Below are 64,775 nucleotides of genomic sequence, written 5' to 3'. Positions count from 1 at the left end.
AGTGTGCACATTAATGTTTCAACAGTCAAATTATCCTACAGCTTTACTGAAGACGCAGCTGGCCACAGTGTGACTGCAAATGGTTGAACTAATGGGGATTAAACACTACATAAAGGCCTCAATCTTGTGTCATTACCTGACAAGCCATATGAATCAAACCTTAGGAGGTGGTGGTTTTTGTAAGCTGTAAGTCAATTGATTCATGAACCAATCGTTGCATTGTGACAAAGCTACTATATGTGGTGTTAAGGTTTAGGTTCTTTAATTGTGAGCTCTTGTTGCCATGATGAACCACCTGCATGTCTTATAATGACTCAGCAGATGCTGTGTGGTGTTTTTTTTTTTCTTTTTACCCTGTCCTGTCCAGCATCCTAACATACAGAACGGTGGTCTGTGTGCTATATTTTGCTTGACAGATTTGCTCTACCAAGGGAGACATGTTATATACATGGCTGCCCTTGATATTTTTATTACTTTTATTGTAATATTATTTTCTTTAGTCTTTATATGTCAGTGCCAAACCTGACAGGGAGATAGAGGGGGGGGGGGGGGGGGAAGGACAGTATTTAAATGTGAAAATAACAGTTGTCTAGGCTGCCTAAAACACATCACAAAAATAATTGTAACCTACCACAGTACTATATGATACATAAAGAAAAATAGGATAATGATGATCTGAAAAAGTAGTCATCAAACGTACCTGCAGAGAAACGTACCAACACACAAACATCAGCAACATCTAGTCAGAAGCGGATGGAGAGATGAGCACATTTGTGAGCATGCACGTGTGAACGTGCGTGTGTGGCCATGTAACAAGGAGGAAATGTGTGCTTGCAAGGGGGCCATGATCATGCCGCACCCGGAAGCATCAGCGAGGGATGGGGGGAGCCCGAGGCCCCAAAACAGACAGAGCAGCGGCCCATTCAGCCCAGAGCAGAGGGGCCCGCAGACTAGAGTCCCCCGGCACGACAGGGCAGGGGCACCGGGCAGCACAGGGTGATGGTGAGCAGGCCCAGTGGGCGCGGGGCACTGCAGAGTGGGCCGCACGGAGGGCAGGCATCCCACAGGTCCAAGGGCCACCCATTCCCCCCAGCAGAGTCCCACCCAGGAATCCGAGGGGCCCGACCGCCCCAGGCAAAACCACCGCAGGCCACGCCAACCCAACGCCAAGGCTAGGCACCCCAGAGAAAAGAACATGTCCGCAGCCCCCCCCCGTGTGATGGTTTTTGTCCTAAATCCTGCATCCCTGTTGAGAGGACAGGCTTAGAAAGCTGCAGTGGAGAGATCTGCCAAATGCTGAACAACAATGATGTCTTTTTCTAATATTTCTTCAATGAGATGTGTGTTTATCTGTTTATTTTCCTTTGAATTATTAATCATATGTTAGTCTTAGGACACCAGCAAGATAGTTTGGTCAGATTTTTACTTATTTATTTATTTTTAGCAATAATATAGTTTTAAAGCTATTTGAGATTCAGGTTAAATGATGAAAATTACCTAAAGACAGTGTGTTTTTGGTCGAAAGAGAGAAGAAAATCTTTTAGTATTTGAAGATTTATGCGTGACCAGTGGCTATTATGTATGGAAAATTGAATTGCATTAAATTTCTCATTTATTTAAAAGAGATTAAAACCTCATTGAAAAAAAAACAAACAAAAAAAAACAAAAAAACAAAAAGAACAAAAACAGTTTTAAAGAGTGGCCTAGCCAACCACAGCACAACCACATGTTTACAAAGTACCACCAAACAAAAACAGACAAACTGTCAAACTCCACAAGTAAACAGATAGCAGCCAACATTTAATACATCATGGGGTGAATTTTGCCAAGAGCCAACAGTAACTTTCCCTCTGAGCCCTCAAAATAAACTTAAACTCTCCCAGAGAGGTCAGTTCTTTAATTTTAATTCAGTTTGTAAATTATTCAGAGGAAGAAGCAGCTAATTTTAATCTTTGTTTTTTTTACAAGATCTGTTCTGACTCTCAGGACCACCAACTATAGGATAGATTAAGAGACAAAGTCATTTTTTATTCTGGGTTTTAGACATGCATGTAGAAAGATAAAGAGGAGCTTGGCCAAGATTAGTTCAATATATAGAAATTAGTCAATGTGAAAGCCTGTGTTGTATGCGTTGATATAGAAGCAAGTTAATCATGATAAGCTTTTAATAAGGTGGGATGATTTGTGGTAACATGAAAAATACTATAGGGCAAACAACTTACTTCTCTATGATTATTAAAAAAAAATAAAAAAACAAAAGTAAAAATGGCCTTTTCACTCATCAGTAAACACTACTAGAGGTGATACACAAAACTAAAAATGATGGATATATATATATATATATATATATATATATATATATATATATAACACAATTTGTATCGGATGGATGGATGGATGGATGGATGGATGGATGGATGTGCTTACTGAGTCTAAAATAGTAGTACAACAATTAATAGTTCTAATAAGTCTGTTTTTCTTATATCTGAATTTGTTTTAAAGCCCAGAATCTAAATTTGAGCACATTTGTAACACTAATGTCTTTAACTAAGTTCTAATAATACATTTTTCATTGTTTCATTAAAGCTAAAACACGCTCTGCTACACATCCAAGTTGGTGAATTCCATCTTAAAGACCCATAGAGAAAGGAGCCGGACAGGGTATTGGGTTTCATACATGCAGATAAGACCCAAAGGGATTTTTGCTCCAGTCTCTTACCTCTCAAGTCTCAGAGTGCCTTTTGAGAATGTTTTTATTTGTGCCTTTCTGCTCCCAGTCTTTGGTTCACCATCATCTTCTTAAAGTCTGACAAGGTAATCATCAAAGAGGAGGTAAGTTCTGCAGCGCACTCACTTTCTAAAGAGGAGGACAAGGGGTCAAATCTGCAAATAGAAAAAATCTTTCCATAAGAATGAGTTTTAAAGACCTTAAATTTTAGCTGAAAAAGGATGCAATACACTGCATATTATATGATGGCACAGTCGCCAGAACATTGAATTTCATCAAGTCTCAGGTAATTTAATTCAACAAGCTGTTGTTTTAATGTACCCTGAGCAAGTTTAAAGGACTATATCAACAACTTTTGATGTTGCTCAGATGGTGTGGATGTCTAAATAAATACAATTCAGACCCCCAAACAAGACCTGTGCTGTTTTCCTAAGCTCCCAGAGGCAAGAAAGGAAAAAGATGACGCATAGAGATAAAGTCAGACCGGCCAACTTAAGGTGAATGTCTCTCACAGGAAAATCTCTCAAAGTTGCCTTTTTAAGATTTTCTATGGCCTTTCTGGGTTATGGAAAAAACTTTACATAAATTAAATCCTGTTAATTTATGTCTGTAATGTTTGCTGACTTTTTATCTGTACATTGATTAAAGGAGTTTTCTGTTTTCAGGGCTGAATTAGGGGCCCCAAAGTACAAACGTTAGTTGCTGGACCCAGACTGAACCTCAGTGTGTGCCATACTAATGACATCTGGAGAGACCAACTGGTAGCCTAAATGTTTTAAATCCGACTAAAATTCTGTTAATTTACACAAACAGGGAATGAATTAATAATTTGAATCATGTTGATCATGAAAATCCTATTAAATTTAAGTATTTGCTGGTTCCTCTTATGTTGCAGTTAATTGGATGTTGGAAAAAAAAAAACACAAATTGTATTATATTTTCATACAATATCCATTATTAAAAGAAAAAAATGTCAATTACAGGTCATAACTCTCAGTCAGTAAAATAACTGGTTATTCTATGATATTTGCCTTTAGGGCACCCATTAGAGGACATTGAAAAGAAATATGAATCTGCCTTTTGAGGCCCCTGAGGATCTAATCCCTTATGACTAGTTCGGCCTTAGCGCATTTAAATATTTGACCAATTTATTCTGCTTTAAAAAAATCTAACTTTGCAGCAGCCGCCTTGCAGGCCTGAATGAAGAGAATTAATTCTGCGATCCTTACACTACAAATATGAACTTGATGTTGCAGGGCGGGCACAGGCCAGAACAGTGGGAGGTGCGCTGGGCTTTTTAATCTTTAGACAAAACAAGCTCCACTCTTACAACAAGTGGGGAGTGGAAAAAGTGAACAAGTCCATGAACGAAAAGCAAGCCGGGGTGATTCACAAGCGGGACTGCAGTGGAGTAACTCACTGATAAACCGCCACCTATTTATTAGTTTACCTCCGCCAAGACGGCGGAGGAATATCGGGGAGAAGAAAAGAGACTGCCTGCTGTTGTAAACATCTGGATAAACCGGGATGTTCCCAGAAAATGTTTAACTGTGCCTCTAACAGTGTGGTGAGTCCATTTATTCGATAAATCTATGTATTATTATCATTTTATATTATTAAAATAGCCAACGTAAATCTAGAATTGTAAACTGTGCGTCTTGTCACATATCTTGCAACACTTACAAATTGACTTGAAATTAAATTAAAATATGCATATTTATTTAATGAAAACCGTTTATTTGGCTATACACCATGTGTTGCTGCTAAAGCGTATAGCCTAGTGGTTTGCCTTAAACCTATGGGAAGAAAACGAACGACAGTCTACGTGAAAAAGCCTAAAAATATAAGCCATGACCTTTATAGCTGAGTTAGTTAAAGCTCTAATAAGTTTTAGGGTATGTTTCCAGTTTATTATTTGGTTTAAGCCTATACCAATATTTTTCTTGTGGGACCTCAGTACAAAAAAACAAACAACAACAACAACAACAACAACAACAACAAAAAAAAAAAAAAAAAAAAACAACAAACAAACAAAAAAGAAAAAAAAAGAAAAAAAAAGAAAAACGTTCAATACAGCTAAGCATAGACCTACGCTTTAGCAAAACACAATATTATCTCACAAATATCTCTCTTTTCTATTATTTTAACCTATAAAGTGTATAGTGTTTACAAGCATCACAACTTGTTAGGACGTGACTTTATTTGTATTGCCTGGAAATCTCTTTCTTTTCCTCTGAAACTGCCGTTCAGAAAGAGAAACTGACAGAAGGGAGTCGACTTTAGAACTGTCCGAAGCAGCCAAATCTCATAGGAACATAACGAGGCCTTCGTGAGATAATGCAACCCTCACCTGCTGCAGATGCATCATTATCACACGTGCGCGGCTGTACACAATCAGAAACATGAGACGCAGCTGTGCGCGTGGGCCGCGTACCATGACGTTCAATTTAATCAAAATAATATGAAAACGTTTAGTTTAACAAAAGACGAAAGCTGACTCATTTTTTATTACAAATTTTCTCGATTTGCGACACGAGAAAAACTAACCTTATGAAATATTACACAAGCATCGTATAAAAAGTCTTAAAGCAAATGTTTCGTTAATCAATACTGTCCTTTATTAAAGTCAGCGTTAATCAACGTAGTTGTCATGGAAATAGGAAGGGGACGTCCACTCACTTGGTCATTCAGGCTCGTGCGTCGACAGTGACTTGTCTTTGACAGCATGTCGGAGGAGGAGAGGTCACCGACTGAGGCTGTTTTCACTCAGCTGCAGCTTGGACATACTTTTTACGACACAGTAGGTGTATTCAATATCAAATTAACAACTTTCCCCCCACCTGACAGGGCGAGACTGGGAAATTAGAATCAAATGTAAGCTGGCGCGTGGGGAAGGGGAATTCAAAGTGCCGCTAAGTAAACACAAAAATTAAGGAAAGCACAAGGAAACAAAGAAAAGGGGAAGATAATCAAATAATAAAAAAAAGGTTACTTTAAATTGTATGATCGGTCAAAACAAATCCGATTGACAAATAGCCTGAAGGCAGATTTGGCCCACCGCATTCCTCTCGATTTGTGGCCTATGCTACATAATTCATAAAAGTTCGTTATGTTAAAGTAACTAATGTGCAAGGCCTATGCTAGTTTTTCAGCCCTATGCAAATATTATTAACGTAGGTCTACGTTCAACCTATTGTACCCACAGAGGCTTCTTACCAATAGCCATGTTGCAACAAATATATAATTAATTTAAGCAATATAATAGCTAGGCCACGAAACAATTTAAATATTTCGCGTGCCATGCCTGCATTATGCTCATTACGTTTAATTATATGGCATTAAATAATCGAAGTTAATGTCGGGTAACTGTTAATGACAATTACACACACACACACAAAAGAAAAAAAATCAAAGCATATGCATTTTGTCATTTATATATAACAAAATGCCCTTTGTCATAACGACAATGTTTTGATTTAATTCACAACTCATAAACATGTGAATTAGTGATTGCTTCATAAGTCACCTTCTCTTTTGCTCCGTAAATTCACCTTTTGCAGAAATTAGATTTTCTTATTTGCGCATCATTTTTCCAAGAATGCTACCTAAAAATTGCCTTCTCTTCTCACATCTATTTTAAATAGAACCTTTTTATCGTTCGCTATGAACATGCTATACACATGCTAATTTTGTGTTTAACAGTTTTAAAAGAGGGTAAATTTTTTTTAAAAAGAATCCTGAAACCAATTTAACAGTATCTACAGTTTTGCACTCCGTACGCTATACGATTATTTTTTAACATGTGTGATGAGCCATTTCTCTATTTGTTACTTAAAAGGTGCATTTGAAGGAAATGAGCATTAGCTGAACCATAAAGGGTGTTTATGTTAATTATGAGATAATTAGTTTGGAATAGCACTGATTCATTTTGATGTTTGATTTCACACAATTGTTATGTTTCTCAGCATGTTTAATAAAATATAACAACCAGAAATATAGTTTCCTCAATCATTTATTTATATTTTCACATTTTGTATGCATGACAATATCCAAAAATTCCAATATTTCTTTGAGATGTGTTTTCTGTCTAAACAGATATCTAAATAAATATTGATAAGAATTTGAATACGTTTGATACTTTACAGAGAAAATTTAAACACAATATAAACAAATAGTCCCCCTTGACACACACATACACTTTGCTTTTGTACTAATAAATCCATTAATGAGCAGCCCCTTCATGCAATAGTTATACATTTTATGTTTTGACCATTTTTTATGTGTTTATGACAGAGCTCTTCTGGGCCTGATGATCTTTTCGAGGAGGACTCTTACTCACCATCCTCCCTCTCCTCATCGTCCTTGTCTTCTGTTCCTATGGTGGCCTCCCTGCAGGGGAAAACCCTGTGCACTTCATGCGGCCTAGAGATTATTGACAGATACCTCCTTAAGGTTTGACCTTCTCTGTGTGACAGGCATTATCATTGTTTATGACAAAACTACTAAACTGGGCGCATTTACAAAGTCATTTGATTTGAGAGCACAGCTCACAATGGGCCATGAGTGCCTTAAGTTTATACTCATATTAATATAAATTTGTACTGATGTTTTCTTAAGTTTTTTAATTAGATTTGAAGCATGGCCTCTTGTTTCTGAGAAGTGATGCTAATCTTTTTGTTTAAGCTTTCAATTTGATTTACATGGATTTCACCCTATGCCTGGATGATTTGGAGTATTGGATTAGATTTGGTTACAGTTTTTCTCAATAGATAGGACACTGCTCCTGAAAAATAGCACATTTCCCAAAGTAGACTGCACACCCTTTTCTTCATTAGGACACAATTCTAAAAGCACTGCACTCATCATTCAAAAGGGAACTTTATTGTCAGAATCTAAACTTTGTTTCCAAAATGAACAGATAGAGCAAAATTAGCAGTTTAAACACAAATACATCCTATGAACTGACCAGAGAGGACAATTACAGTCCATAACTGTGCATTACAAAACACCCCCTTAAAATAATGGCTTAATTAATTTTTAAGGCTTTTCACAAAACACAAAATATTGACTATTTATTAGCAATTTCATTAAAAAAAAGTTGTGACAACAGCTAACTATTGACATATTAAAACAATGTTTATTAATTATGTAACATGAGAAGAATAAATTACTTGGGCAAATTTTTTAACATGCCTTTGTGACTTAAGCCATTTGAACCTATTGTTAACATGGTTAACAATAAAGCATTACTAACAAAGTAAACATCATGCAGAGGTGGTGTGTGCATCTCATCACTTCTCCCTTCATTTCTTCTTTATGGGGTTCTTGACTGCCTATTAATATGGCAAATTGTCAAAAAAGGGACAACACTCAGTTGGCATGACTTGTTTCATTGACTGGAGGTCCTGGAACTGTCTTTCTTGGATTGGTAAAGCATATGGAAACATTCTTATCCATGCCCTTGGCTCATTTGGTACTTGTACCTTTTGTGGCAGAAACACAGTTTAAAATGGACCTTGCCATCACAGCTAAACTGAAGAGCTTCCAAGTCATTTGGATCCCCAGCAATTTTTTTTTTTTTTGCCTGATTTGATGCTAGTGAAGTAAGATTCATTCATTTTCAGGAACTGGTCATGCTGAAGCACCTTCACATGGTAAGGTGGTGTCTGATTGTTGCAGTCTGGGGTATGATGACGTAGTTTTTTGGGGTGAAGATCTCTGTAACCCTTTTGCATTCAATATGCATGCTGCCACACTCCATTTGTGTGTGCCCTGCAAAAAGGCAAAAAGGTATTTCTGTGTTATTAGTACTCCATATTTCCTTGCAAGCTCAGAGGATGCGTTGCCACACATGCATTATAGTTCTGATAACTGCAACTGTCGCTTCACACAATGCTCTCCTTGACTTCTGGATGGTCTTTGATCACATCTTCAGAGTGGCAATATTGAAGGTGTGCAAATGCTTCACCACTCAGGTCACCTTGACATTCGTCTCAAATGTAGCAGTAACCTTCCTTTGATCTCATATTAAAGAGGGTGAAGTTGTGGACCTGCAGTTTTGTAATATAGACTGATGGCTTGGGTTTTTGGACACAACGGCACAGCTTGCAAGTCCGTTGTCCAAATGGACTTCTTCTAAATTTGCAGATTCCTTGTCACAGGATTTTTCTTGCCTCGCTTCTTTCTGGGAGACATGTTTATACTCAGCTTTGCTGATATTCTCATGTTTGAATAAAACACAAACATATCACTGATCTTTTCACAGAATGAATACAGAATAGTTTTCTTCATGGGAAAACTTCTGAGAAATATTGTATTTTAACAGCCCTTACTCCAGAGGTTGCAGCTGCCTGCTGATATTCCCGATGTAGTTGGGAGATGCTTGTGCCCGGGCATGGAATTTCTTATTTTTGTATGCCTATATGCTTCTGCAGTAGTGTGAATCAAGAGTGGGCAGGTCCCTCAACCAGTCATTTAGGAAATCCTTGGCACCGGTTTTAAGCTTTGCATGTTTGCCACTCTTAGGTCCAGATTTAGATGGTGATGCTGTTGCTTGTTCGTCATGGCTGATGGTGTCTGTGTTCAGCCAGTGTGTAGTGGTTCTACCAGGGAGACCAAAAGTAGAAGGAAAAATCGCCTTGCACACTTTGAGACTCATTCCATCTTGAAGCTTTAGTTGGTAGGACAATGAGGAATTGGATCTGTTAGCAACTTTTTTTTTTTTTTGCTCTGTGTTAACTTTTGCAACCAGAGTGGTGACGTAGAACCAGTGTTCCTTCTATCTTTTTGCTAACAAAAATGCTGACTAAAAGACTGAATAAGAAGACTAGATAATTATGCAATAACTTGCTATGTCATTATTAAAGTAAAAACATAACTAACCAGTGAGGGAAAAGCCCTGAATCATGGCAATAACTTCAGGGGTTAGGTAGATCTTTCTTCTTGAAGCAGCAGCCATTTTGAAAAGCTTGTAAAACTGCTTAAGTTACACTCTTGACTTAAGCCATTGTACTACAGGGGTAAAAACATATCATCTGTTAAAGTGAGGATGTAGGTGACATCATCAAAGGTGGCCAGCTTCACAAAAAGATTTAGTCAAAATCATTTTTGATTTTTTTTGAAAAAAAAAAAAGAAAAAAAAAAGACTTAGGCCATTATGTTAGGAAGGTCATGAAAATAATAATTCTACACAAAAGTTACACTACTGGATTGTACAATCCTAAAATAAAAGGCAGTTTATTTGTATAAAAGCAAGACGATCAGTTTTGAAGAGGCTTGCATTGTTGATTCCTCTGAAATTGTTGTCTTGGATTATTTGTTGCTGGATTTCACAGTTTTATTGCATTGTTTGCATCACCTTTTGGACAATTAGAGCCTCTTGCTGCTGGTTAAATACAGTAAAGATGGTTCCATGTCCCAGGACATTATGAATGACACTGACACTAATTTCATCGGAAATTCAATTTCTTTGCCTGGGTTGTTGTCTCCATCTAGGTCTTGGTCTTTGTCTAGGTCTTCCAACATGACCTCTTGCTCCTCTGACATCCCTTTTGTACCTAATGCTGTTTCCAGTTGTCTTTATAGTGTGCAGTTCATTAGCAAAAAGTGTTTTAAACTTTGACCTGTTGTGTCTTAATTGTGACAGCTGTGTTGGAGCAGTGTCCGAATTCAGCCTCCTTGTCTAGTACTAGTTCTTGTTAAATGGCTTTTTGTTGTGTATGTCTCTTGCTTTAATTGAAATATCTTGTAAGATAAGCATAAAGTCACCAGAATAGAAATTCTTGTGAATAATCTTTTGACATGAACAGGAAATAATAATACTCAATGATGTGTAATGATTCTTGCTGACCATTTTGTGTCAGTCTATTTATTATTATTTTTCCCTTTTATACACCCAATAATTTTAGGTGAACAACTTGTCCTGGCACGTGCGCTGCCTGTCATGCAGCGTGTGTAAAACATCACTAGGACGACACGTGAGCTGTTACGTGAAAGATAAACAAGTTTTTTGTAAACTTGACTACTTTAGGTAAGTCAAATCCAATAGATTGTTTAGAGTTCGATTTAAGTTGATTTAATTCAAGGAAAGATGTGTTGAACTGTTTTTGATACAAGTAATAACCAATTATATAATGCATGATGCAGCCACATTCTTTTAAAAAGAATAAAGAAAGGGGCTTGTATCTGAAGTTATTGACATACTAGAAAATGAAGTGTATGAAAAGTCAGGGCCTAAAGAATTTTATAACCTAATGCCATGCCAGAGCTTAAAAAGTTGCAACTGTTAAAGTGAAAGCTGAAAGGATGGATCCGACAAGCTATTTGTTTTTTTTTTTGTTTTCTTTTTTTTCTTCTAAGATATGAAAATATAATCAATGGATCAAGCATGCCTGCATATTCTGCAAAATCTGAGCTCAGACGTACAACCAGTAGCAGCTCTTCTTTCCTATTTTCACCAAAGTGTTTTGAAATCTTAATTTCATTAAGTTTTAGTTTTACTCAGATTTACAGAAATGGTTGAATTAGTAGTCTCTGTGTAGAGCTAAGGAGTCATAAAGCCCAAGTAAAGGTCAAGAACCACGTTCATTTGGAGTGAGCTGTGCAGTGATTAACAGCATGGCGTCCATATCCATGTCTGCATTTATTTACAACCTAGCTACGTGTTTTCTTCAGATGCGGTTCTGTCAACACGGGTGGCTGTGGATCAGGAGATGTAGTGTGACAGAGATAAACTGAACAAATAAAACCGTAAATCATTGTGACAGGATTTTTAGATAATACATCAAGAGATTTAAGGCCAGTGAATTCAGTAAGACACCTTCTCATGGACTGATAGTTATTTTAATGTCATTTTAACGGTTATTGATCACATAATTATACCTTTCCACCTCCTTATGTGAACAGTATTCTTACTTTCTTACTTTCACACATCATTCCATTCCATTTATCCCTTTTTTCCCCCTGTTTCTTCAGGAGGTATGGTACTCGCTGTGCTCGTTGTGGTCGAAACATCCATTCTACTGACTGGGTGCGTCGTGCAAGAGGGAGCACCTTCCACCTGGCCTGTTTCTCCTGCACCTCTTGCAAGCGCCAGCTCTCTACTGGAGAGGAATGTGGACTATTAGAGAACAGGGTCTTCTGCCGGCCTCACTATGACACGATGATGGAGAGTCTCAAACGTGTTAAGGAGAATGGTGAGTTGTGGATGGGGTTCAGTTTGATAGCAAGTTAAAAACAACTTTCAGTCCTCATCTTCACTAATCCCACTGATTCATTGAACAATTAATACAGCTGGCTTAATTACAAAATCAACTGCAGGCCATTAGCATAGAACCATGTATGGGGTCATGAGTGTGGCCAGGTCTCCTCCCTTAGAGGTTAAGTCAATACAGTATGAATCAGCAAAGAAGTGGCTTCACACATGGTATTAAATGTCTTATGGAGATATCAAAGATTTGACCTTTTTGGAGGTTTTGAGATACAGTATCCGTATATAATTTTAGACAGCACAAGTGTATGGTAATACAGTTTCAACTTCAGTTTCAAGAGCATCATGTGCTCTAGTCATATTGTAACTTAGTAATTCAACTCAGGCTAATGAATTGGAAATACAAATTATAATCCTCTGGCCACAACCATTTCTGCCTATTCCATTGGATTCAAGAAAACTGTAGACCACTTTAGCTATTCAATAATGACAAGAGTCAAATCTGCTAATTTCCTCTCTGTATCACAAATAGAATTGAGGGAGGGTGAGTGGGATTTGTAGCACTTACAGATCTGTGTCTTTTGTACCTGTTATAACTGGAAGACTTATTTCAACAAACTCCAGGTATAACTCCAAAAGAGTGCAGCTCCCAACTCTCCCAGCAGAGGGAAGATAAGAGAATTCATGTTTAAATGGGATTAAATGTTTTAAATCTTACCAGGTGCCAAGTAGCTCTCTTGTGCCAATTGTACAGTAATTTCTTCTTCTTCTTCTTATTTTTCTTCCTCTTCTTCTTCTTCTTGAACTAGGTTTCCTAAAAATATATTGTTTATCTGACAAGTGTGTAATATCCCTATCTAGAACATTTTTTCTCCTTTTAAATTAGTTTTTGCAAAACATTTGCTCAGAAACAGCACTGATTGTATTTTTTACCATTGTGCACATTAAGGATTCCTACATCAGCATATCATCAAAAACATGAACTACATTTCATTTTGTCTATCTTTTGGGTAAAATGTTGTGTTTCTGTACTAAAGAGCAACCAAAAGTAGGAGAGATAGGAGACAAGGATGATGCCAACTCTATGCCCCGGCCTGCTAAGAGGGCCAGGACCAGCTTCACTGTTGACCAATTACAGGTACTGTAAGCTGGTATTATTTATTTACTGTTGACTACATAGGTTTAATAGAAACATTGACAGGATTAAGTTGCTCTGTTCTGAAGGTAACCAAAGGTAACTTATTGTCTTGCTAGAACTAGTAGAAGGGAAATATGTGAATGCAGTAAATATTACACAAATCTTATGATTAATTATACATTATATTAATGTAAAAGAGTTTAATGGAGGTGAAATGTTGACTTTGGCTTGTTGGATGAACAGAAATTAATATTTTTGTGACTGCTGAATGTGTAAAATAAGTTACCCATGATAAAATCAAAATCAAGTGTTATATGGTCCGCTTGTTAATGTATTTCTCTGGCTTTCAGCAGCAGTTAATAAATACAGTCTTTTAAGACCGTGAAGTTTGTCTGGAGTGTGTTGCCGTTAAAACATAAAATTGTCTCCTTTCTCATCTCTATCTGTAGGTGATGCAAACCCAGTTTGCTAAAGATAACAACCCAGATGCCCAGACTTTGCAGAGGTTGGCAGAAAGGACTGGTCTCAGTCGAAGGGTTATTCAGGTGAAGCAATGCTGGCTGATCATTAGTGTTTGTATTTAATCATTTGAGAAATGGTTCAGCAGTCCTAAAGTAAGGTTATATGCCAAAGAAAAGGTCATAAAGTAAAGGTGCAAATAGGGGTACTGCTTCTGTGCTAATTGTTTGGTTGTGGCAAAAATACAAAACACATAGTCTAAACTTTTGTTAAAAGTAATTCAGTGTTGGAAAAACACTTAAATGAAATCGGACACTTTGATTTGCTTTCAGTATTAACAGTGAGACATTCAGATACTTATTTACAATTGATGCTTGGTCCTCTTTCTATTAGGAAAGGAGAAGTGAGGTGCATGGCAATGCAGTCTCATGACAGATCATAAATATGTATGTTGGTTAACAGAAAAATATGTGACAGTTTTATGGTAAAGGCTCTAGGCTCTCTGGATGAGGCTCTAGCAAATTATAGCAAAAACTAGCACAAGTTAAGTGTAGAAGCAAGTAGGAGTGTTCTGGTTGTTAAAATGTCCAACATGACATTCTGTTTGTGACTGTGATATAAAATCAGTTTCTGATGAGACATGCTCTGTCCCTTCAGAAATTAGACATGTCACAGGGCTGTAGTCTTTGTAAGAAAGCTGTTTTATGAACTTTACTCAAACAACTGGGTTTTGCCTCTAACCAATTACAAACTGTTGTTCTTGCCGCAAGAACATGTTCTGATGATTAAATTTCTTTCATATGTTTTCTCTCAAGACAATAGGGCTGATTACACTCCACCAGCCAAGGTTCATTGCTGTAGCTACTGCAACTCTGTTGGCTTTAGTGGCTGAACCATTTGTGTGATCCACTAAAACTGATTCCCATGTTTATAATGTGTGTGTGTGTGTGTGTGTGTGTGTGTGTGTGTGTGTGTGTGTGTGTGTGTGTGTGTGTGTGTATATATATAAATTTTTATTTATTTTACTATGTACAAAAAAGCAATTATACAGCCATCACTACCCACCTGATAATGGTTTTAAAAGGAGATGAAGGTACATTGTTAGAGTTAAAATATATAGGTTAAAAACATACAGAGTTTAGTGCTCAGTGGTTGCCATTTCTATCATGTGATGGGATGCTACTCATTATAAAATAACTAGCATCATGTCACTATTTTCATTTTCCCCTCTTTAATGTCTGGATTGTGAAACTACTTCATATTACATGTCAGGACAAATGTTCTAATTTAACTGTTTCTGGTGAGACTGGACTAGTTATGAATCTAGCAGGCAACACAAAAACAATGCTATTCTAACTTTAAAGATCAGTTATAAATCCAATCTCCCCCTCTCAGGTTTGGTTTCAGAACTGTCGAGCTCGCCAAAAAAAACACATCAGCCCAAGCCAAGCCTCCTCAGCCGTGATGACATCACTCCCAACTGGTCATCTGACACCATCACTGATGGAGGATCTGCAGTATACAACCTACATTTCCACTGACACACCCCTCCTCACCACTCTGACTTACATGGATGGTAAGAAATATCAGTTGAAACTATCGAAACTATACCTGAACTCTACAGGTAATTTAGTGCTAATCATATGAACCATTTAAATGACAACTGTAAATCAGTGCTTTCTTTCTAGAAATTGGACTGAATTATTTAAGTTTCAGTCAACATTTAGTTCAAGTCATCCTTCAATATATTTTTACCTCCCCAGTGCAAACTCCAGACCCACTTTTGCTTCAGCCACTTGTATCCCATTCACTGACCCAACTTCCAGTAAGCCACACCTGAGTTTCAGCCCAGCGCCTGAGGACTGAAGATGACTGGTTGATGGAAAGATGAAGAGCAGATTATTACTAAATAAAAGTTCTGTAAGGTTTGGATTAATTAAATTTACAAACCGCTTCAAAATAATAGCACTGAAATGTCACTCCAAATATGAGTAGACATGTTGATGAATCAACTGGTTGAGTCATACAGATTTATTTCATACAGGGTTTCACAGTGGAGAATATGCTAAGGAAGAAACATTTTGATATTTGCAAGATGAAACTTATGTTAATGTGTATATCTAATGAATTTCTGTATTTAATTTATTTGGAGGATTGAATGAGATGAGGCACTTTGTTCTAAAATAATGTAAAATTACTTTGGTTTGAGTAAAATGGATTTTTTTTCAAGATGCAACTGAGAAAATATAGTCTTGGCATTTACAAGAACTGAGATGTTATCTTTTTTTTCTGTTTAAAGACTACTAGAAAATTCAGCTTGGGGTCACACTGCAAATTAAAACCACTAGAGATAGTACATTCATGGAGTAAGTCTTTTCTTTCCAGTCTCAATGATATCACAGACATGTACAGAACATGAACTGAACAGCAAGTATGGACAACCCTTTTTTTTTTTTTTTTTTTTACTTTCTTCTTCCAATGCCAAACTCTTGGCACTTTATGAATCCACATGTTTTAGCACAAACATTTAGGATTTTTCAGTTGTGTGTTTAGCACAGACAAAAAGCAATAGTGTATACAAAGCATTAACAGGCTGCAAATGATTCCACCTGGAACCTTGTATGAATTGCACACTGGGAACTAATTTACCCATTTGATCGGGTGATTAAAGCTAAAAACTGCACCTCAAAGTTTTGTTTAAATTGTGTAACAGTCATTGTAGATTTTTCAGTTTGCCAAAGGCTTTTCTGAAGTAGGTCTTAAGCACTATTCATGCCAAAGTTGTAGCTTCAAACACAACATTAAAGATGGAATCCCAGAGCCTTCTGAAATGTTTTTTTTTTTTTTTTAACTTGTCCTGTCCAGCATCATAGCAAGCAAAATGATAATCTGGTTGCTGTATCATGCTGAACAAATTTGCTCTGCCAAGGGGAGGCCTATGGGTAAGGCTCCTCTTGATAATCTGATTCATTTATTTATTTATTTACTATGAATCACTGAATCTATGTAATCTTGCTGGACCTGACCGGAGGGGACAGAAAAAGATGGAAAATAGCATAAAGAGCAAAAGGGAAAGAAGAAAGGAGACAAAAAGATCACAGACAGAAGGAAACGACCCTTCAATCCACACCATCACCAGACAACAAACTGTTACACCTGTACACGAACACACCAGAAAATTTCCAAGAACTTTTACAAAAACAGAAACACATACACAGAAAAAACAGGGCTGCCAGTCATTAAGAGTTTTTAAATAATAACCAAATCAAAAAGACATAACAGCGACCAGATACTAACTCACAGGAAAAATACAAAAAAAAAAATCAAAAAAATTAATAATTATCGCTTAGTATTAAAAACCCACTAGACAACTCAGTGACTGTGTCAGCATGCAGAGCGTGAGAAACAAGGAGTGATCAGTGATGAAGAGTGGTGAGTGAGATCATGCAAATGCGACTATGCCTCCACGGAGGCCAGAGGCAGACCAGGGCCTGGGCCGGGCCCTCAGCAGCAGACCCGGAGCACCAACCCAAGCCACCCCACCTCAAAGACGACTCCAGCCCCACCCGAAGGGCGGCAGAGGAGAGCCCCAGCAAAAGCCCCCCACGGTCCCGGGGCACAGGCCCCAGTGGGCCAAGATCAGCAGCCGCCGGCCCCGCCAGGGACCGGCCACCCAGGGCAGCCCAAGCAAAGGGCCCAGGGCCCCAGGAGCCCAGAGGCGGTCGCCCCACCCCCCAAAGGCAGAAGGCCCGCAACATGCCTAGGAGGACCAGGCCCCCCCAGACAGCCACCCGGCACAGGCCAGCACACACCCCGGGAACCAGGGTGCTATCGGCCCCCTCCCCCCACTCCCCATCTACTTCAATCTGCAAGCCTTCTGAAATGTTGACATCACTCACAGCAAGAACCTACTCAGAAACCTCAAACCAAAAGGAGAGATTGATTTATCCAATTAAAAACAATGTTTAGGATCATTTTCCTGTTTCCATCACCAGGTTTTATGACTGCAGGCTCTGCCCTGTCAGTCTCTGTATATCTAGCTTTCTGGAGCCTCATTTATAAAATTGTGCATAGCAAAGATGACTACAGGTGGCGTTCATAGGGAAAAGAAATGAGGTGCACAAAACTTACAGATTTATAAAAGAGTAGCCACAATGTCCTGAGTGTTTCCGTTTATAATCAGAATCGACTCTACAGTTGGAACAGGGAGGAAGCGCCTTGCTCCGCCCTTTTCTGAAAGGTCAGGTGAACTCCTATAATAAATATTCGCCATCTCCATGATGGCTCAGGAGGGGAAAAAGAGGGATGTAGCAGAAGCCCTCGTTTTTAACAACGAAATACGGGTGCACGTCCTTGCAAATGAAGCAATCGTCTGTTATTGTGGATCCAGGACAATGGGCCACAACATTGGTGAGCAACATGTTGAATCACATTTGATTTGGACATTTAGGAAAGGAAAATATTTGGTTAATGACAGCAGATTTAGCTCGTTTAGTTTTGGCTATATGTAACGGTCCTGGAGTATTGCATGCCGGTTAGAAATTCTGTCCGACTTTAGCCTGCCCCTGACTGCATCGGAACATGTGACCACATGACCACATGACCATAAAACATCACGGGAACAGTCAGCGTGCAGCTAGTACTCAGGAACCACAGCTTGGGGACCTTCCTCCGTAGACGACAGAAGTTGGTTCAACTTCTCGCTGACATAAACTCTGTTTTTCTGACGGGACTTACATGTAATGCTGCAAGTAATAAATCCATTTCAGTGTTATTAATAGGCCACATGAAAATGATTTCAAACAGCCTTGATATTTCATATTGCAATTAGGCGAATCGTTACCAAACCTGGACAGGCTGCTTCAACAAAGCAACACAAAATGTGTGCAGTTTATCACACTTAAATAAATATGAAGCATAACTGTAGGTAGGTTATGTCAAACAAACATGGGCAGTAATTGAACAAATCCTCTTCATAATTTGGATTTGTTTCATTCAAAGACAAGGAATACAATACAAAGACACAATACAAGGACTTATTGGTGTGTATCCTACATTTCCTCATGCCACCTTTGCACATTTCTTTTATTTGTTTTGAATTCCTATACTCTGCTTATTATTGTCAGGCTATTGGCAGGCAGATGACAAGGCAAAACATTAATGTTTTGTGTATTTGAGGTTAAACATTTACCAGATTGCTGACCTTTATGTTGCACCTTATCAGGCAAATAACATTCTGTCTGGCAAGATGTTTCTAATGGTACAGTGCAAGTTCATGTAATTTGCACCAACAACAATGCTGTCTCAGTATTCTTAACAGTCTATTATTAGATGCATCACAGACCCACAAGGGCAAGAAAAAACAGAAGGGACTTGATGAGATCTGCAAAACGTTCAGTAACTTTCAGCCCATTCTTCTGGACAGAACAGTTTTAGCTCGGTCATATTCCCTGGATGTGTTCAGTGCATGACTTTTTTAGGTCAAAGCATCTCTGTTAGGTTAGGGTTTGACCTGCCCACTTCTAAACAGAGATTTAGACTAGTCTATCATTTGCCCACACTGGTCAGTAACTACAAAGGCTAGGCTACTTAAACACACAATTAGGCAGTGACATTGAACCATTATTGAGGTAACTATACCCTTTCTGCGCAATTACATTGTCTTGAAGAAAATTGGCTCTCCTCAGCATTGATCGCATCCGCAATGACGAAGACAAATGCCACGAGATCTTCCATCCTTGCAATCGTCACGTCGACGAACTTGTTCGACTTGCTGCTTTTAGTCTGCCCCTGATGACTCACAAAGTTCTTGTCTGGCCATGAAGTCAGACAGTAGATAGACATATACTATTCGAATGGGCCTTTTTGATATACGCTGTTAATGAGCAGTTCATTTCATTCATGTGTATTAACGTTGGGTAACCTCTAAATCAAAGTTTTATTAATCCTGGTCCACATGAAACCACTGCCCTACATGTAGAGGTAACCCGTTTATTTAGTTTATTAACAGGCTTGCAAAGAACTTGAATCTGAATCAAGTGTGTTGGGAACACATGGATTGACAAACAATGGTATAGTGCACGTCGAGGACATAAATCAAACCGAGTTAACAATTAATGACCTAAGAACTACTATAAAACAAAATAACAAAACTAGTATATAAATGGTTTCTATTTTCATTATAATCCTCAATCTAAAATGACCATTTCAGTTTAATAATGTGAGTTAAGAGTTAACAGTTTGACTTCTTACACTTTCCCTTAGTTATGCTGCCTAGTACCCCACTATCACAGTGGTCATTAGTAAACAAACTCTTGCTGGAAACTTGGAGGCTATTTCATAACAGACAGACAATGGCTGATTTACTTGAGTGAGCCTCTGCTGATTAGATCAAACTCACCTGAGTGTCATCTGATCACTGCTTCAGAAGAATGTAACCAAGGAAATCTGATGTTTAGAATAAGGATTTAACTTGGTCAGTGCCATTAATCTGTATCCGTATCATGGCTGAACTATAAATGTCATTAAAGACCACTGTGAGAGGATGTTGATTGGACATCTTCTGCCTTCTTTCTTTAACTGGGGAGTAAATAATGAGAAAATAACATTAAGTTACCCAACTATAGGCTGTTACTTTACTGAGTCTTGTAATTGTTAGTGACTCAAAAGTTTATTAAATGCTTACCAGAAATAACTTTTATTTCCATGATCGGTACAAACTCTTAGCTTCTTATAGCTACATGGCCATTCGTGTAATGTTAGTTGGTGCAGGATTGGTATAATTTTTGTACCTCAGTTTAGATTATCTAAAAGTGTTAATCTAGGTGTAGTTACAGTTTGTTCCAATTTTCCTCAAAACTAAATGAAGCTAAAAAAAAACATGAGCCTGAAAAAAAGCAAATAAAAGCTCTTTCTTTAACAAATAATATTATTTTTCTTCACATTATTTTGTAAAAACTCTATTGGTTGCTATGTTTGGTCCCTTGGGATGGGTTTGTTTTTATATTTTTTATATTATGCTTTGTAGCACCCCAGTTCTTGTGTTGAACTGTAAGTGAAATGGATGGGTCTGCGCACTTTAGAGTGTGCAGTCATAGAGATGGGATATATGGCTCTTTAAAGGGAGTCAGATCTTGAGGAACGGTTCCTTTCAAAGAGCCATTCAAAAGACTGGCTCGTTCTTACAATATTTTACAAAATTTCACAATATATATGAATGACAAACAATAAAATATGTACCTATATAAAAGCTACTATACAAGATTTAAAAAATTATAGGAAAAATATAGATTAAAAAAAGGATAAACCTGAGCAGTCAGTGCAAATTCTAGTAAATGTTTTGGATAGAACTCCCAATGTTTGTTTCCAAACAATACTCTGCTCATAGATGCTTCACATGAATGGAGCGTGTTACTTCTATGATGTCACAAATGGGATGACGGCAGCGTGGAAAATTTTTATATAAAAATAATGGCTCACGAATGAACGGCTCATAGCTGTTACTCACATCCCATCATTCATTTAAAAGAGCAATTCAAAAGGATCAATTCGCTCAAAAACGTCACGTCTCTAGTAAGCCATCCTGAGCTAGCTTGTGACTGTCAACTGAAAAGGTGCAGCAAACTTTCTTTGTGAAGGCAGGCTCAACAGCACAGAGATGGTGTGGATGATGTAAGATTTGGAAGTGATTCGATACCAAGTAAATAAAGGGCCAGATTTGCTGATACCGGTACTTTTGAATAATTAAGATGGATAAATTATTAAATTGCTAAATCTGGATTAATTTTTGTGATCTTAAAAGTGCTCTTGTAATTTTTCCTTTATATTATTAATAGATGAATTATTAATCTCCTCTGCTCTTGGTAAATTAGCTAAGTGAAATAACTTAAGTCTGTAATACATGTACTTGTAGTTTAAATATAGTAATAGTACAGTATCCCTTTAACACAAAAGGATCATAATCAGATCTGAGCTATACTATATTCAGTAGGGTAGTATAACAAATGTCCAAGGACTCGGGTCAGCTAGTCCAGACCAGACATCAAACATGGAAAAGCAGCATTTAGCTCTTATTTTACAAACTGTCTGGAGATTAAACTTTCATCAAATGTAGCAATGTTCATTTTCTGTTCTTTTTTTAACACATTGGATTGCTTTATGTATGAAATGCCCAATACAAATAAACTTGCCTTGCCTTTTCTTTTACATTAATTGTCATCTGCCTGTTTAAATTTGTTGTGTTACCACAGTTTCTTACAGACTTTTTTTTAACAGATTATACTGTTTAACTTACTATAACTTTATTTTCTGCTGGAAAATCTTCCTTTCTTCCACTTCATTGCTCTGTTGCTGTGCTGCTTGTGTGTGTGCTCCTGGTTGATGCCTGGAAGCTTACTAGTTTACCAGATGCAGCTGAGTCAACAGAGGTACAAGAAGCAAAGTGGGGCTGATACGTGCTGTGACGGGGACCAGAACTTTAGACAGTCAGGTTGCTTCTTGATGAAATGCAGTAGCACATAATATGTACAGGAGAGAAACTCAAACTCAGGTTTCCCTCTTTTTAGCCTAGGTTTGATCAATATCAGTACCAACGCTGGCATCAATATTATTAATAATTGATTGATTCGCCCACCAACAACAACCATGGAGCTACACAAGTTAATGACGATGGCTGACCAAATAGGGCTCATGCTACCCTACAGGCAGCTTTTCTCAAGGCTGGTGAAAGCCAGCCCACTGGCCCCACAGCCTGTGGCAGAGATGAGCCATTCTAAGGAAGAAGTCTATTCAGTGGCAACCCTGTTTCCAAGCCAACTGCCGGCCCCACCCAAGCTTTGTCGTCACAATGAAGAGACAGTGCTTGATGGTTGAATTCATCCAGGTGTAATTAGCTGCTGAACTGTATGGTTGGTTACTGGAGGAGACTGCAGGACAGCACAACATCATCCTGCTGTTGGTACCCGACAGCTGCATGCTGAGGTGCTCCAGATGTTCCACAGCTCTGAGGGGATGACTCACTTCAGGGTCCCCATGACATTCAGGCGCCTTTCACTGACCCAACTGAGAAGACGTGGAGCTTCATGTCCACCACTGTGATGCCTGCACAGCACAGAAGTTTCAGACTCAGAACTCACTGACACATGCCTCTACAGCAGTACCAGGTGAGGCATTCATTCAGCAACAAGGATGGATGTCTTGGGGGTGTTCCCTGTTACAGAGAGAGAACTGCTACATCCTCACCATGAACTACTTAACCAAGTGGACAGAGGCATATGTTGTCCATAACCAGACTGCCACCACCGGGGCTGATAGACTGGTTAGTGAAATGTTTTGCTAGTTCGTAGGGCTGTAATCAACCAAAGAAATTGTTGGTCGACTGAAGCCCTGAAAATTCAACTAAAAATCGACTCGGGCGTTGGGGGGGGGGGGGGGGGGGGCAATTATACACAAGAGGCGATTCGGGGAACATTATCTTTATTAAACATCCCAGATCTAGGGTCGAAGTACAGCCTGTGGGCACGGATTAAGGTAAAAGCAAAAAGAGAGAAAAAAAAAAGCTAATTCCAGTAAATAGAAATAAATGTGCACAATACTAAAAGGGAACCATAAAAGTTCGTTCTTTAGCAGCAATAAACTGAAACAAAATAAAGTGCATGCCACAAGGAGGGCTCACTCAGAAGAAAAAAAAATATAAATAAATGAAATGCCTAAATCCACAAGTATTTCTTCAAACAAACGTGCACAACAATGAAATGCCACTGATATCTGAAACGAAGTAATGTGCACTGCATACAATAAAAAACAAATGGCTACTCAGAGTACAATCAGTGTTCTCTTTCTACAAACTATTCACACTTGTTAGTGTTGTGTGCGAGAAACACAAGCATATCCACGTTCTTTGGAAGAAGACAGCTTCTTGATTTGTTCACAATAAATCCTGCCTTTGAGAAAATGCGTTCAGAAGGCGTGGATGTCGCAGGGATACAGAGCAGTCGCTTTGCTACTTGGGCCAAGCTCGGGTATCTGTCTTGGTTTTTTTCCCACCACCCCAATGGTCCAGAGTCAACTTTAGTTTTGTCCTGAAGATAATGTTTCATCTCTTCTCCCACCTGGTTCTGAAACTTCCTCCTCATCTCCGCACAACAGCATCGCAATCTCCTTCTCTTTGTCGGTTTTCTGTTTTTTTGACTCACGCTGCTCCTCACCTCCGGGCTCAGCCGTGGCTGCGCTGCGTGCACTCAGTCGCTCTGCCAGCTGGGCAACTTCGATATAGGCCTCGTCTCGTTTGACATCATCCAGAAAAGACAGCTGCTTAAAACGAGGGTCTACGACTGCAGCTGTAATGTAGACATTTATCATTCGGGTTTCAAACTCCCACCTACTGTCAATTTCTTCGACCAGCTTGCTTTTCATTTTTTTGGTAATGGGACTGTCATTATCTGTGATGGTCAGGTGACGTTTCTTTAAGTTTGCCAGCATGGGTACGGTTGCAGACAGGGACGCGTTGTCCTCTTCAGACAGCAGCTCCGTCAGGGTTGTCATGGGTTTCAGCACATTTTTAATGTCCTCTATGGCATTCCAGTGTGCTGTAGTAAGATCCAGTGTACTGCTGTCACTCTTTTTTGTAAATGTTGGGTCGGACAGCACTGCTGTAATAGGCCAGCGTTGCTCCAGCAGTCGGTCCAACATTGAAAATGTTGAGTTCCAACGAGTGGACACATCCTGGATAAGTTCATGCTGAGGGACATTTTGCTGCTCCTGCTTTTGTTTTAACCCAGTTTTTGCTTTGTGTCCCTTTTTAAAATGCGCTACAAGGTGACGGGCTGCAGCCACGGCGCGATCGGCTCTTGTTTAAGCGCAGCGTTAACGCAGAGCTGCAAAGTATGGCCGGCGCATCTGACGCCCTGCATCTCCAACCATTCATGTGACTCTTTTAGTGTTTGCACACAGAGTGCCATATTAGCCGCGTTGTCACATACGACAGACACTCTCTTTTCTGCTGGAATTTTAAAGGTATCAGCAACTTCAGACAGTCGGGCAGCGATGTTTCTTCCAGTGTGCGCCTCTTCCATTTGTTTTGTCTCAAGCACAAGGCTCTTTGCCTTCCAGTCTTCACTAATGAAATGGGCAGTCACTGTCATATAGGACTCCATTCGAAGAGACGTCCACATGTCCGTGGTTAAGCTCAGTGCTTCGCTGTGTTGTATTAACTGAGAAACTTTCTCTTTGAGTCCCTGGTATTTTGCATTTAGCGCGTTCATGATTGTCATGCGCGCTGGCACGGAATATCCAGGTTCCAAAACTTTTAACAGGTTCTTAAAACCTTGGCCTTCCACGACACCAACGGGCCTCATATCCTGAGCAATAAAATTGACAATTCCCTCTGTGATATCATTTTTGCGTTTGGATAAAAGCGGAGACCTTACATCCAGTGTGGTCTGAGTGTATCTGAGGGATGATGCCGTTGTTGCAGGCGGGTGCGCCTGCAGTTATAAGACAAATAAACGATTATTAGACTAAAATATTGAAATATGTGGAATATATTATGTTAATTGCCTTTAATATATTCCACCGTTTTTAGATGATACGCCATGTTCGTCGTCGAGCTGTGATATGCAAACTGTTGTTTGCAAATTTTGCACTCGACCTTTTTCCCTCCATCTATTTTGATAAAATGCTGCCACACTGCCGAAGTCTTTGACATGGTTGAAGGACTCACCAGGATCAAACGCTAAAACAAAAAAACCTCTAAATATTCAACAAACCACCAGACTCTGAGTAGCGTGGACATCCTTCGATCTCCCCCTCCCTGCATGAAATTAACAAGTCATAAAATCGACCAATCAGAATTGTGGTTGACTCAAAACATATCAACCAAACAGTCGACCAGTCGACTTTGACTTTACAGCCCTACTAGTTCGGGGCTCCTGAGGAGCTGGACAGTAATGGTGACGGGACAGGAACTTTGAGGCAGAGGTGTTTAATGATGTTTGCTGTCAGCTGGGCATCAGAAAGACACACACTATCCCGCTGCACCCTCAGAGTGATGGGCTGGTCGAACGCTTCAACCGCAGCTTGGCCACCTAGCTTGCCATTCTGACAGATCAACGAATCAATGGGACCTGCACCTTCCTATGATCCTGTGGGCCTACCAGATGAAGTCCAGGAGTACAACCACTGCACCCCTGCCTGCAAGTCCTTTGTGGACTTGGTTTTCAGCTCTCCCTCAGACGGACCAGGGACAGATTATTTTTGTGACCTGAAATAGTGACTCTGGGTAGCTCACAAACTGCTTTAGGAGGCCCTTGCTGCGGCAGGGACCAAGCAGAAATGGGCCTGTGACTCTTGCTGCCATGGATGAGACTTTGTGCTGGGAGATTGGGTTTGGGTGGTCTGCCTAGAGAGGAAAACAATGGTAGCAAAGTATGTAGCAGTTGATCTTCTGGGGGTGGGTTCATCTTTATATTTTTCCCATCATGCTTTGTGGAACCCCTGTTCCTGTGTTTCACCTGAGTGAAATGAATGTGATTCATTGACCATCTCCCTGTGTGCAATGACAGACAGTGTTTTCCTATTTAAACCTGTCGTTGCCGAGTCATACTACAAATAAATAAATAAATAAATAGATAAATAAATAAATTTATTATTATTCTTTCACTGTAGCGCAACAATGAGAAGATGAGAAGTAAGAGATATGTTTCGTTTTGTAGTTAAACTAATGTTTGTTTTCCATTGTGGGGGTCATGGGGCACCGGTCCGGAAGCAGAAGTCTCAGGACAGCTTAACTTTCAGAATTATAACTCGTTGATACAATGACGTAATCGCATAACTTTATTTTGAAAGACTATCCGGAAGTGGAGCTTGGCATGCGCGAACAGCCGAGGAAGAAAAGCTCCATCGGTTTTCAAAGGTTGAAGACTGTAAACACCAGCAACCAGGGCGTTTTCTCTCTGTCGTTGGGATGGAAATTTATGGTAAAACTGTCTCCAACACGTCTGCTTCTGTATTATTAGTGTAGATGTCAGTGCTCACTCTATCGATTAGCACTTGGAGTTCAATGCTGAACTGACTGTTAGCATACAATCTAACCAAACTAATTTATGACCAGAAGCTCACATGAAAGCTTAAACCGACACAGACGCTCCGAAAATGTAAGCTAATGAGTGTATGCCTTTCTTTTTTGTAGTCATTTTTTCCTAACACTAACACACAGTTGAAGTATTCGGCGGTGAGCTCTTCTCCACAATGTTAGCTGTCGTGCGTAGCACTCCTAGGTAGGCATGAGAAGTTAACTAACGTCAGTGGGCTAGTGGTACCTCGTCGACCAGAGTTCACTGCAAGCATATTTAGACTCAGATAAACGCAGATGTTTATATGATAGCTATGTATAGACCACTTGCCCATTAAACTGCAAGAAGCTGTGATCATTTGCATGCTAAATAGCTAACTACGCATCCTAATCTAAAGACGCTAACAACCAAGAGTTAGCCTCTCTTAGCCAAGTTAGCTGTTAGTAGACGAAGAAAATAATTAGAAACCAATATCACCAAGAGTTGCGACTATCTTCAAATGAAGTGATGCGGTTGACCGTTGATATATTATGACATGGGGCGTTAAAATGAGCTCTTTCTTTGCAACAGCATGCGTTTTTTTTCCTAAGGTTAATTGCGGCTGTCTAATTGTGCTACAGCTGTGTGTTTCTGTTATTTGGATTCCACAACCATCGTCCTTGATTAATGTGTTAAATTGTATCAGTTAAAAATGTCTGACAAAGTATTTTCTAAAGGAATTGTGAAAAGTACTCTGATTTACATGGAGAAAATCGATAAACTGCATGTTTAATAATGTATTTTGAATTCATATTATAGTAACTATAGATACTTTGAATGGGAGTTCTGCCCTCCAAAGAATGAAATTGTTGGACTTTTTATTTTAAATTTATTTATTTAATTATTTTTGCCAAAGCTGTTGCGTTTAAGTACTTCTAAAAGGTGTGGTATGTTGCTCTTGTGGATATTGACTTTTAAACATAATAATAAAAAAACATTTGTTTAGTATTGTTTGGGTACCCATCATTTAATCAAAACATCTACTCATATGGGCATGGATGCTGGATCCTTGGAGGTTAGCAAAGCTAGAACCTGTGGAAATTTGAACTTCATCATTTGGGTTATGCAGGTTTTAAGGATGCTTAGCTGAATTGGGAACTGGTGGATTTTTGGAGGCTGGAATGCTTCATCTGCAGTAATGTGTAAATTGGATGGATGGTGTCAGAGTTGCATTCCCATGAATACAAGAACTCACAGAGGTTTCTCAGTAAAACGATGTTTCATTCACTAAATGTTTTAGTGGTTTTAATGTTGTTGATGGTCCCAGTTTGTGGTGTATAAATTTGGTCAGAGAAGTTTAGAGCTGACCTAATGGTTAGTGTCAGGCTGTAACTAGTTTTTTCTGTTATGGCATTAGATTTTTATTAATGAAGAAACCATACTGCAGAATTCATATTCAGGATAACAGAGTGGTAGCTCAATATAGCTCCCAGATAGCCACTGAGAACATGCACCAAAGGCAGAGTGTATTGCAGTATCTGGCTCATTGAGAGAAATTGCCACAGATAACTTTAGGCAGAGACCAGGAAAGCATGATTAAAATTACAGCGATTTTAAAAAAAAAGGGGGCTTGCCCTCACAAGAGGATATTGGAGCAGAAATGGTGAAATCAAATACTACTGAAAATATGAAACTCTTACATTTATGAGAGGACAGAATATAAAAGGGTGATTTTGTTTTGTTGTCTTTGTAGGTTAACTTGAACGTGTTGGACCAAACATTCTTCAGTGCATGGACGCAAAACCAATGCGCAGGTAAGTTTGGTATTAAAGTGTGAACCACTTGCATTTCAGAGGTTTTCTGTAAAACTTATCAGTGGTGGCACTAATAATGGGGAGGTAGGGAAAACCAGAGTCCTTGCTAACTTTGCTTTAAAAGTAGGTTGTAAAGGTTTAATGTCCTGGATGAGTTGGGTCAGAAGATGGTTCAGAGCTTCGGTGTAAGCACACAAATAAACACTAAAAATAAAAAAAAATAAAAAATGTTGACTGGATTCCAGTGTGCATCTGGTTGAAAGGAAAGATCAAGCAACCAGTAGAAATACATGGAGACCGATTGGCCAGTTAAAAAAACAATCTTTTTACACAGTTTGAAAGAGATCCTCTTTAGCATGTGTCATTTTATTATGAAAATGTAGAAATAGTTTTGTTCTGTTTAAAAAAAAAAACAAAACAAAAAAAACTGAAAACTCTGGACATTAGATGGTCTTCAAGTCTGATTTTTACCAGTGGCATAAAGGCTGTTTTTATTGAAGAGCAGTCTGTTGTCTTTTTTTTTTCTTTATTTAGCAGTTAATTAAACAACACTAAAGTGTAGATAAAAAATAAAAGGTTTAATACTGTTGTCCAACCAGTGGTTCAAAACAAAACCACATTTTCTTCAAACATAATTTAGGAAAAGAACAGCATGCAAGGAAAATGTCAGTCTTCTTTTATTTGCCTTCCAAATCACATATATTGTCCCATCAGAAAATTGATTTGTTGATTTATTACAGCTAGAATCATTTTAACAAAAATCTGAGTAAAGGCATCCAAGTTACAAGTTAAACGAGAAGAATTTAGAGAAGACGCTAGTATTGTTTGTGTAAAGGTAAGTAGGATCTTATGAATCAAGTTCCAAAAACATAGCAGCGTTGATTTCATATAAATCACAGGTTTGATTAGTTCTTGTCTGGTTAATACCCACTTTATCTGCACACCTTCAGTTTCTAATGCAGGAGTGTCCCTTTGGTATCACAGATGAGTTGTTGCACAGTCTGTCAGGCATGAGAAAAAGGTTAGCTAAAGTTGTCTTGGGTTACATTGCATCATATTTTTATTTATGATGTAATCTGAGTGGATATTATCTCATTTAAACTCAACAGAATTTGACTACTGAGATTTGCAAACTAGAGGAAATGTTAACTCTAAGAAGTAAATTATGAGCAATTTAGTGTAAGTGTGAGGCCCACCCATGATGAAGAAGACACATGTTGAAATGGATGTGGTCAAATGTCAAGTGCTGTGAACATGATCTGAAGTAAGTCCCAGCACCAAAGTGATCCCGTGTCCACACTGGATACGTTTACACTGACCTCTACACATTTAGGGTTAGTGACCCCCGACTATATTTGGTTCAGCTGATGGCCACAGAGTAGACTATCCTGTCCAGTTTTGTGGTATACCAGTGGGCTGATATCATAAGGCTATATAATGAACATTAATACACCTTTTTCTATGATTTTAATAGCCTTTTTTAAAAAATACCAGTGATAACTGAACTACCAATTCAACCGTTCAAATACATTTCCCAATTATAGAGTGCAGTGACTATTTGAGCTCAACTGAAAAGGTTTTTTTTTTTTTATCAGGCTCAATCGGTCCACTGTAGCAGAGCTGTACTATGCCAAACCTAATGATATGCATTTCCAGCGCAGTCCCAAAGGTGGGCTTAGCGTGCCAAGCTGCACTGCTGAGGTACTGGGGTTAAATTTCTTGTCTTTTTATGTTGGAGAAATCTGTGCAGTCTCTGTCTCTTCAGTGCTTTTGTAGCTTCTACCTGAGTCGCTGTGGTCTGGAGTTTAATTTCAGTCTTTTGCCTCATCCACTTATCATGTTCAGTTGCATTAAATTATTATTACCTCAAGGCTGTTCCAATAGTTGCTGCTATAGGATAGAATTAAATTTGGTTTCTGTAGATCCATGATCTCTTAATTAAGCATAGCATTTTGCAAAAAGTTTTAGGTGACCCTGATGTTTCTGAACAGACTTAGCTGATGGGATTGCCAAGTTCAAACCATACATATGCTGTATGTACTAATTCACTAATTGTTTATTGTGTAAAGGGCCACCAGCGCACGTCAGGACGCCACTGGAATGGACATCACAAGCCGCTGTACTCTGGGGGACCCCAACAAGCTCCCTGAAGGGGTCCCCCAGCCAGCACGCATGCCCTACGTCTCAGACAAGCACCCACGACAGACCCTGGAAGTGATCAACCTGCTGAGAAAACACCGGGAGCTTTGTGACGTAGTGCTGGTGGTAGGTGCCAAGAAGATCTATGCTCACCGTGTGATCCTGTCTGCCTGCAGCCCTTACTTCAGGTATGAAAAGACACTGAATTCACACAATTTTCTTTTTATCAAAGTTTATTGAGCAAGAGCTATGCGAAGAGTTTGCTGTAATAATATTGAATCTGTATTTCAATGGTCTCTTCAGGGCAATGTTTACTGGAGAGTTGGCAGAAAGCAGGCAGACTGAAGTTGTTATCCGTGACATTGACGAGAGAGCCATGGAGCTGCTCATTGACTTTGCATACACCTCACAGGTAGGAATGGTTACATTCGTTTAGGCAAACATCCACCAAAGCTAAAAATAGCTTAATATTTGCCAACTGCAGCCGGATTGACACAGAGGAGACGCATAGCTTCACTGTGTTTTGTGTTTATTACCTTACACTGATTTTGTGCTAATTTTTATCTAAAGCGACTTATAGGTGTGGAGTATAGATGAGGACAGAGTGGTTATTTTACAGGTTGAATTTGTGGGATTTTGTTTTTTATTAAACGAGTTGAAATGTCTGCCAAGAAATGAGGGTTACAGAGTTCAGCAGAGAACGCAAACAGATGTGCACAATATTAAATTTTGTTTAACCGAGTTAAACAAAATGCACACATGTATCTATTTGTTTATACATTTATGTGTGAAAATATTTCTACCTTTTTAAACAATTTTTTTAAACCCTGGTTTAATGAAGATCTAGTCATTTGTTTTTAAGTTTTTAATTTGATTTTAAGGAATGGTACCTCACCCCTTTTATACCTCTTATGCCTTTTTATGCTTTACTGTTGGAACCTGGAGCACTTTAAGCTATTATTGTTTTCTTAGCATGTTGTGTGACTGTGTGTTTTGTGTTGCTTCTGTTCTGATACCTGCATGTCAAACTGGATGTTATATCTCACTGACAGCAAAACAAACCTACCTACTGGTACAAATAAAGAAACCTGAACCTGATTGATGTTAAGTCAGTTTAATGTGTTTCCAGATAAACTTAACACGCAAATCCAAAGCCAAAATGCCAAACAAGTTGGAGTAAGTTTGATATCGCTTCTGAAAAAATACAGTTTAGATCAGCTGCTTCTTCAACTTCAGCAGAACTTACATAAAGCATAAAGACTAAGGTCATTTTCACACTTAATATTCTGCTAGACTTGTTATGATTGGGGATTCTGTTCATTTGGGAGCTGTAAAATTCAGCTGGTCGGAGGTTGCTTTCACACTGCACTTAGTTAAACAAACTGAACCTTTTGAACAACATATTTCCCTGAGGCGGTGCTGCACCAAGAATTACTGAAGAAGACAAAACAATGAATAAAAGGAGCTCATTTATTGGTTAATGCAGGGCAACTTCTGTTTCTGCCACATAAGTGTTAGTTCATTTGGTTCACTTGAACTTAACCAAGACAGATCTTTATAAGTGGGTCAGAGTTTGCTTCTTTGATGTGAATAACACTTTATTTGTGCTTCACACTTCCCCAAATGAACCAGACTTTCCAAGCAAACAAACTAGGGTTTGGCTAGTGTGAATGCTCCCAAAGATACAAGCCACAAGGTTTCAGAAAGTGCACTGCAGGCTCAATGTAGACAGTTACTCCATAACTGTGACAGTTTTATGTCAGCAACATAAAAACTGTACTTGTCTCTGATTTTGTGACTGCTGCCTTCCCACAGGTAACTGTAGAGGAGGGGAACGTCCAGACACTGCTCCCTGCAGCCTGCCTTCTCCAGCTGGCTGAGATCCAGGAGGCCTGCTGCGAGTTTCTCAAGAGGCAGCTGGATCCATCCAACTGTCTGGGCATCAGGGCCTTTGCTGACACACACTCCTGCCGGGAACTGCTGCGAATTGCAGACAAGTTCACACAGCACAATTTTCAGGAGGTAAGAACATGGATACAAAGAAAATGCCACAGGTGGCAGAAAAGGGAGTGCATGTACATTTTCACTTATTTTTTTCACATAAAACAAACATATATGATACATTTTGTGTCTGCTAAAGCAAGTGTTTAAAAAGCTTTCTGCAGCAATATGTATCCTGTACATGTGTAATTTACTGGAAGAATATTAGGGTTAGTTAGGGTTTAATGTGATTCTCATTAAAATAGTGTCGCACTCAGGTTTTGATTGGATTTCTACATATCTGCCCTGCACTGTTTCCTTTATTGTCAAGATGGTAGCTTACTGTAACTAATATAGTAATAGTAGTAGCTTTGATAAATATATTTCTCCATGATTCCAAACTTTGGCTTGCTGCATGTGACCAGAGAGAAGCTGTTACACTCTCACATTTACAAGAGTTGCATAGCTCCACAGCAAACTGGTTTTCTGAATATATGGGAGGATCTTTTCTGAATCAAATAGTTGATTTATAATTTTGGCCACAGTTCTTTTTGTTTGTCACCCAACATTTAACCAGTTAATGGGGAAAATGCAAGAGTCTCATTAATTATTTGTTTTGGGAATTAAAATCCAGTCATCTGTAGATGACTTCAATCTCTTCTGTTTTGGAGAAGTGAGAGGGATATAAGCCACCAGTTTGTTTCTTTTTAAAGATATTTTTTTGGACTGTAGGGGTCTTTATAAGACAATTGCTTGACAGGAGAAGGGGGTCAGAGAGAGGAGTAGTGACATGGAGAAAAGGGCTCTAGCAAAGGATTTGAACCTGCATCGGCTGCATCAAGGAGCTGTAGCTTCTGTATAGGAGGTAGCTGCTTAACTAGGTGATTTAAATTCCACACCTAAAGTCATAATTGTGATTACAATATGAAGTTAAATCCATTCAGTTGATAATTATTCCATGTTTGCTGATATTTTACAAATTCTGCCATGATATTGTTTTAATTTGATTCAGGAGCCACATGCTGATTTAACACAGTCGCTTCTACACATATCAAATCACTAGAATCTATATATTATTTAATAATTGAAGTTTCAGTTGTGAATATTTTATTTTAGAGCTCAGTCAGTCATTTAAGTAAAACAGTTCTTTTCCAGCTTTCAGTTTCACCAGTGCTTCCAAAATCTAACCTCATCCAAAAATCAAAGTCCTTCATTTACCTTGATCCCCTCTTTACAACCTTGCTTATTTCTACCTGCTTCTCTCTGTTTCTCTTCATAACTGCCATTTATGTTTATATGTTGTTGTTGTCTACGCATGGACAGGTTGTACTGGGAAAAAAATTTGTTGCACCTGTTGCAATGACAATAAAGTTCATTCATTCATTCTCTCGTCACTCGCCACTGGTATTGCTTTATTACTATTCTGAAAAAAACCTGGTTCAGATCCCAACAATTTCAATAACCTCCTCCCCATTTGAATCTTACCTTATCCAAAAGTCTGGAAAAAAATAGTCACCACTTAGCTAAATTCACATCTAACTCAAAATAGCCACCATGAGCTTTTCCAGTCCAGTTTCCACCCCCACCATAATCCAGAAACTGCCCTCATAAATATCCGAGTTGATCTTGTCATTGCAGCTGACTCCCGTTAATGTTCCACCCTCATCCTCTTTGACCTGAGTGTGGCCTTTGACTTCTTCTCTTACCCCATCCTCCTCAACAGACTCTCTTCCATTTGCTTGACTCACACCCCTTGACTGGTTTCACTTGTATTTTTCAGACTACACTCACTTTACATGACTCAAATCTTGCGACAGCCTCGTCACCTCCCTGTATTTATTATTCGAAGTCTGTCCTTGGCTTCAAAAGCCATTCCATTTTTTTATTATTATTATTATTATTATTATTATTATTATTATTATTATTATATGTTTCATGCTCTGTGAAGTCGCAATTGCAATGTCAATCAAAACAGTAATAATTCATAAAGCTTTTTGAACTTTATGCTCCAGAACACAGTCATCCTTTCTACCAACATAAATAGGGACTGTAATTCTTTAGTTAAAATACATATTATGTATATATGTTTAATTTACATCAAGAATGAAAAACTTTGAGTTTTCATTTCATTTTGAACTCTGAGTCTTGAAAAAGGCCTGTGTTTTGATTGTGTTCTAGGTAATGGAAAGTGAAGAGTTCATGCTGCTGCCTGCCAACCAGCTCATTGACATCATCTCCAGTGACGAGCTTAACGTGCGGAGTGAGGAGCAGGTTTTCAATGCTGTTATGGCCTGGGTGAAATACAGCATTCAGGAACGCAGACCCCAGCTACCCCAGGTTTGTTAAGTGGGGGGTAACAGCTGGAGCTTGTAAGTTTCCTGGTGTACTGACATTCAAACACCATTCATTCCTCAGAATGGAGTGTTCTGTGTTATTTGACCTACAATTTAGAAACTGTAAATGTTTGAAAGGTTCAGCATCTCTGCATCAGTCCTCAGCAGGTTCTGCTGGTGTTACTTGTTTCATTTTGACTTAAACTTGTTTATGATAAACCTTTGAATTATATTGCTTGTTGTTCCTGCTACAGTTTTAATTGTTTTACTATAAAGTGAAATAAGATACTTTCATGTGTTCATGTATTGTAACTCTGAGCTGTGCTCTGTAGGTCCTTCAGCATGTCCGCTTGCCGTTACTGAGCCCCAAGTTCCTGGTCGGTACTGTTGGTTCAGATCCTCTCATCAAAAGTGATGAAGAGTGCAGGTGGGTTTTGTTCTTTAAAACAGAAGCTGTCAGACGTTTCCTGTTGTTCGTGATTCGCATTTTTCTTTCAATCTAAAAAAATAGTTGAAGCTAAAAATAAACAGACTTTTGGAGATGAGAATTAGTAATGGTTGTCATTGTAAATTTTATTTAATTTTTTTCTGTTAGAGACCTAGTAGATGAGGCTAAGAATTACCTGCTACTACCACAAGAGAGGCCGCTGATGCAAGGCCCCAGAACCCGACCGAGAAAACCCATCCGGTGTGGGGAGGTTCTTTTTGCAGGTCCGTGCCCTCGTGCTCAGAAAATGAGCGTTTTTGTATAAGGATTGAGAAGAATATGTATACAGCACTACTGCTGAGGAAGATTATGATGGGTGTTGCTTTTTATGTTCTAACTATGTCCTGTCTTGGGCTGCCTTGTGTAGTTGGTGGTTGGTGCAGCGGAGATGCCATTTCCAGCGTGGAGCGATACGACCCACAGACCAATGAATGGCGGATGGTCGCGTCGATGAGTAAGAGACGTTGTGGAGTCGGGGTTAGCGTCTTGGATGACTTACTGTATGCGGTGGGAGGTCATGACGGTTCATCGTACCTCAACTCCGTGGAAAGGTTGAAATTGTAGTTTAGACTTTCTTTTCAAACATCACTCTCCATCATACTTAACAAATCACCTGTATTTCTGCAGGTTAAAAGTATTGTTTTAATTATCAATTAAATGTTTCATTTGTCCAGATATGATCCTAAGACCAACCAGTGGAGCAGTGATGTGGCGCCCACCAGTACTTGTCGTACCAGCGTTGGTGTCGCTGTGCTCGGTGGATATCTGTATGCTGTCGGAGGACAGGATGGGGTTTCCTGTCTCAACATAGTTGAAAGGTATTATTCAAAATTCTAGTATGTATGATGAAAACATACAAACAACCAACAAAAAACATGATCAAAGGCTGCTTCTATTATGTACACTTGGCTTAGTTGTTTCCCTTAAATCATGGCTCTGTAAAACTTGTCTCTAGGTATGATCCTAAAGAGAATAAATGGACTCGGGTGGCCTCCATGAGCACCAGGCGACTGGGTGTAGCTGTTGCTGTGCTGGGAGGATTTCTTTATGCTGTAGGAGGATCTGATGGGACGTCGCCATTAAATACAGGTATCATACTTGCACAATAAAGGTTATAATGAAATTATTAAGCGGAAAGCTGTCACTAGGTGCTGAACTTAGTCTCTCTGTTTCAGTTGATTTCTTAGAATTTGGTCTGTTCTAAATTATTTGTATTTTCTTTGTTTCACAGTGGAACGCTACAACCCTCAAGAAAACCGCTGGCACACTGTGTCTCCCATGGGAACTAGGAGAAAACACCTTGGCTGTGCAGTCTACCAGGACATGATTTACTCTGTTGGAGGGAGAGATGATACCACAGAGCTGAGCAGTGCAGAGCGATACAACCCCAGGACCAACCAGTGGTCTCCTGTAGTGGCTATGACATCAAGACGGAGTGGGGTGAGTCTCTGTGTCGTGGATTTGAACTACACCGCATGTATCTTGTTATATTTAATTACATTTTAATTACATATATGCACATACCAATATGCACATTTGCATATTGGTATTGCGGATATTAGAGTTGCCATGCTACTCTGAAATGACATCCTGTTTTGTAAGGCAGAAGTGTAATTGTATGTCTCTGTAGGTGGGCTTGGCTGTAGTGAACGGTCAGCTGATGGCAGTTGGAGGCTTTGATGGGACAACGTATCTAAAAACTATAGAAGTCTACGACCCAGACGCCAACACATGGAGGTAAATTTGACTCTTATTGGATGAGTTTATTTTACCATAGCAACAGGATATCACTAGTGCAGTGCCATTGTAGAGCTTAAATCTCCTCATCAGACTTCCCACCCTGAGCTCTCTGCACATGCACAGTGCTTGAATTCTTGCCTCTACTCTGCCTGGTTTCTGTTTGAGCCTGGTTCAGGTGGTTGTAATCTAAGACATTTGATTATATAATTTCTTAATTATTATGTTTTCATTGTTGATCTTTGCATACTTTGAAGGTTGCTGTTTGCACCCTTCTCTCCTGATCATTTGTCTTGTCTTTCTCCAGGTTGTATGGAGGAATGAACTACCGCCGGTTAGGTGGAGGGGTAGGCGTCATTAAAATGACTCACTGTGAATCTCACATATGGTAACGCCACCTCCTACCTCTCCCGCTGTCACACACTTTCACCTCCCATCAAGTTGCAGTGGATGCTTCTTTTCACTGATTCTCGCGCCTCCAAAAGGGATCATATGATGCAAGCGAGGATGAAATGACTGTGGTGGTGGGGAAGGGGTTGGGAGGCGATCCAGAAAAGAGGGACAAATGTCTGAACATGAGTTCATCCTTGACCCCCACTCAAAAGGCCATTAACTTTACCATGTTTGTCTTTACTGACGAATTATGATCACCATGAAGTGCACCGAGAGCAGAAGGTGACAAACCTCGTAAAGCTTCCATTTTGGAGCACTCCCTCCTTCCTGCAGAGAACACTGTTTTCATCCACCAAAAACTCCATTTTGGATTTTTTTTTGGACAGTTTGGCATGTGTGACAGGTGGAGCTCACCATGACTATGAATGGAGGAGATATCTTACCACTGAGGTTCGGAGGATCTAAGAAGTTGAAAATCATCAGTTAACCAGAAGAAGGTTACTTTCAGCCACCAAAACCCTTTTTACCAGGAAACACAGCAAGAAATATTGACTGTCAGAGGAAAATCTATGTGTCTCATTTACTTCTGGCTTTGAATCATACATCCCAACTGTGGTTGCAAAATTTGGGTCTGCCAGTTTCCATGTGAAGAGAGCATCACAGGTCTTAATGGGCTAAGAAACAGGGCCCTGTGTGTAGCATTTAACAGCTAAAATGATCAAGCAGTTTCCTTTTGAAGGCATCTCAATCACCACAGAGACAAATTATAATTCATTTCACCAAAATGATCTCCAGGTAGGATTGTTTGCAGGACAATGATGAGCATTGAATGAGACTGTAGCTGTTACTTTGGAACTTTTAGGATTTGACTTGAGACAGTGGAACTAGAGAAATATACTTCACCCTTTTACAGAAAATAAAAAACAAAACCATCCAGTCAGGTTGGTGTTTTAATGCTGGCTCCATCGCATAATCAAAAAGGCAGAAGTGTGCATCAAACAGACTTATGTTAATAGCTGTAAAGGGCAAAACTCAAACATGTCTGCATCACTACGTAGCCCACCACTCCAACAAGTCTCTTTTTTTGTGACTTTGTTTGAAAAGTTTATTTTTTTTCCTCTACAAAAGTTGTACCCTGGACACTGCTGTTGCAAAAGAGTTTGATCCACCAGAACCTTTTTGGACATGGGATGGGGGGTGTTCATGGAGTCTGCTTTACCTTAAAAGGTGAAAATGTCTATGTTAACAGATAAAGCTGCCAGTTTGTTACTGTTGAGAAACTTAAAGAAAAGACAGAAATCAGAAAATGTTACTTAACCAGGAGGAAATGATGTTACTTTGGGCTGCTTTCAGCGGTAGGACAACACACAGTCGGTGCCGTAGTGAGGTATTAATGGCAGCAGGATTCAGTCAAAACAACTAGTTCATGTGAAAGGAGCTTCATGTTACAGTGTGATTCATGTCTTTTTTTTTTTTGTTTTTAGTAGTTTTTATAGAATAGTGAAACAGAATTATAAACATTGAATTTGTTGACAGCAAGTAAAAATAAAATAACATCACACTTGCCTGGCAGAAGGAAACAAGAACTGTTCATAAAGTTCATATTATTGCACTAAACGTTAAAAACAAAACCAATAAGTCTGACAGTGAAGAACTGCCTCGTAGTTCATCCTTCTGTTTGATCCTCTGGATGAGGCTTGCAGTCTTGTGTCAGATAGGACTGATTTCTGTAGCCAAAGGATGCTTCACTATCCAGCTCTAAGCTATTCCTGATCCTTTTATTTAGCGTTGCCATTTTGTTACTGAACTGGTATAGAATTAAGCTGGTTCTCCGTTATATTCTTTTGAACTTGGTGTTGATGCATATAACTTAAAGGAAATGGTTGTCAGTAAAAATTGATAGCATTAATATAATTTTTCCCATGTATATGCATTAAGAGAGTACTATCTACTTGGGTACTGGTCATTGATGTGGTATTTGTTCACACAACCATGCGGTTTTGAGAGTCGGGTCTTTTCTGCTCTTACAGTTCAGCCATCACACAGTACAATGGCACCACCTGCTGGAGAAGGATTAAACTACAGCGCTAATTTATGAAAAGTGGTTCCTGATTGTACAACTGATTTCAGTTCAATGTGAAACACAGGTTGATTAGATGAGAAATTTGTTTAAATTAATCTTTTCAGAAGTTGTTGCACTGTGATTGCAAATGTATTTTAGATTTTTAGCTGTTTTTTGGGGGGGAGGGGGTTTAATTGTTTTTATATAGGTCTTTCCTGATAGATATGGGACTGAAGTCGGCATGCGTGTGCTTGGAAATCTAACGTTTCAGGCCTTGATGCTGAGGTGGTTTAGTTTCCTACATAGAACATGTTTGCGTCATATGCAGTTTGTTACATCTCTGGGCTTTAAATATTTTGTGCAGCAAACACACCCTCAGATGTTATACAGGCAAGTGTTATGCATTATTATGCAACATTTTCCTTGTACAAGAAGGACCTAATCTGAATGTCTGTGGTAGTGTTAAGCTATTTGTCAACTTTGAAATTTAGTTTGCTTTAGTTCAAAAATCCTGCCACTTGAAACCCACCCACACAATACCATGTGGGTGGGTTTCAAGTGGCAGGATTTCTGTCTGTGTTCTTTCTGAATGCAGGCCTAGACTTAAAAAAAAAAAAAAAGAATGTTAATGCTCACTTGAATTTCTGCATCTGAACGTTCTTGTTTTGTTTTTGTTTTTTTTTTTTGTTCATGTTTTGTTATTCCAAAGTTGACATTTGAGGGAAGGCTTTGCAGCATGTTATCATGTAAATGGTTGTAACACATGCTTAACAAAAAGTGAAGCTGTCTGGCCAACTGTGTCTGCCTGCTGCTTGAAAGCTATCAGCGGAATATGTTTGTGTTTTCACTGCCAGGAAATTACATGGAGATCACATTAAGTTTGAGTCTGTATAAATTGTAACTACTTTTTGTCAAATGCATATTTACCACAGACCAATAAACCACCCTGTTTTCACTGATTTACATATTCCTTCTTTTTTTTATTTAGGAATAACTCTGTTATAATAAGTATGGGAGCCAACGAAAACCAATGTTTGGATTTTTAAAATGGTTTTATTTAGATCCTCAATAGTTTACTTGAACAAACCTCGTAGCTACTCTTCTACTAAGTGCCCAAAGCAGTACCACTGTGTTTGGCTCCTAAATTGAGCCAAAGTCATGGACTTTGTTAGTAATTGTTGTTGGCTAGTTGGCTAATAATTATGCAGCCCAACACCCAACCTATCATGGGTATAGTTGCAGGTTTTTCTTTCCAAACATCAACAAGCCATCCCTTAGCTGTGATCACTACAGCACCATGTTCACTAGGACAATAAACTTTTTCCTGAGAAAAACAAAACCTGTTTTTTTTTTTTTTTTTTTAAACTTCCAAGTTAGAAACTGACATTTATTTTTCTTTGGCTCTCTGAACTACAAAATGCCCACTTAGTCTCTTCAGCCTGTAAAGCAGAAAAACACCAAGAAAGCTCAACTTCGATGTTTACCATTTTAAAATGATTTTTATTCAGTAACATTATTTTCCTGTAGCTTAGTTTTCTAAGCTGTCGGACAATAAATAGATGCATAAATGGAAGTTTGCAGGTGTCTCAGTAGTACACTTGAGAGATAATGTAACAGATTTCTCATACTGAAAGAGGGGGAAAAGAAAAAAAAAACACCTTTTTGCATCATGTCCTGCCTCCTGCTTGCTTTGCGTTGCTGCAGGTTGTTTCTCCAGTACAGAATCTCCTGCTGAGAAAATGTGTGAATAACAAATACACACCTTATTCCTTGCACATCCGCCAAAGGTCCAGTTGCGTAAATACGAATACAGTTTAGGTGTTTAAACTCTGAAAATAATTTTTAATTTGTATTATAGAGATTTTCTCTGAATTTATTCTCAAAAATCTCACTGTTTTATAAAGATGGACAATGCTCCTATGGATTACTCTTCCTAAAAGGTACTGAGAGGACTTTAACTTAGAGTTTTACTATGTTTCAGTAGTTTTAATTTTCTATCCCCAGCATAAGAGTTTCAGCATTTATGTGGACAACTATTGAAAACAAAAAGACCACCTTGTTAGCCTCCTTATGCTGTTGTTAATTATATAAGAAAATACAGCATGATAGTTATTTCAGCACATCAAAGCAAGATGTTCTCTCACAAGCCCACTGTTATGCTGGTAATAAGGAGCCTAAAGTGTGCCAGTAAAATATCCTCTGCACCATCACACCACAGCCAGCAGCCTGAAATGTTGATCCAAGGCAGGATGGATCCATGCTTTCATGTTTGTGGTGTATTCTGACCCTACCATCTGTATATGGCAGCTGAAATCGAGACATTTTTCCAATCTGTGCATGAGCCGTAGTCAGCACCTGGTGGGGTCTTCTGCTGCTGTAGTCCATCTGCTTCAAGGTAGTGAAGGATAGCATTATGCATACCTTGGTTGTAATACGCTGTTATTTGAGTTCCTGTTGCCATTCCTCCATGTCCAACCAGACTCCCCATTCTCCTCTGACCTCTGACATCAACAAGGAATTATTATCGCCTGCCCACATTAGATATTTTCTCTTTTTCAAACCACTCTCTGTAAACCTTAATGTTTGGTGTGTGTGAATATCCTAGTAGATAAACTATTTCTGGAATACTCAAAGAAGAAAAGCAAAGCAACTGGTAAAAAGTAAAAGATGGTTGTAGCCATCATGATTGACACCCACTGGTTTCTTGACAACTGTACTGAACTTGAAGTTAAGCTTTTAGCTGTTTCCATTTTGGTATGGTAACAGCTAAATATATCTCATAAATAAAATAAAAAGTAAATGCACAATTAACTTGAGGGAGGCAAATGAAAGACACCAAAATCATCCCATTCCCAGGCTGTTAACAATCTCAAAGGGGACATTCAGCAAGTGCTCAGTACTTTTGCAACATCTTCACTTGTCTTTGAGGTTGCTGGTGGGTGGAAATAAACTGAATGTGAGATACAATTGCAGCTCTGTACATTTGATTCTTTAAAGTTCATCTAGTAGGTAGACAGTTTGAGGCTGCAGAGTTTTTACTGTGGTTTCAGCTTTCTTATTCTGTTGTGGATTAGCTTGATAAGAGCAGATAACTTTAACAATGTGACACACACACACACACACACACACACACACACATATATAGATATATATATTATCTAGTTTAAAATAGATTTAAAAATCATCAACGTTAGTTTGTCTTCATTTTTGAAGGAAAAACTGTTTCTGTAAGATGTTGTGTGACAGCTTTTTTTCAGCTTCATGTCTTTGGATCTTTTGCTGGAGTTCAAGAAAGTAGATCAGCTTTCTTACATCTCCTTTCTTCTTTGTATGGGCTACTCTGACAGTTAGTCCTACTTCTCTTTTAACAATATCCACCTGGCAAACTCAGTGAGAAAGAAGTTTAAAAGGAAACAGCTGACTTCCACTGGAACTGCTTTGTCCGAGGATGAAAAATAATATTGCTTTTCTTCTTGGAAGTGAGGTCAGGTCTCCCTGACAACAGTCAGTTTCATTTCACCTCCACTGCCCCAGGCACAGGCTGATTAAGTGCCAGTATAAGGGCACGTTTTGAGAGATGTTAAATAAGTCAAATATTTAGCTTTTTTTTATGTATTAGGGATTTTTCTTTGGAATGCCTGACAGTGTAGTGTGTGTCCTGACATTCAGATTGCTCTGCAATGAAGATTAATCTCAGATATTTACCAAAAATGATCAATTCATGTCTTTACCATTGATAGATTAAATTTTTTCAAATGATTTTAAATGAGTTAGATAAAGTTATCACAGAAAAATCATCACAATAGTAATCACCCCCTTGATCAACAATTACCACCGACACAAATAAACTAATGAAAATATTTTCTAAGAAGTAAACATTGAAATGACAGAAATGACAGAGTATATAAGTTTGGCTGTGTTGTTCCCTGAGGGCCCAATGGACCCATACCCAATACACCAAGAAGCATACACTCATATGACAAAAACAAGAAAACATACACACATCACTGCCTATTGCGTCTGTCTCAGTGCTGCTGACTTCTCTCTCTCATCTTTCTGTTTTTACTGTCTCATAAATGTACACCGAGCTGGAGGCTGCAGGCTATTCTTCACTGAACAATCTCCTGTTCACGGTGTCCATCCCTGAAGACTCACCCTTACTCTAAAATATACACTAAGCTATGAAACCTTTGCTCTGGGCACATCTCCAAACAATCTGAAATGAACTTATATTTGTTTGTGGCTCAGCTGGAACTTGCTGCTGTTCCAGTGTGTACACTTATAAACATATATATATATTTTTTGCCACCGGGGGTTTATTTCAGCATCTTGCTTGCAGTTCTGACCTAAACAATGATTCAGAGTTACAACCCACTACCCACTCTGTCCAGTTCCTGTACAATTCCTCCATAGAGAGTCGTAGAACAGAGGATGGGGAGGAAAAGGCTCTGTTTTTTCATCCAGCTGCTTATATATGATACCTTAATGCAACATTATTCTAACCCAGTGGTTCCCAACCATTTTTCCTAGGGGACCCCCTTCATGCATATACTAAATTGCCATGGACCCCCTGCTTCACCCTGTGCTGAAATCATACTTGGTTTTAGGCTTTCAAAAGTGAGATTCTCACCATATATAATGTATTCTGGTTGAGTCCTGTCCTGTGATAAAGCCAAAGTTAAATGAACAACATACAGCCTTACTTTTTTCCCCTTAAAACACGGACAATTTGTGGCCATTAATCACAATGGCTTTAATGTTCAAAGCCTCAGGGACCCCCTGTGCTCTTTGGGGGGTCCTGGACCACAGGTTGGAAGCACTGTTCTAACCTAATCTCTTCTTGCTTTGGTTTCAGTTCTTTGCAAATTTTGAAAATGCAAAATTAATAATTTCAGATACAATTTAACTTTTTTATTTATCATTACTATTTGGAAGTTGGAAAATAGCAATGTGTAAAGCAGTGATGCAGAACCCCCGTCCTTGAGGACCGCACTCCTGCAAGTTTTAGATGTTTGCCAGCTCCAACACACCTGATTCAAATAAAATGGATCTGACAGCCTATCAAGTTCTGCACAGTGACTGATAAATTTAAGTAAGGTGTGTTGGAGCAGGAAAACATGTTATACTTTCAGGAATAGGGTCAAGGTTTCCCACCAGTGATGGTTTTGGCTATATTTTATTTGAAAAAACTGTTACTTTAGTTGGATCTGTGTTGTGATTCCGTCTGCAGTTTAAAGCAATGCAACATAACTTTCAGACCTTTGCACAACTCCGACTCGTTTTGATGGCACATAACATTTGTTATGCACATTCCTGGAGCCGTCATTGCGCTGCAGCATCCTGAGGCTGAAAAACTGGACTTCACAACTTTTTTCCAGCCAGTAGCATCTCATGAGAGCTGGGTTTAGTTTTACAACATCGCATCACACACATGCAACTGTCAACACACTCGCTGTGTCCGAATATCCACCCTACTCCCTAACCCCTACATACATTCACTACATAGGGCTTCACTATATAGCATACTACATAGTGCACTCATTCTCTTGGCAATTTGGACACAAAGCTGTCTATTTTTTCCTCGCTGCAGACCACGTGACTACCAGCCGTCACCACAGCAACCACAAAACGCGTCAAGATGTCATTCCAAATCCAATCCAAAGTTGTGTGTAAATATTTTTATTTTTATTCCTTATGTTGTATTTCATTCTTTGTTGCAATAAAAAAGTTTTTTTTCCTTTCCTTGCGCAATGTTTAGCTTCTCCCTGCAATGCATTATGGTCTATATTGACCTGTCTAGTGACCATCAATGCTCACTACTTTTCAAGATGCATTGTGGGTAATTTTGAGCTCACTACTTTTTTCTCTCTGGATATTCGGACACTCCTACAAAACGGCGTGACCCCTTAATAGGGCACTATGTAGGGAGTATGGTGCACATTCAGACGCGGCAACTGATCATTTTGGATGTACACCATGGTTGACCATTGGTTTCATCAAAGATATTTATTAGAGGAAGTGACGAAAAGAAGGAGAGAAGGCAACAGAGCAAGAGATAAGACAAGAGTCAATTCAGTAATTATGCTTTTAGAAATTGTTCCAACTTACATGTGCCTTTAGAAACACCTACATTGTCTATTCATATAATTCATGTTTGCCACATTAACATCCACAGATACCCTTGAAAGTGTCACGCAGACCCAAATTAATGTCCCATCTAACTCAACATTTTCTAAGTTTTTCTATTTTTCTACTGTCTATAGAAAGGTCTGTCAATCAACGATACATATTTGAGGTTAGAAACTTTAAAATACCTGGCTACATTTAGGTCTGCAATTGCAGCCCTTAGTACAAAAGATACATAGTGAATTTTAGAAATGTATACTATATATATATATATATATATATATATATATATATATATATATATATATATATATATATATTTGGAGATTGAGAGTTCTTAAATTACTTGAACACCTCCCTTAAACACAAAAAACTTGCTAAAATCTGCCAGTTTTGAGCCCTCATCATGACTGTTCCCCAGCCATAAACAGTCAGTAATAATGTCTTCTGGAAAAAGACTAGGCTGCCATTTTTAGAATATTATGAGAACAAAATAGCACATGGTTGCAGAATTTTCCAACTTCTGTTGATAATACATATAGTTAGTGTTACTGCCTTTGACAGAATGGTGGCAATCCAGTTTTATATAAGTGTGGTTTAAAATAAAATGACTGGATTTGCTGGAAGAAAATGAGTTATCCATCCTCATGGATGGAGAGCTAATCACAAACTGACAAAATGACTAATGTTAAAACTGTTTCCCGATTCAAGTCAGTGAAACTTTATATTCGTTCCCTATCATTAATTTTCTGAACAAATATATTTGTCTTCTTTTCTAAATCAGCAAATACGTGACAAAGTTACAAACTCAGTAATGTAAAGTATAAAGATCTCTTAGTCCTTTAGACATAGGCCCATATATACAGCATATGATCCAGTGTGTGTGTGTATGTAGGCACATACGTATATATGGCCATTGATTTAGTTTGTTTTGTCATTTACAGGTGAACCTAAAAAAAAAATAATATATTGTGCAAAACTTAATTTATTTCAGTAATTTAACTTAAAAGGGGAAACTAAGATATAGACTCATTATATGCAAAGTGAGATATTTTAAGCATTTATATAATTTTGATGATTATGTCTAACAGCTTATGAAACTCCAAAAACCAAAATCTCAGAAAATTAGAATTATATGTGAAATCAATAAAAACAAGATTGTGAATACAGAAATGTTGACCATCTGAAGAGTATAGTCATGCATATGAACTCAGTACTTGGTTTGAGCCCCTTTTGCATGCATTACTTCCTCAATGCGATGTGGCATGGATGTTATCAGCCTGTGGCACTGATGGGGTGTAATGAAGACCAGGATGCTCCAATAGCAGCATTCAACTCTTCTGCATTGCTCGGTCTCACGTGCCTCATCTTTCTCTTGGCAATGTTCCACAGATTTTCTATGGGGTTCAGGTCGGGAGAGTTTGCTGGCCAATCAAACACAGTAATCTCTTGGTCATTGAACCAGGTTTTGGTTCTTTTGGCAGTGTGGGCAGGTGCCAAGTCCTGCTGGAAAATAAAGTCAGTATCTCCACAAAGCTTTTCTGCTGAAGGAAGCATGAAGTGCTCTAAAATCTCCTGGTAGACAGCTGCATTGACTCTGGACTTAAAAAAGTACAGTTGACCAACACCGGCAGATGACATGGCTCCCAAATCAACACAGACTGTGGAAACTTCACGCTGCACTTTAAGTATCTTGGATTGTTGCCTCTCCATTCTTCCTCCTGACTCTGGACCTTGATTTCCAAATGAGATGCAAATTTTGCTCATCAGAAAACAGCTCTTTGGACCACTGCTCTACAGACCAGTTCTTTTTTTCTTTAGCCCAGGTAAGACACTTCTGACATTGTGTTTTGTTCAGGAGCAGCTTTACAAGAGGGATTTGTCCAGGGTCCCTCTGTGTGGTGGCTCTCGAAGCACTAACTCCAGCCTCAGTCCACTCCTTGTGAAGCTCCCCCACATTTTTAATGGCCTTTTCCTGATGATCTTCTCCAGGCTGCAGTCATCCCTGCTGGTTGTTCCACCTTTTTCTTCCACACTTTTCCTTTCACTCAACTTTTTATTGAGGTACTTTGAGACAGCACTTTGAGAGCATCCAACTTGTTTTGCAACTACCTTTTGAGGCTTTCCCTCCTTGTGGAGGATGTCAATGATGGTTTTCTGCACAACTGTCAGGTCAGCAACCTTCCCCATGATTGTGAATTCTACTGAAATAGACTGAGAGACCATTTTAATGCTCAGGAATCCTTTGCTGGTGTTTTGGATTAATTAGCTGATTAGAGTGTGGCACTTAGAGAATACAACATTGAACCTTTTCACACTGTTCTAATTTTCTGAGATGTGGATCTTTGGGTTTTCATAAGCTGTAAGCCATAACCATCAAATTTTTAACAAATAAATGTTTACCTTTTTAAGTTAAATGACTGTAATAAAGAAAAGAAAAAACACAGACAACATATAACACCCACCTGACGATGAGCACATAAGCCGAAATAAGTGACTTTTCCCTTCAGTTGTTCACTCAAGGGTTTATTATTGATAGATTTGAAAGCAACAATGTGAAATACTTCACCTTGAAGTGCTCTACCAACATTCAGTGATCTTCATTAGACATCTAGTTTGTGGTGGTTGAATGAGGTAACAGGCAGAAACTGAGCTGTTTCAGATGTTAAAGAATAAAACAAATGAAAATAGAGATATTCTGTTAGATTGAGATGTTTTTCACAGTGAGTGCAAAGCTTGCAGTCATGACTGTGCGTGAATCAGACTTATAATGTGTGAGTTAGCATGCCTGGATATTTGTTTTGTTTGTCTTCATGTTAATCCTGTGATTGACTTGTGACTTGTCCAGGGTGTTTCAGTGACAGCTGAGATAGTGACCAGCCCTCCTGCAACTCCAAAGAGGATCAGGCAGGCATAGAAAAAAAATCATTGGAGAGAGTTTTGCTGTGACAACATTGGAGTTGTTTTCTTGGAGAATCCATCCATCCATCCATCCATCCATCCATCAATCCCCTTCTTTCAGCTCATCGAGGGACATTTGTCGTTAGTCACTACTCATTTGGGGCCTCATTTATCGAGCTGGCGTAGGAACAAAAACCGGTGTACGTCAGCCATAGTCAACTTTTGGGATTTATGAAAACCAACCTTGATGGAAAAATGTTCCTACCTCCACGCAACTCTGACCCAGGCATACGCACAGAATCCAGAAAAACGGGAAACAGGGACACCAAAGATACAGAATAAAATCAAGGAAATGATGTGAAATGTGAGACATTTGTGCACAATCCACTATTTCCTTTCTCTCCACATGTTAGATATTAAAGCTGTTTGCACACTCAGGGGAAAAAAGAATAAGAGGAGATAATATTAATAAGAACCTCAACCACTAAAATATGTTCTGTCATTGTGAAACAAAACTTACATGTTGTAAAATACATCCAGCTAAATAAGGTGGACAGTCTGCTGCCAGCATGGACCAGTCAGTGTGAAAAGTAGCTTTGGTTCTTCACTCCAGCAGAGCGGCACGCAGACTGGAGGCTGGAAGTCTAGAAGTGATGCAACACTAATGAAACACACAAGAGGTGGATTTCCTTTTATTTATTTATTCTTACACAATGCCTTTTTATCGTTGTCCCAATTTCTGTCCAGACGGTCTTAATTTCCCACAACTCCTTGGCCACCTTGTCAATAGTGTTGATTATCTCTCTCTGCACCTGCAGGACTTCCTTTGAGTGTAAATATTATTTAACACTAAATAAACTGGTACCAATCACAGATGTAGCTGTAGATAGTTATTTCACTAAATTAGTGGCATCAGTACTGTCATTTAGCAGATGCTTTCCTCCAAAGTGATTCACCCGTGTGGGATTCAAACTTCGACCTCCCACATGGCATACATGTATGTTGCCCCTGGTCTTTTGTTCTCCTTTGACCATAATTACTGCTTTCTGATCTATACTTTGCTCATTGTTCACTGCTATTGTTTATTAGATTTATGTTAATTTCAATTCATTCAGTGTTTTGTTATTTTGTGACTCATCTAAATAAAACTGTGATGGTAGGCATTTTCATAAACACATTTTAGTCACAAAATGACAGAATTTTAGAAACCTGACTGCCATTGTGGATATTTTAAATAAATTTTGCCCTCTGCTCAGTTTATATTACACTCTCTCAAGGGGAGATGCAGTTGAAGATATACCTGCAAACTCAGTGAAGCTTGAAAGCACATGATGCCAGTCATCATTCAGCTCAGAGGAAAGCTGCTTATGTACCTTCTCATGAGAGTTTGTGAAATACTCTCTTTCTATGGAAATGAATTCATAAACCTTTCAGCAGTGTTACAAAGCTGTTGGACATCGTCCATTTACTTGATTCCAAATTAACTGTCATTCTTCTTCAATGGACTTTAATCTTGCCGCTTTGCAGCCCCAGTGAACTGTGTAAAAAATGAAGCAGGAAAAGGATCTTCATCTTTATTTTAAATACACAATTAATAGAGGAAATAACTGCCATTTTGGAAATAAGTTGTGGATTGAAGAGAGCCAGACATGGTCTTGTGTAACTTGTAAAGTTTGTATCTCATAACAACACAACGGATGTTGGTCATTTAATGTAAATTACAGATACTTATTATATAATACAGGAGGTTAAATTCAAGAACCAGACATGAGGTGGATAGAGCACATGTTATTTGTAGACAGCTAGCTAGACACAATACATATTGGCTACAGTGCAGAAAATTCAGTAATAAATGGCATGAATGTTGGACAACCGTAAAGCATTGACTTTATGGTCAGGTATCTAGGGCCACAAAGGGGCAACAAAATTCAGGATATTGCCTTTATCATACCTGACACCAGGCACACAGGCTTAGAAGCAACTGTATTTGTTGGGAAAACTGTGGACTCTGGCAAGAGTTGATGAAACATGGATAAAATAATAATTCACCATGAAGAAAAATTGTGAAATGTGAGATTAAATAAAGAAGACCATATGAAGCTATTGTGATTATCAACTCAGCATAAACAACCCTGCAGAGGTAAAAAGAAGGATTACTGAATCACAAACATGCTCACAAACATGGTATTAGAGTCACAATGGCCCAAGTTCCTCACACAGCTCAAAAACAGCAGCTCTATGAAACCAAATTTTCTTGCATCATTAAACAAGAGCAATATCATTTGATTCATTTGAAGTCACATTTGCAAAGTCTCAGTAAGTTAATCATCAAACAAGACCAATAACATGGCTGCAGTTACTAATAGCATTAAAAATACAATAAGAGAATATGAACATAAGGAAAATAAAAGGTACAAAACTGTGAAAATTAAATTTTAATACAAAAGAGCAAGCTTGTTTTATGTTCAGGTTGATTCTTTTTTAATTTTCTTAATTTTTCTTCAAAGTCATGAGGCTAATACACCATCTAATGGATACATGACATGCACAAGCATATTTAATAGTGAACCAGTAGTTTTTGTGTTTGGGAATGTGGCCTCAGCATTGTTTTAGGTAGTGAAATACATAGCCAGTACATTGTTTGGTTTCTGGTCCATGTGTCTGAAATACAAAAACCCTATAATAATTATATAATTTCTGATAAAAAATGTTTGAAACACAGGTTGAAACATAACCAGGGACGTCTCTAGGATTTTAAGACAGGGGGGCTTAGGCCTCATGAGATGACATACAAAGTTGCTTCTATCAGCCAGTGGTGAACTCATGATGATGATGAGTTAAAAGCAACATTAAAGAGCAGTTATTTTAATGATCTCCAGTTAATGTAATGTTATATTAGACCAGTATTTCTCAGTCCTGGTCCTCAGGGCCCACTGCCCTGCAAATTTTAAATGTAACCCTACTTTAACACACCTGAACGAAATGAATGGCTCGTTTACAGGCTTGCAAAGAACTTGATGAGGAAGTTCATTAATCTGAATCAAGTGTGTTGGAGTAGGAACACATCTAAGACATGCAGGGTAGTGGGTCCTGAGGACCTGGATTGAGAAACACTGTTTTAGACACAAAGCTGTGTGGGGTATGGGGGAAGTTACCATGACCAGTCAATGCTCTTGCTGACTTCTGGGTACAATGACAGAAATGCTAAATGTTTCAAAAGAGCAGCCACATATTGTAAATAATTCCACTTTCATTAGATAACTTGCAGCGCTATTCATCTTTCCATTGTAGTGGACTCAAGCAACATAATTCACCATACAGTTATATTGCCTCATGTTCCTGTACTCATGTACTGTTTCATGTTTATGATAAATATGTTGCGTTACACTTCCCGATCTTGAATACACTGTCACACTGTAACACTCAGGTGCTTCTCGTGATGCTTCTAGGTTCTTTACACCATGGACCATTTTGTTTTATTGTTTTTTTTTGGAGGATTAATACATGACACGTGGATGCATTGTCAAAGTGAGAAATTGCCTCTTCAGTCTTTAAACACAATTTTCACACCATTTTCTATAGCTGCTACATCCTATTTGGGGTTAGTCGCGTACTCTTACGGTCAATATAGAGTCGACAATTAACAAGCATTTTTTGACAGTGGGAGGAAGTCATGCATGCACAGGTTATGTATGAGGTAACACACCATGAGCAGTTTGTTTGGTCTAAAGAAAGTTAATTCCACCAACTACCTCTATGATTCAACAAAGATAAGATTTTGCTCTGTGGTTTTACTTTTAAGTAGAATACAGTAGAATAACCCAAGAGAAAATTTAAATCTCACAGTAAAATCTGACAAAATGGAAATGTAGAAAAGGATCAAACTCTTTATTCTTTTTTTACTCCTTATAAACTCCAAAATTATCAGGGCTGCCTTCATCCTAATTATTGCCATAAAAAAGATTGAAATGCTCTGCTCTGTGCACCAAAACTATCTTGTGGGCAGTTGTTCAGTGTAATATGTTTGGGCCGTGTGGCTTTGTTACCTTAATCAAATCCACCAGTGGAAGGAGTTTTTTCTCAATTCCTGTACTGATCAGTAACGGGAAAAGATCAGCACACTCCAGTCGAGTACTGCATGAACGTATCCATCTTAGCTTAAATTTCCTTTTAGCCAAATGTTATGTACATTGGTGTTACAAATAGTCTTGATAAGGTATATAATACTTGTAACATTCTTAATTTAGCTTTATTAAAGATTAGGCCATTGGCAGATGAATAATTTTTAATCAGCAATGTTATAATTGGGCATAAGCTTGATTTCATGTTTTTCACTTTATTAGATAATGATACCAGCACAACTGTTCTCAGTGAATAAGCCACTCCAAACTTCAGCTTTGTTCACAATGAGAGAGAGACGGGTTTGCCATTTTATTTAATGATTCTCTCCAGTGTAAACATATGTCCTACGGAGAAAATATTTCCTTTGGTTGCTGTCAGGGTTACTGTTTTCTCTCAGGTCATATTTTTAAACATTTAAAGACCACATAAGTACAATACAATATTCTTTCATGAATTTACTGAATTATTGTCCAAAATCTGCACTGAATCTGACTATCTGGTAATCATTGGTGACATTAACATCCGCGTAGACCTATCCCTGGTTCAAAACTCTGAATTGTGCAATATTCTGGATAACTGAGTTGACCCAACGCACAACAAGGGACATGCACTTGATTTAATAAACTCAAAGGGTTTTAACATTTCTATGATCTCAGTAAATGATGTGGCTTTCTGACCATGTCTGTTTTTTTTAAGGTTTCATTGCACAAATATGCTAAAACTGAGGTAATTAGTAAGTGATACATCAATGAAATTACCAGGGAACTATTTCCTCAGACTGTCTCCGCTTGCCTCCACTTCTGGAACAGTCAATGTGCTTTGTAGATGAGTTCACTTAAAAATTTACAGATGTTATTGCTCCATCAAGGTAAAGACAGTCTCAAGGGAGAAAAGAGCTCATTGGAGAAATTCCATAATGGTTCATGCAGCAAAAAAGGAGTGTTGAAAAGCTGAACGCAGGTGGGGGAAACTGATTTGACACCCACAGTGAAATCTGTGAGAGGCTTCATATTTTTAAGTTAGTATTAAAATAAAAATCAAGACAGTCTCTTTTCTCCAGTATTATTACCAAACACAGCAAAATGGCACTTGTCTTAACTGTTAACGTTGATCGGCTGACAAACCCCCGTGTCCCAGTTGCTCCCGAACTTCTATCCACAAAAGCCTGTCATGAATTTGCATAGTTTCTTTTAAAGGTAAAACTGATGCAGTTTGTCAAGTTGTTAGCATCCACCTATAAGTCCAGGACCTGGGCTATGTTTACATCTTCCAAACATCAACTGAGACAGCATGTCTAGACCTCATTAGTTAGAAAACTTTGGAAGATATCATGCAAGAGTTAAAGTCATCATTCAGTTCTCTTGAAATTCTCCCTATCACCTCCTATTCTTCTATCACCTTATTTAAAGGTCCCACATTATGCAAAATTCACTTTCTAAAGGTTTTTCAACAGTCATATGTCCTCATAGCCTGTGTATGAGGCCTAATGAGAAAATTCTGTCACCTCTTTCACTTGCTTGCCCCATTTTTTTAAACGAATGTGAGTCTAAGATCTTTCCTTTTGTGACCTCACAGAGGAAATCACCACAACCCCCCCTCCCCCCAGCTAGTTGAGCCAAGAGCAAAGAGAGGGGCGTGGACAGGCGCCACTCATGAACATTTAAAGGTTCAGACACAAAAACAGCATGTTCTCATTAGAGCTCTCTGGAGCCACATTTGAAATGGCTGAAATTAAGGACCAAGGCTGAATTTTGGGTAATACGCTTAGAAAAAATTGTTGTTGGACTTCTGACACCCATATGAAAAAATGTATAATATGGGACCTTTAAAAGTGATTTCAGGTGCACGTCATCTGACCCCAAATACTCAACACCTGTAGTGACACCACCACCACAAATGCTGAAAAAGAGCAATTTGAACATGTCAATAATGAACAATTACAAGCCAATCACAAACCTCTAATTTTAAAGTAAAGTAACAGAAAAAGCTGTTTACCTTTACAGATTCTTGGCACTGACAATTACCCTTGTCAAATATCTTGAATGATGTCCATCTAAACACAAATAGTGGAAGAAGTTCAGTTTTGGTGCTGTTAGATCTCAGTTCTGTGTGTTGAAATTCTGAACTGGCTTGAATCCCACTTAAAAGACAGGGACTAGTTATTATTAATGGGTAACTATAGAGCTACTCAGACAAAGATGACCTGCAGAGTTCCCCAAGAGTCCATCTTGACTATTGTAATGAAGTTTTTACAGATCTCTCTGAAAAATCACTTAGACAACTTCAACTAATTCAGAATGCTGCTGTCTGAGTCATAGGAGAACAAAAAAAAGAAAAAAGGTATCATATCACTCTGATTCTCAGGTCTTTACAGTGGCTTCCTGTGAGACAAAGAATTGATTTAAAAAGTTTACAGCTGGTATAGAAGTCACTGAATGGTTCAAAATATATATATATCTGATCTACTGAAGCCGTGTTGAAATATCTAACATAATCCGGGTCAAGTTTGCTTTCCGTCCCAACTGAAGAAGGAGAATCAACATTTAGTTTTTATGCTAATATTTGGAACAAACTGCCAGAAACCGAGAAGTCTACTCAAAACCTTAACTCTTTTAAATCTAGACTCAAAATTTTCTTATTTGCCATAGTTTTTAATAAAGGTAGAGATATTTTTTTTTTTAATAAATTTTCTTGCACATGTACATTGACGGGGATGGTGATGATGATGATGGTGATGACAAGTACGGTGATGATAATTACAATGATGTATTTCCCATTGATATCTAATTACCCGACTGTGTGTATTTCACTGTATGTTTCTGTCTATTTTAGCCTGTTCTGTTTCTCCTATATTTAATTTGTTTTAGTTTTTTGGGGTTTGTTAACTTGTTACCACAAGTTAATAATCTCGTTCCCTCACATTAGTAATTTCTGGCCATGACTTAGTTATCTTGTTACCTTGCATTAGTAACAAATGGCCATGAGTAATTTTTTTTTTCTGTCAATGTCACCCGAAGAGCTCAGTAAGGTAAAAAGAACAAATGTTAGAATAAATGCTGTTACACACATGCACACCAAGGATGTAGGAGAGAGAGTTGCTACATCAAAACAAATATCCTCCATGAATATGACGTGACCATCCTCTGAGGGGAGAAGAGATAGATTTGCCACATCAAAACAAGTATGACCCTGAGTCATGTCACATCACAAATCTTTCTTGGTATTTAGGGATTACATTACATTTACAGCCACACTGTTCCTGTTTCTGTTTACCAAAGATTTTTGCGAACATCTCACCGACCAAACATGCAGAAACATTTCATGTCTGTTTTTATCAGTGTCATCAAATTTCCACTGATGTGTGTCACTTGCCAGGCTGTCATCCTTATCCATGTGCCACAAGCTTGCTTGAATTCTCTTGACTGTAGAAAAGCAGAGGTAGTTAGATAACATTTTCACTTCTTTTTGTCATGTGTCAGATGCTATACAAAAAAACGAGATGGGTTGTAAATGTTTTAGTTGACTTCCTGTGCTTTCTCGCTTAAAACACTTTCCGTGATGCTTCTTACTTTGGTCCTACCACAAACATTTTCTCTGCAAGTCAGCAAATTATCGGATGCTGCTGAGGATGTGAGGTAAGTTATTTTTGCACAGTTCATGTACTGGTAATTTGCAGAAGTGTGACAGAGGTTTCTAGATACTTAAAACAGGGCTTAAATATATAGTTTAATTTGTTTTTGTGTTAAAAACAAAGAGTGATTTACTTGAAACAGCTGGACTCTGAGGTAAACAGCTGGAGGATTTGTTGTATTTTAATGTCAGCAGTGGTTAGATACACATTTGTTGCTCAAGTAAATACTTCAGGCAGCAGGATGGTTGCATGTGTTGAAAATTTGGAACTCATAATAATAAAGAAATCTGTCACACAGTGCAAACACATCATGTTAATGATTTTTTTTCACTTTCTCTTTTCAAAATCATCTCATGTTGAAACTTTGTCAGAATTTTTTTGTTTTTATCAATAACAGAGCTTGACAGAGATAAATCAATATAGCATATCAAGCTTTAGGTCATGGCTGACCTTGCTCTGCACATGGTTTTTGTGTTGTTTAAACATCAGGCTTATTCTTTTAAGTATCCCCCACTGAAGATGCATGTGTCTTCAGACCAGGAGAATTGCAGTTTCAGACTCTTGGTTCTGGACATCTTGTTTTTTGAGACAGCGCCATCTATTTTTTGGGAAACCATTTAGGATGGTAATTGGAGAATAAGTATTGAACTTGGATCACGCTGTTTACTGTATTTAATGTCTTCAAATTATTTTGTTGAGTTCAATTTGACCACAAAGTCAACATTTTATTGTATTAAATTTTAAATGATTTGACAGCATTTACCACCATAGTCTAAAACAGGACTATTCAATTGTTCCCATGAGGGCCACAGTCCTGCAGGTCCCTGCTCCAACACACCTGACTCAAATTAAAATAGATCCAACAGCCTATGAAGTTCTACACATTGACTTGTTAATTTGAGTCAAGTGTGTTGGAGCAGGGACACATTGAAAACCTGCAGGACTGTGGGCCTCATAGGACCGAATTGAGTAGCCTTGGTCTAAAACATAGGCCTACGTCTAATATTAATCTTGTTGTCAAACTAGTTACTGTGATAGGCTGCTGACCTGTCCAGGGTTTACCTTGCTTCTCATCTGCTAAATGCTAGGATAGGCTCCAGCTCCACTTCAACCTAAACTGGTTAACCAACATAGAAAATGGATGAATGGATGCATGGTTAAGCTATAGGTCATAGTAGTAATTTTGGTCCACAGTAAGTAAGGACTGAAAAAAATATTCTTGCTACAATATTGGTTAAAATAGTGGATTTCACATATAATTTAAGACATTTAAGACAAGTATTACTAGATAATCACTGTGTAAAACTGACAAGGATTTAACAGATGTTTTTGCCAAATGAAAGTTAAGACTGGAGCTTATGAGCAATCCACAATATGTTTTTGCTGGCACTGAAGTAAAATACAGTTTCACTTAAGTTTTTTAATTCAGAGCATTGCAGAAGCTCTCAGTAAGATAACGTTAATTGAAAGAGAAATTCGGCCTTGTTTGGTTAAATAAAAAAAGAAAACAGTTTGCCCAGGTTTTGTTGGAGATGTCACATTGATGTGTTTGTTTGGCACCCTACCTGGCATCCAAATGTTCAGCTTGCATGCAGAATTAAAGTCCTCCATCAGGTTTATTGGAAAGGGTTTTGATATTAATGTGGCTGCCACTGAAAGCTGCAATAGGCCTTTTTGCCCTGAACAGCAGCATCCCTTCTGGCACTGCCATAATAAATCAAATCTGCTTCAGAAGAGTGTTTGTATGCAGGGACTATTAACCCTGGTGTGAAATAAGCTGCAGAATGTGGGGGATCTCACTATATACTACTGACTAAAGGTCAATGTATGTACAGTCTATAATAAGTTGGATGTTGGAAAAACGCTTTTTTCTTACTTGTTATCATTTACTTGCATTAGCACAGGCACAAAGCAAGGAGCAGGTCAGTGTTTTTTTTTTACATATTCACTCATGTAAAAAGAAGGGTATGGTTGTATAAGCATACCTCTTCCTAATAAGTTCAGTATACAGAGGCCATAGATATTAGTTTACACAGTTTATGATGTCCAGTCAGAGTTCTGCTCTGCCATTTCTCATCCATTTCAAGGAGGAGGTCAAATATGATAAAACACTGCAACTATGTCGAAGAGTCTGAGTCTTATTTCATATGCAGTGAGATTTTTCATGGTCTTTTATCAGCTCATGAACCTTGGGCATTTAAAACTCATTTCACATTCAAATGAGAAGAAGTCCTAATCTCCTTAAACTGTAGCAGTTTAAAATTAAATTAAACATCGCAGGCATATTTAGAAAAGACATTTACTCAAGAATCAATTTGGGTTGTTTGGAGGTAATGTTGTATATTTTTTATATAACTTAACTGGGATCAAACAGACAAGCTGTCCAAGTCAGGCAGATTTTCATTTTTTAATTTTATTTTTCCAGAAAATGAGGGCAAGCGATTAACAAAATATATTGTAATAAGTGCAGTGAAAGTTATAAAAGCTTTGTTTTGAAGTCAGAAGTAATTTCTTAGTGTTTCTAAAAGTAGAGTGGTAAAACCTTTGATTATCAGGCCCCTCTCTTATGGAACCAGCTCACTTTGGGTTCAGGAAGCAGACACCCTCTTACCCTTTTTAAGATAGGGCTGACTTAAGTGACCCTTAGCCATCCCTTTAGTTTTGCTGCTATATGTTCAGACTGCTCAAGGACATCTCAAGATGCGGCCTGAACATATAACATTATTGTTGTCATTATTTTGTACCTCCCTTTTTATTCCACATCTGGTATCGCTTAAAGTTATGGTGCTACTGGCCTTGCTGTCCGGTCCTCTCAACCCTCATGTGGTCAAGGCAGATGTCCGATCTTCCTAAGCCTAGTTCTGCTGGAGGATTATCTTTCCTGTTTTTTCCTCTCCACTGTTACCTGCTGACCTCTGTATGTTCAGGTATAGGACACTAAATTAAAACAAAGATTCAATGCAATCTGTTGGTTTCCTTAGAGAGGAAAATATTTTATGGTTTGCCTCATAATAACTCAGTTATTATAAATTCTAATGAGGATTATGTAAGGGATTTGTTGTAAATTTGGTTATAGTTGGACTATGCTGAATTGGACTGAACTGGATTGTGTCCATAAAAGTGTTTAAGATAACTGTTGTCAACTGTCTCTATACAAATAAAGCTGAACTAAATATCGCAGAGTTCCCAATAGTTAAAAAACACAGGAACATCCTTCTACCTTACCGGCACTGGTGTTCAAATCTAACATAGCTCGTCTGCGCTTTAGAAAATGATGCTCAGCAGCAAACTGTTTATCACTGCAACTGAGCAACTGGAAAGCTCATCCTGAACTTTGACATTGTTATAATTAAAGAAAGCAGAGACAGAACAGAACTGAAAGATTCCTCATCAGAGCTCATACAAACAAGCAAACAAGGATCAAACACTGGTTTCCTGACTTGCACAAGCAAAATAATTTGTCGTGTGATGTTATCCCCAGCTCCTACATCCGACTTTTAAGTTAAATGGAACACAACTTGACTTACAAATAAAACAAGATTAAACAAGATTTAACATGAAACTAAAAGTAAAACACAAACAAATCCTCTGAACCTTAAGGCCTTTAAAATTTGCTACCCCTAGGCTGTAGGGCTTAAATGATGTAAGCTTACACTGGAATGTAGTAGTGGTTATGATGTATGTAATCCTCTTAAGCCTGAGAATATATATTTATTTAAATATCAAGATAAAATATCCTCAAATTCAAGTACTAACAGCTTAATATCTGTAGGCCAAACTGAACAACCAAAGCTCCATATTGAAAATATGATAATGATCACCAGGTCAGAGTAAGATTTAAAAAACACACTATAAAAAACACTTAATTAAAGAGAAAATGACAGCTTTTACATAAATGAGTCGATGATAATGCTGCTACTAAAACTGTTCCAACAATTCTTAAACACAGGTCAAACGCTGCTTCAGGTATAAGAGCAGCCTGAGACTGTTTATCATCTCGTCTGAATAAAAAACTGGGTCCAGTGCAGGAATGCAGAGGAGGTTAAGAGACCATTAAAAAGGTGATAAATCATTTTACAGATAATGTTGCTGTCAATTATAGTTTGGAACTCCTCCCTATAGCTCATTAAAAACAATCAAACACTGCATCCACTTCAAAGAACCCTTAAATGTGCCTTGATATTTGGTAGTTTAATACCAAACAAAACTGATGTTATGACTGTATTTTCTTTTACCCCAGTATCACCATGTGGGGGCATCATTGCTCCACAGTATTTTGCCCTCCTTGTCTCCGTTTTGCTGAGGCTCTTATCTGGGACAGAGTGACATTAAGGGAGGCAGTTAAAGGTTAAATACTTTCCTCAAGGGTGCTCCACACAGTCCCTCACCATACGGTAAAATCCTCATTCAAGAGGCTGCAGCTTGCTCTCATAGATCGCCATTTCACAACACCATAACCGTTGGACTGCTGCACTTCAGCTTAGGGTTGTATGCTAATCATCTGGCTCAGATTCATGAGTAATTATATTGTCAACCATGCTAAATGTAGATAGATGTGATGCTTTTCTGGATTTTGTATTATTATTATTATTATTTTTTTTTTTTTGTTTTTTGTTTTTGTTTTTTTGGGGCAAAAGGAGGCTTAAGGAATTTTAAGGCTTAGAGAGACAGCATGTTAATTTCACATTTTCTCCTGTGCAGCACACCTCAACCATCTTCCATGTTCATCACAGTGTAACAAAACCGCTTTGCCTCTCACAGCACTCTTAATTAAAAGGAAACAGTAAATGCATGGGATCTTAGAGGATTAGTTCATTTCAGTTTTTAAGTACATTTACAAAAAAAAAAAAAAAAACAGTCAAATATCCAGTTTAACATAAAAATGTTCTTTGCTTGTAGACCCTTTTCTCCAGTTCATAGCAACCATTAAAAAACATCCCCAAAATGCCTCCACACTGAATCTCCTACAGTAATTTGGTCATCACTTAGCTTCATCTTATCTCTCACATATGTTTTGGCATAATTGGCCACTATAAATGTTACGCTCTTCCACTCCCATAGCAAACATCTTTGGTAGTAACCCTCCTTGGTGAACAGGAGTAACAACGGCACCCAGCAAAGCACATTTCAGTCTTCATGGAAGCCTGATTATCACTTTTAGACATATGAATAAGGCTACCTTGAAATCTGAAGGTTTATGTCAGTTATTTCTCATTAGTGACTACAAAGCAGTGCATGTGTTTCATTTCAGGGAGATAATATTAAACTGCAGCTTAAAGTATTTCACAGGTTTGGCCAAGTGTATGTTATAATTTCCACAGAGTTCCACAAAATAGATGGGCAACCTACAGCATTATATCAGCGGAGAACAAAGCACTGAGCGATTGAAAAATTACGAGTTAATATAATGGAAATGTGTTTGAATACGTGCAACACACACAATTTCCGCTTTTGTGTTGCTGCCAAAGTGCATTGGTTATAGAAAATAGACAGCAAATAGCCAAGGTGTGTCTCTTCAAGAAGCAATAAAGTCCACATAAAAAAAGAAGGTAAAGGAAAATTTTACTCTTTCGAGGTCAGATTTCTTTTGATATTTTCAAGCCACTTACTCTGTCAGTCTTTCAGTTTATTTTCACTATCTGGCACCACAATTGTGGACACCACCTTCTCCTTGAATCCATCACACAAATAATTTATCTAAACTATTTTTAGTAAAATAATAAACTTCAAGTATACATCGACAGTTAAGCTCAGAAAACTATGGTAAGAGTTCTTGGGTCAGTCTTTGCCAGCTGACGGCTCTTACCTCTTCGTCTCTCAGATTTTTAAGGTTCAATTAGACCCAGACCCTCTGCTCACCCTGTTTAGCATTCTTGGAGAGAACGGACAGTTGACCCCAGCACGCTGTGTCCTTTGCCATCTTCCTGGCCAGTCCTGTCCTCAAGTGGAAAGAGAACATCATGTCCTGTTTAAACTTTAAAATAAATAGGCAGTCACCCCAGGACTCCGTGGAGACGTTTCAGAAAATTTGATGGCCTTTCTTGCAAAAATTCCAGCACTTTTCATACTTTTCCTGAGTGGTGGCCAGTCAGACTGGTTCAGTTGCTTGTTGGATTGTGCTTGTAGTGGATTCCCACTGTCGTACTTCTGTAAAAGTACCCACATACGTGCCTTGTGCTTAACTTTTCAAATTATTCCTTGTGCTGTCGGTACTGACATACTACGCAACTTTCCAACCTTAAAATTCTGTATTCCTAAATCATTTGATGGCACAGGGACATCAATTATGTACATTTTTGGTGGCGTTGCTGCCCAGCAGAATCATGAAAACCCCAACTATGCAAGTTTTTCTTCTGGTAGACTTCGTGGCGTTTCAGCTGAATATTCCTTTACAAACAGCATCACACACTAGCAAGCAGATGTAAACACACTGGCTGTTCTGAATGAACCATGGCTGATTCAGTAAAGAAAAAATAAATTAATAAATAAATCGCGCGTTAAAAAAATTAACGCCGTTAATTCTTTTTTTTTTTTTTTTCTGGCCGCTGGCTTTGATGACAGAAACATGGCGTCCATGTCTCCCTTCCCTGCTGCAGCGGTGCGTCTGACGTGGTCGGGAGAGAGCGGGTTTATTAAAATAAAGAGATGTTTTCTGTCTGGAACAGGAAGAAGAAAAAAAGAACCAACGTTTCTCTTTGTCAAAATACATGCAGATGGACAGAACATCATAATTTTTGGACGGGAAACTTTTTTATTATTATTTTTTTTTAATAAATGCGGTTTTAATTTATGCAAGACAGCAAAGGTAAGATATGCTTTCTGACTTTTACAAACGTGAAGCATAAATCGGGTCTTCTTCTGCCTCTGGTTCGGTGAATCTTGGTCATAGCGAGATGAAACTTCCAGCTGTGGAATCTGTGAGATGTGAGCTTTCAGTAGAGGAGTCGTTAGTTCATGTTCATGCTGTGGGGTGGACACGGGGAGACATAATTTGTGTTTACATATTTTTTCGGACATTGTGTAGCTGCTCTTTAAATAATTTGTTGTCTTAACTGTGTTTGTTGGTGACAGAAATGGTTTTACTGAGCTGGTAGCTGAGATTCTGGACTTTCTGTGGATACCACACTTAGAGATTTACATCTACAGACCTGACGTTACACCCGGCACGAGATGTTAACCCCTTGACTCCCGGTAGCGGAGGCTGAAAATGAAAGTTTAGATAAATTATAGGCCAGAAACCTGGATAATGAAGCACAGAAGGTGCATGGATGGAAGTTATTGTGCATATTGTGAATATTTCTCTCTCCTCACCATCTAGAAGCTGTAAGATTCTAATCCTGCTTTCTGTCTGTTCACCTGATGCTGATATTCATCACATATTGTTCCTTCTGTGTTTAGAAGGAAGCAGCTTCACAGCTTTAAATTCATCCTGCTAACATTTTACTTTTTAGTTAGTAAATCCTGAACATTTCATCCTTCTTTGTCATAAATATTTGATTTTATAAATATATATGAAGAAATATTTTATCTGAAAATTGCTGCTAAACCTGTTTATGTGTTTAGTGCAGGGGTCTGCAACCTTTCCAATCCAAAGAGCCATTTTTCCCTCAGCCCGCTAAATAAAACTACTTTAGAGACACAAATGTTACCAGCCTTTTCAAAAAGGCAAGTTAATATATTTTTTAATGAAGAGCCACCATAGGATGTTTGTTATTTTTGAAGAACCACATTTTTATTTCCATTTTTAAGGTTTTAAAATAAAGAAAAACATAAAACCTTTATAAAAAAAAGAGGATAGACAAACTTTCTGCTAAGAAATGTAGATATTTGTGGAAAATGATGTAAAAGAAAGGAAAGAAAAGTCCATGGTTTCCAACCTAATGACAGTAAAGATAGATTTAAAAAAATATTTTAGCCACATATTTAGAGGCATTGTGGAAGATCCAGAGAGACACTTGCAGCTCCAGAGTTGCAGGTTGGAGACCCCTGATGTAGTGTTTGTAAACCAAAACTTACTGCATTTCTTTTTATAGATGTTGGCCTTTTTTTAAAGGAAAGAGACATTTTGTGCGTAACGATGCGATTAATATATATATATATATATATGTGTGTGTGTGTGTGTGTGTGTGCGTGTGTGTATGTATAGAGAGAGAGAGAGAGAGAGAGAGAGAGAGAACAATGACATATCTATAAATACTTATTTACCAAGAGTGAATGTAAGACAGCTGCGGAGGGACTTTTATATTTCCCTGGGTGGTGGGGACAAGAGTGCTAACTCTCACTTTTTGTGAGAAAAGGGGATGAAGTGGCTCATTATTCTAGGCTTGTTACTGAGGCAGCATTGAGGCTGCCAACCTAACTGAGCAGCCACACTTTGTGTTACCAGCTGTTGAGCCTGCAAGCACACACACATTCACTCCTTTGTCCATTCTCATTAAGGCTAAAAAAAAAAAAAAAAAAAAAAAAAA

At 38.3% G+C, this 64,775-nt stretch overlaps 2 protein-coding genes across 5 annotated transcripts; both read left to right on the top strand.

Annotated features, from left to right (window-relative positions):
* Positions 1-4,078: 4,078 nt before the first annotated feature.
* On the top strand, positions 4,079-15,886 carry lhx8a (LIM homeobox 8a). 3 transcript variants are annotated; one of them, XM_041991437.1, is made up of 8 exons: positions 4,079-4,295; positions 7,022-7,180; positions 10,636-10,757; positions 11,702-11,922; positions 12,974-13,074; positions 13,524-13,619; positions 14,929-15,109; positions 15,297-15,886. In XM_041991437.1, exons 1-8 carry the CDS (start codon positions 4,269-4,271, stop codon positions 15,371-15,373), a joined length of 984 nt encoding a protein of 327 aa, XP_041847371.1. In that variant the 5' UTR covers positions 4,079-4,268; the 3' UTR covers positions 15,374-15,886. The 3 variants fall into 3 exon arrangements, with proteins under 3 accessions (XP_041847371.1, XP_041847370.1, XP_041847369.1); XM_041991436.1 differs by lacking the exon at positions 4,079-4,295 and adding an exon at positions 4,709-5,528 and having other exon boundaries at positions 14,929-15,123; XM_041991435.1 differs by lacking the exon at positions 4,079-4,295 and adding an exon at positions 4,716-5,528.
* Positions 15,887-26,376: 10,490 nt separating this feature from the next.
* klhl20 (kelch-like family member 20) lies at positions 26,377-40,486 on the top strand. 2 transcript variants are annotated; one of them, XM_041992881.1, is made up of 14 exons: positions 26,377-26,507; positions 28,336-28,396; positions 30,466-30,723; positions 30,839-30,947; positions 32,351-32,557; positions 34,694-34,852; positions 35,181-35,275; positions 35,444-35,559; positions 35,703-35,886; positions 36,010-36,153; positions 36,291-36,424; positions 36,567-36,775; positions 36,966-37,072; positions 37,380-40,486. In XM_041992881.1, the coding sequence occupies exons 2-14, from the start codon at positions 28,374-28,376 to the stop codon at positions 37,462-37,464; spliced, it is 1,830 nt and encodes a 609-aa protein (XP_041848815.1). In that variant the 5' UTR covers positions 26,377-26,507; positions 28,336-28,373; the 3' UTR covers positions 37,465-40,486. The 2 variants fall into 2 exon arrangements, with proteins under 2 accessions (XP_041848815.1, XP_041848816.1); XM_041992882.1 differs by lacking the exon at positions 26,377-26,507 and adding an exon at positions 26,637-26,807.
* The last annotated feature ends 24,289 nt before the right edge of the window (positions 40,487-64,775 follow it).

This window comes from Melanotaenia boesemani, chromosome 8 (assembly GCF_017639745.1).
Source record: "Melanotaenia boesemani isolate fMelBoe1 chromosome 8, fMelBoe1.pri, whole genome shotgun sequence".
In the NCBI taxonomy this organism is placed as follows: Eukaryota; Metazoa; Chordata; class Actinopteri; order Atheriniformes; family Melanotaeniidae; genus Melanotaenia; species Melanotaenia boesemani.
The sequence above is the reverse complement of the archived record's forward strand: the minus strand, read 5'-3'. Positions and strand labels throughout refer to the sequence as shown.

Bases quoted from the DNA above. Each gene is read 5' to 3' on its own strand.
- lhx8a (XM_041991435.1), top strand. From the start codon at position 5,454: ATGTCGGAGGAGGAGAGGTCACCGACTGAGGCTGTTTTCACTCAGCTG. The intron at 5,529-7,021 runs GTAGGTGTATTC...TGTTTATGACAG, and splicing joins GACATACTTTTTACGACACA to AGCTCTTCTGGGCCTGATGA. The intron at 11,923-12,973 runs GTGAGTTGTGGA...TCTGTACTAAAG, and splicing joins CAAACGTGTTAAGGAGAATG to AGCAACCAAAAGTAGGAGAG.
- klhl20 (XM_041992881.1), top strand. From the start codon at position 28,374: ATGGACGCAAAACCAATGCGCAG. The intron at 30,724-30,838 runs GTATGAAAAGAC...TGGTCTCTTCAG, and splicing joins GCCTGCAGCCCTTACTTCAG to GGCAATGTTTACTGGAGAGT. The intron at 35,276-35,443 runs GTGGGTTTTGTT...TTTTTCTGTTAG, and splicing joins AAAAGTGATGAAGAGTGCAG to AGACCTAGTAGATGAGGCTA.